This window comes from Pagrus pagrus (assembly GCF_965226575.1).
Source record: "Pagrus pagrus genome assembly, chromosome: 19".
NCBI lineage: Eukaryota > Metazoa > Chordata > Actinopteri > Spariformes > Sparidae > Pagrus > Pagrus pagrus.
In genome coordinates, this window is record NC_140203.1 from 24,722,733 (window position 1) to 24,794,821 (window position 72,089).

The 72,089-nt window shown below is 38.9% G+C and overlaps 4 protein-coding genes across 5 annotated transcripts in view; 1 reads left to right on the forward strand and 3 right to left on the reverse strand.

Annotated features, from left to right (window-relative positions):
- Positions 1-422: 422 nt before the first annotated feature.
- On the reverse strand, positions 423-11,807 carry odf2a (outer dense fiber of sperm tails 2a). Its single transcript, XM_084383264.1, has 19 exons — positions 11,650-11,807; positions 10,944-11,060; positions 10,647-10,760; positions 10,354-10,536; positions 10,009-10,196; positions 9,179-9,320; positions 8,803-8,928; positions 8,274-8,348; positions 8,028-8,099; positions 7,770-7,886; positions 7,453-7,638; positions 7,143-7,252; positions 5,345-5,480; positions 4,996-5,106; positions 4,641-4,904; positions 3,982-4,082; positions 2,781-2,943; positions 2,217-2,342; positions 423-2,129 (listed from the first exon to the last, which is right to left on the reverse strand). The coding sequence occupies exons 1-19, from the start codon at positions 11,650-11,652 to the stop codon at positions 1,959-1,961; spliced, it is 2,505 nt and encodes an 834-aa protein (XP_084239390.1). The 5' UTR covers positions 11,653-11,807; the 3' UTR covers positions 423-1,958.
- Positions 11,808-13,083: 1,276 nt separating this feature from the next.
- On the reverse strand, positions 13,084-40,049 carry scai (suppressor of cancer cell invasion). Of its 2 annotated transcripts, none has more exons than XM_084383013.1 (17): positions 39,772-40,049; positions 38,342-38,466; positions 33,905-34,000; positions 33,361-33,447; positions 32,628-32,726; positions 31,713-31,809; positions 29,669-29,767; positions 29,260-29,412; positions 27,150-27,251; positions 26,706-26,807; positions 26,488-26,566; positions 24,959-25,058; positions 24,511-24,592; positions 22,975-23,047; positions 22,008-22,181; positions 21,592-21,692; positions 13,084-19,747 (listed from the first exon to the last, which is right to left on the reverse strand). In XM_084383013.1, exons 2-17 carry the CDS (start codon positions 38,446-38,448, stop codon positions 19,601-19,603), a joined length of 1,698 nt encoding a protein of 565 aa, XP_084239139.1. In that variant the 5' UTR covers positions 38,449-38,466; positions 39,772-40,049; the 3' UTR covers positions 13,084-19,600. The 2 variants fall into 2 exon arrangements, with proteins under 2 accessions (XP_084239139.1, XP_084239140.1); XM_084383014.1 differs by lacking the exon at positions 39,772-40,049 and adding an exon at positions 38,791-38,969.
- A 3,445-nt stretch (positions 40,050-43,494) lies between these two features.
- On the reverse strand, positions 43,495-50,515 carry ppp6c (protein phosphatase 6, catalytic subunit). The gene is made up of 7 exons (XM_084382802.1): positions 50,131-50,515; positions 48,337-48,432; positions 47,827-47,892; positions 47,374-47,515; positions 47,192-47,271; positions 45,054-45,263; positions 43,495-44,942 (listed from the first exon to the last, which is right to left on the reverse strand). Exons 1-7 carry the CDS (start codon positions 50,203-50,205, stop codon positions 44,694-44,696), a joined length of 918 nt encoding a protein of 305 aa, XP_084238928.1. The 5' UTR covers positions 50,206-50,515; the 3' UTR covers positions 43,495-44,693.
- Positions 50,516-55,864: 5,349 nt separating this feature from the next.
- LOC311274591 (stromelysin-3-like) overlaps positions 55,865-72,089 on the forward strand; it is a 25,217-nt gene continuing 8,992 nt past the window's right edge. Inside the window, exons 1-3 of the mRNA XM_084382396.1 lie at positions 55,865-56,224; positions 65,693-65,976; positions 70,828-70,980. Coding sequence (XP_084238522.1) covers positions 56,117-56,224; positions 65,693-65,976; positions 70,828-70,980 — 545 coding nt within the window. The 5' untranslated portion in view covers positions 55,865-56,116. The remainder of the gene's footprint in view (positions 56,225-65,692; positions 65,977-70,827; positions 70,981-72,089) is intronic.

The following is a 72,089-nucleotide window of genomic DNA, read 5'->3' on the forward strand; positions in this document are numbered from 1 at the left end:
ACATGTACAAAATAAAAGTTGAGAAAACGACACAGGCAATGTCAAACTCCAGTCAGTTTGACTTCAGGTGAAAAACATTTTGTTGTTTTATTGCTGTTATCCACAGTGGATGTCAATTATTCAGTTATTGAATACACTCTATAAAACACTTGTGAATAAAAACACAAGCAACTACTATTGATAATTTAGTTTGTGAAACTGTAAATCCAATAATTAGCATTTTTAACACACACTGTCTTGAACCAGCCAAAGGACAGTGATAGCACCAATGTTTTCAGCTCTATACAAACAAAGAGTAGATTTACATTTAAGTCCATTATGTGTCAGGGATGGTTTGACTACAGAGTTTTAGAAAACTCCCATGACTGGCTGAGGGTAAAGATAAAATATACTGTGTGAATAAAGAAAACAGGCAATTTAGATAATTTTTTTGCATGAAAAAATACAAACTGACTTTAATTACTCGTCATGAATTTCTTCAGGTCACATTCAATCTGGAAGCACACAAAACACCATCAAAACTAACCGTAGCTTTTGTAAAGACTGAAAACACATATTTGCTGTTGATGTCTGGTCTTGAAGATCAAACAACAAATTCAGATAAAATCATAGAAAAAAAATAGAATTACTGTCTCGCGTATGCCATTTATTCAAGCTACAGTTTACACCCATGTCTGTATAGACTCATAATATATGAAATGAAGACTGAATTAATTTAATAAGGTATTACATGTACTCCTTGCTGAAATGGAAGTTATTGACGAGTATTATTCAAGTGAATCATTTCCAGTGAGAATGACAATCACCTGAAGCTCAATATCAGCAAAACCCATGAGCTTGTAGTGGACTGTCAGAGGAACAGGAGGTCCCCCATAATGGTTGTCAACCAGGAAGATGAAGTCAAGAGTGTGGACTCATACAAGCACCTGGACTGGACTCGACACTGTTTTTCAGTGAGTAAACACTGTAAGGCTCCAGTTGTTGTCTTCAGTGACATTAGCGCCCAACTGCTATTGTTGATCACATTTGGTCTACGTAGCAAGACTATTTCAAACATTGAAATGGCATGGTATGGTAAAGAATGGTAAAAGCAGCAAGTTACAGACACTTTCTGCAGTTTGTATGAACCGTCTAACCCCGAGCATGTTGTAAGGGTAAACAATATTTTTTACTATGCTGTCCTTTTGTTAATTACCTGTTCTGAAGTTCTGAAGCCGTCATTCCTCTCACATTGATTGTTAGTCTTAGTAAGTCTTAGAAGGTGTTAGAAATACATTTAATGGATTAAAGAACCCTTGGAATAAGCGTGGGTAATGTCGAAGAAGTAACAGGTGACCATCAGTCTAGTCTTCAAGATCTCAAACAAAGGCCTTGTCTCATTAATTTAAAGCCACTATGATTACATTTTAACTGTGATTATAGAATCTTTCGAACTATTCTGTTTTTTCCCCTTATCCTTAGCCTTTCTGAGTATTGTCACGACATCGCTATCGAGACATTTGGTCAAAAATATTATAAGTGCTTTGGAGGAGATTACAAAATACTGTGATACGTATATATTGTGTATCGTGATATCACCAAAAAATATTGTGATACTATTTTGAGGCCTAGCCCTGGTCAAATCCATGAGGGTGATTAAAAAGGCATCTGAGGGGCTTTAAAATAATTACATTTTACATTTATTTTTAGGATTGACTTTTTTAATCCAGTAAAATATTTTATTGTCTATTATTTCAGTTCTAAATAAATGTTTACAGAAAAATTGTAAAAGCACCAATAGCAGCAAATACATACTGCAGCTCTTCACCGAACTGGTTCAAATCCGGGCAAATAAGCAAGATTAACATCCTCACAGCCTCCAGCTCTTATTAGCCAATCAAAAATTAACAGGCTCTGCCCACAGTACTGTTTTGGAATGTGTGCATACATACATGTAGAGTATAATACACCTCTGACAATCAGATAGGTGAGGGGCCATGCAGTGAGCTGCTGAGGGCCAAGTCTCCAAAAACATTAGCATAGGAGGCTTTGAGGAACTGGACGTAGTTTTGCAGGCTTCGGTTGGTGCTGTCCGACTGTTCCAGGCGATCTTTGATGTCCTGCAGTCGGCTCTGGTACCGCCGCTCCACCTGAGCATCATAAACATATACCTTAAAGACCTACCGACACAGCTGATACACACAGATTTTGAGTAAACCATGGTGAGAGGCCTTTACCTCCTCTTTGCTGCGTCGCAGTTGGTTGATTTCTGAGGTAGTCCTGCTAAGTTGGGTCTCTAGGTCCAATATCTTAGACTGGGTGGAGTGTTCTTTGGTGGCAGCACGTTCTCTGGTCTTTGACATCTGGATATAAATATGATATATTGGACTTAATCAATGTGCAACAGCAGGGGAAATGTAGTACAACACAATATATCCCTACACACTCCTAACAACATGCTATTAAATACATTAGACATAACTCTACACACCCAAGCTGCAGAAGCCCAGGGGTGTTAACACCAAAGTGTAAGCCAGTGTTCAGACCAAAAACTGCACTACTTCAAATTTGTTTCTATGGGGCTCAGATTTAACTTGGTTTTTTGATGTGCAACATTGTGTGTTTTGTGCCAAAGAACCCCTGCCTCTGCGACTGTTTTTGTGTCTTTTAGAGTTCTTATTCAATTAAATGTGTAGGCTACCCAGGCCTCTCCTATGCAGTGCTGTTGATGATCTACTATTGCATTCTTTAAACAAACACTTTGTATGACCTATGTTTAACTACTGTTTTCAGTTTCAGACCTGTTGGCGAGCATCATCCAGAGCATCCTCCAGCTTTCGGCTCAGCAGGGAACATTCCCGTGTTTTTTCATCCAGGTGGAGCTGATTGTTGTGGATGGTGTTGTCTCGTTTGGCAATGACGGTCAGCAGGTCGCTGTTCTGACTGGCCGCCTCCTCCAGCTTTCTGCAAGATGACACAAAAAAGGAAACCAACAACAACAATGAACGGTTAGAATAATTACTTATACCAATTAAATAGTTAAGCTATCAACACTCATTTGAGAATTATGAGGTATATGTAGTGTGCCTGTATCCTCCAACACTGAAGTCTGCAGCTAAATAATAATACTCAGATTCTTGATGATGTTAACCCATAAAAATAACAAAACTCAAACAGTTTTAGTTTAGCTTACAGGATTAGTTTATGGGAGTATGACAAATGCACTGCATAGTCTGGACCAGAGGTTTTCAAACTAGTTGAAGGGGCAATACGGAAGAGGAGACATGCACCACAGGAAAGTGGCAAAGGGGAAGGTAGATGTCAGTTTTCTAAAAACAACAGTTATGGTTGAGTGGGCGCACAACAACACAGTTAGCAGCTGGTGCTGAGGCTGTGGCAGTGACAGAGATCTCATGGAAGTAATTAAGGTACATTAAAACAATTAGTGCCACAATTTGCCTCAAATATCCATCTCAGACTCATTTCTCAGTCAAATCTGAACACACAGACATGGTACTTACACAGTACATCAGGTGAGACACTTTCCTATCATTGGATCTGATGTCCAAATTGTCCATCTAGAATAAACATCTAGGATTCCACTTAGAAATCCTTTAAAATAGATGCTAGATTTCACCCCAGAACTTGTCTAACAATCATCAGGTTTTTGTTTTCTTCAGTATCAAATTAATCCAGTGATAACTGTCTGTACACTCATTACTAGATTGCAACAGGAACTGATAATATCTCATTGAATTAATTCAAATGGTGTCAATCTGCCAAAATGTAAACATATAAAGGCTCAAAAACAGGGCTCAAGTTGTAGGCAAAAAATACAGTAACTCACGGACTAAATGTCAACATTATACTTGCTGTTTACATCCTGGCAAACCCACAAACTATGGGAACTTAGAGGCTGATTGTCCTGTAAACAGAACGGCGGATACATTTTGTCTGAGGGGGGCACAAAGTGTCAAAGCCAGTGTAGAAGTGGTGAGCGACCTTTCTAAACTCTCCACTCGCTGCTGAAGCTGTCTGTTCTCCTCCAGCAGCACCTTGTTCTTCTGTCTTAGAAGCTCCATTTGGCTGCCCTGGGTCTCCACCTAACACAACATAAGACAAGTCCAAATTCTGATGAGATTTGTTCAGGTAAGAGCTATTAGTAAAACTAACTGCATGTGTGTGATGTGAAATTCAATTGAAATACATTTTAATGGCAAACGTTAACCTTAATTTGTTCAATCTGTTTGAGGTTAATAGTGACCTTTGACACATACCAATGTTGTTTTTAGTGCTACTGCAGTTCAAAGTTAAAAGCACCTTTCTTATGTCTTCCTATATTTAATTATTCTCCCTGTTTTGAAAAAAATAGTTAGAAGTTATTTTTCTGTCTGTCGATGGCATTACCTCTGTTTGTGGAGAGAGTATAGTGCTAACTTTCCATTGAGCTCCACAAAACGATTTTCTTTGTACCAAATGTACATTTTTCAGCCCAAACTGATTTAGTGTTACACCTTACAAAGCAAAATGCAGTATGGAGGTGAGTGTTGGCTCTGTGTTTTCTCAAAATCAATGTGATCATATCTGATTTAGCACTTTCACTTTTAAATCATTATTCTGTGATGCTAACTGGAGCCTCTATGCTTAGGACTGTTGTTGACCTTCATACGGAGATCAGTCAAGGTTGTGCTCAGCTCCATGCTGCGTCTGTCTTGGCTGCGCTCCCTGTCCTGAGCCTCCTGCAGTTGGAGTTCAGAGCGTCGTAAGGCTTCAGGCAGAGGCTCCAGCTCTGTCAGTCGACCCAGCAGCTCTCTGCGCACCTCATCTATCTCCTGCTCCAGCTCCTCCCGCACCACCTGGACCTCCTTCTCTGCCTGAGCCAGTCTAGCACAGTACTCATCCGCTTCAGCCCGGGTTTTTCCAACCTGTGTAGCATCGGTTACAGAACGGAAAACTGGGATCAGACTCCTCATGAACAATAACGGTATTCATGGACTGGATCTTCACTTCACATACCTGAATTTTATAGCTGTCCAGCAAGCTTTCATATTGCTTGATGGAAGCTTTGACCTGCTGGAGTTCTGACTGAGACAAGGCCAGCTTCTCCTCCACTGCAGATGCTGTCGCCTGACAAGAACACACAGCTTCAGATGATGTGTCATCACTCATAACATTAAAAGGGCAGTTCATCCTCCTAATCTAATATAAGTTATGTAAGTCTATTAGAATGAAAAACGGGGATAGGAAGGACATTATCCAAGACACAAAAGAATCACAGATGAGTGCCACAGGGCTAGGTCAGGTTAACATTCAGTAACTGTGTTTGACTGTAAAGTAAGGTGCAGCTGTCTGTGGGCTGTTTCACCTTGAGGGACTGGTTCTCCAGTTTGGCAGCAGTGCTCTCTGCGGTCAGTCCATGAAGGTGATCCAACAGGGCTTCTTTCTCCACTCTGCCTTTATCCTCTGCAGTACTTAGCTGCTCTGTCAGCTCTGCTATACGGCTACATCATAACACACAACATGCAGCTGTCACATTTTCATTTATATGACCACAATGGTGAAGTTTTGATCCAAAATCAGCAGTAACATTTTACTAGTTGATAAATTCTGAGAATGACGAGCAAAAAAATACCAATGATGCTTTCATTGCATCTCAAAAAAGTCTAAATTCACCAGGTGCTGCTGTTGTACTGATTGTATGACAATTGGAGCTTCATGTACTATTAGAAACTATTTGAGTCAATCGGATTTCTCAGTGGTTTACTTACAGGTATCGGGGGAATAAAACAGCTGCTGCATGACTACATTATTTGAAGGTTTGATGCATCAATATAAAAACACCCAATGTGCCTCATGCAGAACAAATCCATTCAAAAAGACGCCTTCTTCAGTGACTCACACAAGTGATTACAGAGAACTTGTCTCATTCAACAACTTCTCATAAGTCAAATTTTATGGTGCAAGTCATGTTTATGTCTGAATTTGTCCAACAGAAGAAAAACACTAATTTGACTAGAATAACAATGTATTAAAAAGAATGAACTAACATACAAACAAACAAAAAAAAACGTTTATATGTGTCGCTCATGTCCACTGGACTGTCTCCCATCATGGATAGCTTAGCTTAAAGGGGCACTATGCAGTTTTGGAGAAGAAATTCAAACTGAGAACGTTTATATTTACAATATTAATGAGGTAATAATACAAAATCAGAAATATGTATTTTTTCTAGAAGTGAATAAACAAGCTGTTCTCAGAGGAAAATAAGGTCCCAGAACACTGTTAGCTAGAAAGGTGGCAGGGTCCGCCACATATAAACAAAGTAAAACACAATGAAATTGTGTTGTCCTCTAAGGTCAGCTTGTTGATTTAAAGCTCCTCTTTGTAAGAAAACACTTTGGGATGGCGGCCAACCCTAGTTCAGAAACCTGTTTTCCCAACTAGGGTCGGCCAGTTCTTGATGAGCTCGGAATGAGACTCAAAAATGAGCTTTTCTAACCTTTAAATTGTTTAGGCATAAAAAAATTTTTTTTTAAAAACTAGTAAATGAGGATCTTTCTCTTCTGACTACAATTTCTCCCCCAAAACTAAATAGTGCACCTTTAAGCCATACCTTTTTAACAATCTACATTCATGTCAAACTACACTGAAAGAAACATTTAAGTGGATTTAATCTTATTTTATTACATGAGTTCAATGTGAAGTGTCACATTTAATGCAAAGTGCTCTTCCATGTAGAGTCAATGTGTATAAATAAAATGTTCTTGCATGAAGCCTAACGACTCGTTATAAGTAATACACACCTCATAAAAGCAGGGGAGGTGGAGAGATGACAGATGCAAGATATATGCCCCACTCCATACTATACACAGATACTAAGAAGTGTGAAATGTTGACAGAACACTAGTAGAGGGGATGTCAGTCTATCTGTGACTTTGCAGCACTACTACCAATTTCACATTTGAAAACGTCACATAAATCTAATGGAAAAGTCTTTATGAAGCTTTCTTGGATTATTTGATTATCACCAGAGCTGTCCCTCCCTCTGCATGACACTTTGCTTTCATCTTTGAATAGCTCCTCTAGTTCCACAGTGTTGGATTATCATAACAACAGATGGTTATACTCGTCTATAGCTGAAGCCATAACAGAGCTGCAGTTACCTGTTCAACAGCGATATTTCAATCTCCAGTTTACTCTTGTCTTTCACTTCTTTGGCATGGTGACTCTGCCAGCTCTCAGCTGCTGACAGGGCATCAGCCACCTGCTTCTCCTGTTGAAAAGAAAGAAAAAACTGACGATTTTCTTTACAGTGAAATGTTTTTACTTGATTAAGTTACATTAGTTAAGTTAGACACCACTCTAAAAAGTTTGTGTGTGTTAGGGGCTTGAAGCTTTCTTGAAAGATGAACTGAAGGAAACAACTCTGACTAATAAGTCTAGACTCTAGAGATTTATGTGACACAGTCCTACCATGTCCAGCAGCTGAACACTCAGATGGCCTGCAGTGCCCTCGCTGCGCTCAGCCCGCTGTTTCTGGGCTCGTGTGGCTCGTTTTAGAGCCTCTCTGTCTGCGCTGGCCTGCTGCTTCAGCCTCACCAGCTGCTCTGTCAGGTGCTCCACCTCTGCTTTCTGTTGGTTGGCTGCTCGCTCCAGGTTCTGAACCAATGGAAGGGACAAAACCAAGGATTACAGCTGGATTCACTATTTGTTCTTTCCATTTGTAAAGCAGAGTGTCAGACAACAGTCAATGGCATAGGCTAGGACAGACAGAAGTGACCACGACAAACCTTTATCTGCACAGTAAGCCGGTTGTTCTCAGCTTCTTTGCTGCGGAGCTGTCCTTGTAAATGAGCTCTTGTTGACTCCAGGCTTTTAGACAAGTCTGCGGAGCTCTTGGCATTGTCCTGTAGTCCAGCAGAATATACATTATGGACAAATACATACTCTGTTTTGTCTGAAGGATTAAATTTGTCTCAGTAAGACATTTCTTTGCTCTGATCCCTGACAGAGCTGTATTCACTGTAAAAAGCATCACAGACCAGTACCTTTTCAGTATCCAAAAGTGTGGAGAGCTGCTGAACCTCTCTGTCCTTTTCTTGAAGTTTCACTACAAGGTGCTGTAAAAGGAAAGCTTTATTCATAGAGCACATTTCATACATGGGGAAAACTCAAGACACAATACATGGGAAAATATATGACAGGTAGAGCCTGCTGACTGAACATAAAAATACAAACATTTAGGCTAATTCAATTGAAATACGGCAGATTTAGTAGACATCTACTAAACTCACAGCATTTTCTGCCTCTGTGTCCGCCAGTCTCTTGAGTAATGCATCCTTCTGCTCTGACAGTCGGATTGACTCCATCTGCTCAAAAGTGAAGAGTCGAGATCACTACATCATCATTTTTTGGAGATCTGTCTAGAAGTCAGTCCCAGGAGCTGACTGCTGCCTCAGTAAATCAGCAGCTAAATCCACTTTGTGCCATTTTTGTAACCAGCCACTCCACACACTGTGAGCACCTTCTCTCTGCTTTCTTTGAGAGAAGTTTCCTTCTCCCGTTTTATCTGATGAGCTGCTATCCCAGATATTATACTGGGATAGTTATATAGGAAATTCTTTCTTCTAATGGCATTATGACATTCAAATATGGGAAGGAAATATATACTGTATGAAGCTGATTACAGAGAATATACACAGAAAATGCATCAGTTAGCATCTCACATCCAGAGGACCAGAGTGTTCCCCATGCTCCCAGTTCTCCATCTGACTCTCTGATGTATTAACGGACAGTGTTTTGAAGCTGCGTCACACACAGTACCTGGGATCCGTGCTGCTCTCTGAGAAGGTGCCGCAGTGTTCTGTTGGTGGCTTCAAATGTCTCCAGTTTCTGTAGCAACAGCTCCTTCTGGCGGGCCAACCCTGAAGTCTCAGAGCCAGACAGCCTCTTCACCAGCAAACAGACAGACAGAGAGGGACAAAGATGTGCAATATTAGAATAATTCTGTCAAATCAATGAATTATATCATATAATATCAACATTTATTCTGCACATTTATGACATGAAAATGTGCTGTTCTGTGCCCAAACATATTTTTGGTTTTGATTTCCTTGGATATAACAGCAGCCTGTAGCATTCTAGAGCATATTGGACCTGACACGCATATAATAAGGCCAAATACAGAGTTAAAACTCACACTGCCACCAACAGCACATAGTTTGGAGACAGATTCCCGCAGGGCTGAGACTTGGTTGGCAGCAGCTGCCCCATCTTCCTCAGCCTCCATCAGCTTCCTGAGCAGAGCGTCTTTATCTTGTTGCGCACTTTCCCCATCTAATCTGCAAGGACAAGACAGAAACAAGTGCATTAGTACACAAACGTTGCCTTCCTACCAATATTCCTAGATACATGAATATTTGATCTATCGCTCCTGTTATTGAGATTCCATAGCGATTATATCTGAAAAAACAGTTTGCAGTGAACTGATTATAACAGTTTATCGAAGAGGAAAGTGTCAAATCAGACATAAAAATGTAATAGAGGACAAGCATTAAAGAGGACCAAATAAATCAGACGTTCTTCTTCTGATGATCTGCCTACAGGCTATGGACAAGATCTAAATCTTTCTCCTCACCCCTGTAGAGGCATCAGGCTGAGCAGCTGTTCCTTTAGCCTGATTTTTTAAATCTGTACAATGCAGGATTCACATCACATGTGAAAAGTCATTTCTAAATGTATAAATAAAGCTGTCATGGCTCTGAGTCGCAGTATTTAGCAAGTGTTTCAGAGTGATGCATGCGATTAGAAGTAAACAAATAAGACAACAAGCTTATTAGGAGATATATATTCTTATATATATAAAAAAACATATTTATTATATATTTTTGACAAAAACTGAATCATTTCGTAATTGTCTTTGTGTGCTCAGCAACAGCAGGATTTTAGAAGAAGAAGAAGAACTGATTGTACTTCCAGTCCACCCTCTCTCATATGAAGCACTGTAAATGTGTTCAGTATAATATTTGCCTGTTGTAGTCGCTCTCCTCCAGCATCTTCTCCATGGATTGTCGTAACCGGGTGTTCTCCCGCTCAGTCTCCTCCAGCTCCTTGGTCACCTCCGCCAGCTCCTCCTCCTGCTCAGCAATCACCCGGTGGGAAACAGTCAGCCGCTCCGACTGACGCTCCAGCTGCTGCTCCTTCTTCCGCAGCTCCACCTGCACGCAAACATAGATGTGGACAGACACACAAACAATATGTAGCGGGGTCTCTGTGGTCATACAAACTCTGTGAGGATGTAATTTAATGGATTTAAGCCTAACAGGGACTTGATAAGAAGACATGTGTGATGCAGACCTACTCAGATCAACTGACCTCATTCTTCAGAGAGCTGACTTCAGTCAGTAAGCTGTCAATCTTCTTCTCATACTGGCTGATTCGTCCGTGGAGCCCTTCCTCTTCTTCCGATGTCAGGTCACCCAATCGCAGTGCAGACTGGGAATGTTCCGGTTCTGGTTCAGGGAGCGGTGGTGTGATCTCAAGGCGGTGCGTTGGACCCTTGGTTAAAATGACACTTTTCACCACATCTTTGCCTGGATGAGTCTTTTTGCCATGCTGACACAAAAACAATCTTTTAAAATGAGGATGGAATTTAGGTGTCATTTTACCTCCCACTTGTAAGAAGCATCCCGTATGGAGGCCTTTCCAGGTGGTATCCATGGCACTCGTGTTTTGACCTTGGCTGTAGGACGGAGTCTCCCTCTGTCGACTTTGGCCTCCCCCTTCAAAACACAGAGTGAGTGCAACAGCATGTCACTGACATCTATGCATAATAACTACACTAGATGAGACTAGATTTCCGGACAAAAAATCTTCAAAAGGTGCTCATTTACAATGTGAAGAATAATTGCAAACAGTAAAAACAAATCACATCATGTATTTTATGAATAAAGAAAACCTTTAACCTGAGGAGTCCTGGCAGGACTAATTCTCTGGGTCTTCACGTGCACATGGACCGGTGTGGCATCATTGACATGCACATGAATTGGAGGAGAACTTGACCTAGTTCTCATTGTTTTCCTCTGTGAAACAGTAGGTGGTTGGTACAGTTCACATCAAGATTTACCATAGAAATTAGTGTTAACTTGATGACATGAGCTCTAAAGGTCAACGGGCAGGAGGGTTTGAGGTGTATGTGGGAGCACAAGGAAAATAAATCCACATACAGTTTAAAAAAGAGACAATTTTGTAGTACAACGTATTAACAACAATTACTGAGGGTATATTGTGGAGATTATTGTGTAAATTGCGATTATGGTAAACTGTTTTGGAACTTTGACAGTATTTTTTTAAACACTTTTAAGCGCCTTCAATAATTGTCACCTATTGAATCTCCTTGGAGTCATATATCAATATAAAATATATATTAACCAACAAGTGCAAGGAAAAATAAAATAGAATTTAGAACACGAGCCGATCCAATTCCCAATAACACTAAACTGAATTACATCGATGATGATGGTAGGTATGTCGGTCTTCATACGATATAATTAAAAGGTAAAGTAGCTTAGCAAGAGGTAAACTTTAGCCTGACATTAGCCATAGCTTTAGTCGCTAATCCTGATAGCATCCTTTCTTCCTTGAAATATATCAGCAAAGTCTCCGCCTTACCATATGAGAAGCTAAAATGTACTAGTCAGGAACTGAAAAAATATTTCATTAACAGTGTTTCCTTTTAAGAATGCAAAATTAAAATGAAGAAAATAAGTCGGTTATCATACAAAAATCTGTGTGTGTACATCCATGGAGTGGAAGCTTGGATAAACTTCAACAGGTAGTGACGCTAACGTCTCTCTGGTTGGCCAATATACAGCACGTGATATCTTTCTCCAACAGTGATTGGAAAAGAGTCGACATTTTAACGTTTCTTAGCAACACCCTTAACTCAACAAACTATGGTAGTATCAAAGATACGCAGTGTGTAAAGATCAATCCTCCCTATTGTATGCACGTCGTTATGCAGAAAAATACACTGAACGGGAATTCCTTCACCGGTAACCAAAACTGTAACTAAAAGTAAAACTAAAAGTTTTATTTTAATCGACCTAAAATTAGTGCAAATCTATTTGGGAAAATCTACTAAAACACGCTATCAACTGAAACCTAAATCATTTTGCTTTGGAGAGGCGCTTTGACCGTTAATTTAGTGCTGTACCTCAGCATGGAGATCTATAAAGATCCATAAATTCTCATTTTACTCACGGCAGCATTAAATCTGGAAACTCAGTACTGTGAAATTAATTCCAGTGAAATCTAAAACATTCAAAATAAAACCGGAAATACTGGATGTAAATGTGGATAGAAAAGATCTGGACCTTTTAAAAATCAATTGCCCATAAATATTACATATCATATATCATATGAGTAGCATTTTCATTGACAAATATCGAGTTGTAGTTCCTAACTTTGGCCGCTGGATGGCGGTGAACACTTTCATACTGTCCATCCCATCTAGTAACTCCTCGAGGGTCAAGGCAGAAACGATTACATACTAAAACTTCCGGTAATCATTTTTAAAAAATAAAATCATCATCCTGGTGAACAGGTGTAGTTTCACCTGGTTTGAATCCCTGTATCGTTACCCCCTACTGTATTGTCATGTATACATTGCTATGTATTAATAACATTATTTGACATTTTTACTTACTTCCCCCCTTTCTTTCTTTGACTTAAGATTTAGAATGGGAAGAAACCTATATATAGCTATAAGATTACAGATGTAGCCATGACATCACAGATCGTGTTTAAGAACTATTATTGTTAGAAGCAGAGTTAATGTTTTAGGGGTTAAAATAAAGATTGGCAAGATAGGTTAAAAAAACCTTACTATTTTTTACAAGAATGGTATTTAAATGCACCAGCTGGTCCATGCTCCATGCTTCCATATTACAAAATTAATAAATGATTGTTTTGGCAAGTCTAAGACATATGTATAAAACAGATCAAGTTGATGATGCAGTTACTTATCTTGAAAAAAACGAATAATATTAAAGCAATGCATTTATACATCCTTCCCAGCCCCACAACAAAGACAGTCATCGGCCCTTTAAGGAAGCCAAATTTTCTTTTATTTTATTGGCTCCATCTGGCAACACAGGAAAAAAAACAAAAAAACATCTCATACAAGAATTGATCTCAATCTTGGGAAAGTGAGAGTACACCAGTCTTTGGCACTTTCTATTCTAAACAAACATGCTGCTCACAGAGAGATTCATCTGTGCATTTTTTTAAAGTGAAATTTTGGAAAATACATTTGACAGTTTGACACTGACTGAAAATCACAAGAAGCAAGTCACACATGTTGCTATAAAGGAATGCTGCAACCATCTTTTGGACATTTTTACACGTATAAAAAGTTAGAAATGACCCCTGCATATCTGCGGGAGAAAACAGGATTGATCAGACGGCAGTTAGTTGCAATGTGTTTCCAAGAGATGTCGACATGCTTCTCTATGGGTGCGTGTCCATACGGAGCAGTGGCTCTTGTGCTTGTCATTTCAAAAACAAGTTGATTTCTTGTGCTCCGGTGGATTCTAACGCTGGTTATGCAGGGCGAGCACTGATTTGGTCTCACTAAATCATACCCCTACAACCAACCTTCAGGTTGCTAGTTTCTCTGCTTCTTCTATGCATTTTCTTGGAATGAATGTTGGAAAAAAAAGTGCATAGTGGCAGCCTTAGAAAATAAACCGCTCAGGGACATCAACAAAAAGCAGATTTTCAGTGAGATTGTTTTATGTAGCTGAGACATTTTCTGCAAGCAAACTATTCAAGATTCAATTTAATCGATCGTTATACAACCAAGACTGTACAACTAAATAATAACTGTAGTAGCTCTATGCTTCTCACAAAGAACAAAACAAACAATTTTATAAATGTATGAATAAACACAGTACTTGGGAGTACTTTCATGGGAATGCATAGGAATAAGAAAAAGACAATACACCCCAACATGGGTCCAGGGATGCAAAAATGGGTATATTGTCATATTAAAAAAAAGGCTTTAAATCAGAGTGAAACATTTACTCAATAAGGCTAAATCAACTCACAGCACATGAATCACTTCAGATATCTTTCGAACACTGAACAAAGATTTCATTGTAGGTATAGACAATGGCAGCAGAGGGAGGAAAGCCTCATGTTGCTTGGTTTTGTCACAGTGTCCAGCTTGCATAAGGCTTATAATCCCAGTGAGAATAGTGAACTCTGCATGATGTTGTATCAGCCAACAACTCTAACTTCTGATAGTCAAGCACACTATCAAAAAGGTGAGCACTAATTATTATTCTGTGTGCACAAGTTATCATCTTGTTGGTGAAAGTTAATATCTTTTTATTATCTTATTTATACACATGATCTTGTTAATCATCTTGTTAGCAAAATTATTAACACATTACACTTAAGTTAATAAGTAATAGTTAATATTTTGTTAATATCTCCTTCCCACGAAATGAATATCCTGCTCGTACGAGGATATACCGTTTCTTGTTAATACCTTGTTTCCACAAAATTGATATCTTGTTTGCACAAAATTGATAACTAGCTTGCACAAGTCAATATCTTGTTAATATTTCACACCCATAACTTTATATTTTGTTTACTTAAGCTTCTTATTAGTTCTCTTGTTTGTAAAAGTTAATATCTCGTAAATGTCTTGTTTTCACAGGTCAGTATCTCATTTGCACAAACAAGTTCATATTGTGTTGATAGTTTGTTTGCACAAATGGTTTGCACATGCTATATTTTTCACAGCAGTTATGTGGTTAGCATCTTGTTGAGACAAATCTTAGACATATTGTTCTGTTTGCACAACTTGAATCACACAAGTTAACACCTTTTTAACATCTTGTCCGCACAATCTGAACATCTTGTTCAGGTAAATTCATTTGTTTAAACCTGTTACTTTGTTCTATCTTGTGCACATGAGATTCATCACTCAGATCTTGTGATAAAAGAAAAGACTTCCAGGTCTTGGGCGGCTCTGTAACAACCTACTCTGATACACCCATCATATTATGTGAAGCAGGAAATGACATTTTCATCATGCAGAATCCATTGACGCTAATGCACCATGCTGCTATTTAACTTCTGTGGAAAGGAAAACATGATAAAAATAAAACGAAACAAACCAAAAATAATATATTCACAGTCATATGATGCATAATCCTGTTTCAGTGAGCATTAGTCTGTGAAAGAATACAAGCAAATTCAAATTCAGACTTTTTAGTGCTACATAATAAATTAATTTGTGTTTATGATTTTGTTTGAAATATGAAGCACAGAAGACATCACTATAGCAAACATTCATAACAGAAGCTAAAGTTATCTCGTTTATTTGTTTCTCTTTATAGTTATAGCTATGATCAGAGTACAGTGTCACTTCCTTGTTTTGGTTCGTTTCCATTAAATAACGCTTATTTAGTGCCATCAGGTCAAAATATTTGCTATTTTCATGGACTTGAGTTCAGAAAACACACCATAGAATAACATATAAATGTGTTTGAGAGTTTTTGAGACATACAAACTTGTCAACATGCAATATTTGACAATTTAAATGAACACATTTCAAATCCTGTCCTGACTGATGCCCAAACATGTGATTTTTTTTTAATGATGTTATATCTATATTCCTTTGTAAAGTAAACAGTCACGATTGGCATTAATCCCCACCAACAACATTGTATTAGAGCACCACTGGCTGTAAAACTCAAGGGTTTTCTAATTGTAAAGTCATTGCAGAAACGAGCCGACATGTGTGACACATTTCAGGCAGAAGCTGTTAAAAAAGTGACAGCAGATGGAAAGTTCCTACAGGAAAATGTTTGAAATCACTGACTCACACAACTTTTACTCTTTGTATAAAAGCAGCTCACAAATGTGAAGGGCTGGCATGAAACGCAATCACATGGAAGGATTTTTCTCTTTTTTTCCCCCGAAAGCAACACAACAAACAAGATCATAACAATATCAAACTTGGTAAAGTGCAAGCCTACAATATCTTAATCGTCATAACTGTCAACACAAGGGAACATGGAGCTTGATATTACAATGAAAATTGAAGAAAATGTATAAACGGTTCACTTTCCCAGACAAATGTAAAATGGAGAAAACAGTGGTAGTTTTTCCTCTGCCTCTCTTCAAGTCCCGGGAAAGTTGGAATGTAACATCTTTAAAAAATGGCCAAAGAACAAGCTGGCCGCATGAATATTTCACTCCTCCTTAATTTCAACTTCTTGTTTCATTACACGTTCTATAGACTTACTAAATACTGAACAAACACATCTGTGCCAAAACATCGCTTTACATTATCTGTACACATACTCTAACAATGTCAATAAATATAACACTAAAAATCGTGTTCTTCTTTTGATTTTTGACCATTCAAAAATCTTAATCCCAACCAGCCGGCTTTGCTACTTCCCACGTCAATGCATCATTTGAACATTTTGGTCAAGGGCAGTTAACTGTCAGCTGGTTTCAGTTTCAGCATCACTTCAGTGGCCTGTTCAATCACTCCCCCTGCTGGTGCCAGAAATAAATCACCAGGGGCAACAGCTGACAAACACTCATTATATAGTACCTGCCTTCAGCCTGATTCCTACTTTGGGGTATGTTAAAATGTGGAGCACAATTCAAAACCAATGAAAGTGCTCAAACAAAATGTAAAGGCCTGAAGCTAAACTAGCAGCCTGGACAAGAATATATTACATCCAAGCATAAATGTGCGTAAGATCAACATTTTTTAAAGGATAAAGGATAAGGCTGGTGATATTATAGATTTTTTTCTAATTATCCACAAATGCCATGAAAAGTCCCCAACCATCACTGTATGTGTCCTACCAACAGGTATTATTCTGACTCAGTCCCACACACACCGTCCTGCTGCCTCAAATAACTCTAGAGGACCAAATGTGGATCTATCCACTGCTGAAAATAGTCCCCGACAAGTACACTATTTCCTCCTGTATGAGTCATGTTTGCTATATCTATTCATTTTTAAAGATTAATGTCGTCAATAGGAACCAATGGGCTCGATTGACAGGCAGGGTAACAATCGAGCAATGGACTAATGGATTAAATAATAATAAAAAAAATAATAACAACCACAGCCTTAACCTTTACACGAGAGGACATTTCATGGCAGTCTGCCTATTCGCTTACGAGATATCTAGTGTGCAAACTAACATTTTGACCTAAGAATGGCAAGCAAAGTTTGGAAATTTGGATACCTTATCTTGAACCGAATGTTTAAGCAGGTATCACATTTTTTTAGGGGTTTACTTTTCAGCAAATCAGCAATTTCTTGGAAATTTTGTCACTGTAGTACCTGAAATATCCTTTTTAGTCAAAGTATTGACGAAGACCTGCTTACAGACACTGCCATCTTTGAGCCCCTCTGTTGCAATGGTTCCTATAAATGATAACTAGTCAGACACATAAAATGCAGATTTCGGAACTGGATCATATTCGATAAAATGCTTTTGAACCCATTCCTAGCATTTTTATCTTATTTTCCTCAATGTGTGTTTTTCTTTGATGTATTCATATCCAGTAGCTCATTAAAGTTCTATCATTGAGGACTGGAAAGGTTTTTTTCTTTTTATTTCATCTTTTCCACCTTTTGGTCTGAAGTAGTTATACTGAATGTTGTTGAGTGCTAAAAAACACAGTTTCCAGAGGGAATTAAAAACAAACGTGATTGGTTGTCTCTTTTTGAGTCTAGAGTCATGATGGACATGCCATGGTCTTATTGGCTGCACTCCATTTGGCCCTGCCAGTGTACTGCTTGTTATAAAGCATTACGTGCAGAGAAACCCACCTAAATGTAGTGCAGGTTCCATTTAAAGCAGCAGATGGTGGAGATGTTGTGGTAACCTTTAGTTTAGACTTTTTACAGCTTTTCAATGTCAGCAGAGACCGACAGTACCTTTTCCAGTTGGGTTCAGCCACTACGAGCTTTACAACGCTATAATTACATGTGTTTTTTTTTTCTTTAAGCCTGCAGGTTGGCATAAGTGACACGTGAACCCACCTGGTGGACAGCTGATGTGCATGTGGTCCTGTTCGTACTACACTGAGTGTCTGCACACAGACCTGTTCACGCAGGTTTGTCGACGTTTACAGTCGATTCCAGTCAGTCCATATGAGCCCCACATGAGCAGATGATACGTGTCGGCTGGACCCTCACGGCCACACAGAGGCGTAATTATCATTTTGGCTTTAAAAATGAGCAACTTTTCTCTCAAGACAAAGGGAAAAAGTCTCAATTGTTCTCAACACTTGAACTCAGTCATGGTGGGTGCTGCTTGTTCATCCCTCCTCAGCTCCACCCAAGATTCACCTCTTTTCACAACAGTTGGATTTTTTGTGGTTCCAGTAAGAGAGACAAAGATGGCAGCATCTGTAAGCTTGAGGCAGCGGATCAATGGCGGAAATGTAGCATCAAGTAACATGACTGTGGTGTTTTGGCTAGTTACAAACTGTTGCTGTACATGCCATGTTATCTTTACACTCAGTCATCTCCTCTGTTATCAAACTAGATTGTCTTCATTTGTTGACTCAGCAACAAATGTACAGGCCCATGCAACACATGCGCTGGTTCCATTTACTTCCCAACTCAATTCCTTTTGAAATCCTTAAAAAAGGTGGAGACCATTCTTTGTCGAGAAAAGAATAAAATTGATACATTTCTTTGCCTTTTTGCATGCAAATACAGCACAGTGATATGGAAAAGGAACAACTATCACTTTCAAAATGCACAAGGCCCAAACAATGGACAGTTAAAGGTATTATTTAGATTGCTGGTTTATGTCATGAAGGAGAGTGAAACCTCTACAACACACAACAGAACATGACCTCATGCACCTCAGCCTGCTACAAGTTAAGCTGTTATACAGCGAGCACTGTTTGGCAAACACAAAAATCCAGAACAGTAATAACATTTTTGGTGAAATCTTTCAAATTTCAACTCAGTGGGTGAATAATGTGCTAACACTATATTTGTTTTGAATATTTAGGAGTGTGTTCTCGCTCAGCACCATCCCGCTCTGCCTTCATACAGATAGATAACGTCATACCTGGAAGCTGCCCAGGACTCTCCCATTCTCTATCCCTTAGGCTAACACAACCTTCATTTTAATAAACAATGATAACTATTATTCAAAAACACAAAACCAAGACTGCCAACTTCTTTACAATTATCTGACATGAGGAATTAAGTTTTGAACCTTATATTTGGATGGGAATGTTGAGTTGAAATGTTATTTGCAGCCTCTCACTTGTTTGTTTACTCTTAAGTCTTACATGGTGCTTATATTTATGAGACAAGCTGCTGACACTCAATATGGGGAATTTACACAATGTTAAACTCTCTGGCTTATCTATGTGAACATTTTAATGTTGCACTACACTTGCTTCCACGAGTAACAGTTAATGCAGGACATGAACTTGTATGTGCTGAATCAGTTATTTCGTTACCTGTAAAAAACAGAGAGACAACTGTGAGGGCTCTGGCAGTTGAGTCTGTATGTACACGGATGCCATTCAGCCCTGTGCCAAGATGTTAGTAGGCTTCCAATGAATCATCCCAAAATAGGCTCTGCACGTCCAGCATGGTCGCCAGCTCCAGTATATGCTTCTGTAGAAGGCTGCTCTCCACTGTGTCCTGTTTGGGGAGCTCAGGGTACGACTCCGGGAAGCTCCGGGACTCCTGCCAGCACAACATGACACACGCAACATGACACACCTGTGAGTCCCGCACATATCACTACAAACACACTTTGAGGGAATGGCTAGAAGAGAAACTGTTCCCATCATCACCAGCTACAATGAATCGTTTTGGTGTTTCACTGTGGAAAGAAATCTCGACTGAAAGGACCTGGAAACATGTTACTCCTCAGATACATAATGTGTCTCATTTTCTCCAGTACACAGTTTCTACAACTACAGTAAATGTAGTTGTAGAATATGTCTGAGTCAGAGACAGATTCTGCCAGGTGCCAAATGTGGGCATAACTTCCATTTGGCGAGTAAATCTGGTAAGACCCTCCTCCACACTGACAGTCTGTACTGAAAGTCAGTTAGCAAAAAACTCTGCTGAGCATGGCTGTTGTGTTTTGGTGTCGTTTTTCTCTGTAGATTTATCTCTGCTTCTCTCCTCTGCTGTCTGTCTTTGCCAGAGTTTGACACACGCAGAGGGACTTCATGATGCATTCAGGTGCAGGTCTTCAACTCTGAAATCTACATTGCTTCGTACGCCAAAGGATATGTGTGCCAACAGAGGTGCCATGGTGCACCTCATAAAAATGTAAATGATAGTTGTCAGGGCATAAAAGTCTAACAATAGCAAAGCCGAAAGTGCTGAAAATTTGTTTTAAATCAAAAGTCAAATCAAACCAAGGATTTGGAGAATCATGACAGACCCAATTCCTATCGATACAGTCGCAGTCAAAATGGCAGTCTTCAGTTCCAATGATTTCTACAGCTCTCAGTTTTCTGTGATGGAATGAGTGGAACACAAACTACTTTGTCACAAACACATTCATGAAGTTTGGTTCAGTAATGAATTTATTATAGGTCTTCTGAAAATGTGACCAAATCTGCTGGATGAGGAATATACATACAGTACATACAGTAACTTGAACAATCAGTTTTGGTGATTATAGATATATTTGTAGCGTGGCCTCATAACTTCTTCTGAGTGATTCTGATTGATAACAGCTGCTGACTTTTCTGGGCCCATTTTAATAGGGCTTGTTTGATACAGCCATTGTCATCATGGAAATATAAAAGACTGTGATGTTTACTGCAACTTCGGTAATATCCTCTGCCTTTCCTTCAACACACAGCTCTCACTGGAGAAGCTCCAGTCTCTCTTTTCCTTTCAGGCACAATAGCTCTCAATGTTGATAGCATATTCCTCGTGTCGGATAAACAATAGAGCTGTGGGCGGGAATGAGTGAGACTACAGAGCGGTAACCATGGATGTATGACAACAGCTTATAAAACAATATTTATATAAAAGGCTAAAATAAATAAATATAAATAAATGATGAATAAATTAAAAAATGATACTTCTAATACATCTGTTGGTGACTTCAGCAAGAGGCAGCTACATCAGAGCCAGTGTAGCACATTTTTTAATTAATTTAACCCTAACGCTAACCCTGATCTGTCCTTGACTCCAAACTGATACAATCCTTACTGTGGGTTTTGTGATAGGTTGTAGCCTACATGTGATGGTGATCAGCAGACTAGCTTGTGTATTACCAGCAGCACCTGTGCTAGTGCAGTAGACTGTGATGAATTGTGGGATTCACTTAACTCTGAATAGACGATCCGGAGTGCCATTAGGATGAGTGTGCATCCAGTGTGAGTTACGTGTATTGTGTGTTGGTATTTTTCAGAAGTGGGACGCACTTTGCTATGTGCCTGATGGTGCGTGTTAAGTGCCTGGGTACTGCGACAGACCCTGCTCTTAACCATACCATGCATGTTTGGCATTCAAATAAACAATGCCACTTCCTTAGGAGAACGACAGCAGCAGTGACTCACCCGAAAGAGTTTATGCAGTCTGAGTGCAGCTGAGCAGAACACAAAGCGGATGAGCAGCAGCCGGAGGAACTCGTCACCAAAGAATTGTAAAAAGGCTTGATCTGTGGAAACAGTGAAAACAGGTATTTGACTAACTGATCAAGACATATTGATAACTGATGAATGATTTAAGTCGGAAATATTTTTATTTTATAAACACAATCCAGGGACACTGTGATTCATGGTTGGTGTTGTTAACCCCCTAGCTATCAGAGCACCTCACTGTAAGCACTGAAATGCATTACTTTTCCCATCAAAAATAACACTTTTGACTTGAAAAAAATAAAAATGAAAAACATGGATGAATATATACTTTCATGGTCCACTCTAATCTTAATAACATACCAGCAGAATAAAAGAATCTATAGATGTGCTACCTATGGTCCGTGACCGAGTTATCATCTGCCCAATGTCACGATAGACTTTACGAAGGAATTCCTGAGCCCTCTCCCACAGTCCTCGTTGCACGCTGTTCAAGCCACACACCGAGGAGAAAGCCAAGAGTGGGCTGTAGAGGAACAGAGTGAAGAGACTCCCACGCTGAGACTGATCTGAACAGGTGAGGAGAGACATAGCAGAAGTAAGAGGTGAGAACATCAGACACATTTTCTAAACAGAGAGCCAAGCCTCACTAACTTCAACAGCGAAATCAAAAGGCTGACCTAAAAATGTGAGTACATCATAACATACATCTACACTGGACATTGTAACACCTAAATAACTAAGATTTAAGTTAGTAGAGAAGGACTGATTTTCAAATCAAGTTTCCAATTATTATATTAATTCAAAGCTATTTTAATAAATTTCAATAAAACTGCCAGCTTATAAATAACTTAAAGCATTTGCCTGGTGGTATTTTATATTTTTCTTGGCGTCAATAAATCCCATGTGCAGACCCAAACCAACAATAAACCAAACCAAAAACTATTAAAAACACATCAATGAGCCACTCTGTTGCACTGGGTGAAATATCCCTTCATTACCATGGACACACACACATTGTAGTTTATTTTGAGTCACCACACATAAACCATTCTGCTGCCTCAATTACTCCCTAGTGTGCCAAATGTGGATTAATCCACTGATGAAAATAGTCCTCAACATATTCACTATTTCTTCCTGTTTGAGCAATATTTGTTAAAAACTACAGTGAAGAAAGTTTGAAGAAATTACTAAACCTTTTCAAAACTGAAATAATATATTTGTGAGACGTTTTAAAAGATTCACGTCTTCAGAAGGAAGGCTTGAAGCTGAAAGCCACAGACAGGATGTCAGAAAATCTTGAGATGGATTAACAGATTGTTACCACCAGACTTGTCCTTTAAAGAACTGTTGTTCACACACCTTGTACACTCTTGGGATATACTGTAGGTGATAGTAGGCACACCAGAGGCTGGCCAAACAGATTTGTGAAATTCTAATGGATAAGCAAAAGACAGAAGGGGTCAAATTAATAATTAATTAATAATAACAATATACATTCACAGTGTGACCATATTACATAAACCATATGTTTTCACAGTCCTCTCCCACTGCTACCACCCCACTCCATGTAAATAGTACAGTTACAGCAACAAGAAAAAAGTCAGTATTATGGACAATTCCCTTAACTTGGGGAGTGTAAAGAGGAAGTACAACTTGAGCCCAGTTTTGCTTTTTTGGCCGACATTTGTTCACATTTTGGCATCATTAAATACTGTCACATATTGCTGCAACACAAGAAAAAAAAAAAACACTAGTCACATTATAAAGTGAAAATGGTATTGTACAAATGTGATCAGTTTCACGTTATAACGTGATAATTTTATTGTATGAACCTGATAATGTTATTGTCCGAACATTATCATTTATATGATCAGATTATATCTAATTTACATGATTTGAATAAATTATACTTCATGCTTGGGTTGAGACAGGGCGAGATTTTGCTTTTATTGAGCACGGTGGAGGGTATTGTGATCGGCGTGTGAACAGTAAGGAGGGTTTTGAAATGCATGGGGCTGTACAGAGGAAAGAATCAGTCCTCCTTTGAAGCTAGCGTCATTGATCAGCTGGAGGCAGGAGGCACCATGGATACAAGCAACCCAGCACAGCTAATGACAGTCCTATCTTTCTACATGGAGTTTTCCTTTGATGGTGATCAATAATTAATAAAGATGATGACAACAACTCTGTTTGACTGTATATGAGCAAAATGCTCTATTTAACTGGAGCAGGAGGAGCGCTGTGGTGCGTCTCTGTGTGCGTAATGTGGTGCGAGGATCTTAGTCCTCTGATCGGACCGGACAGGTCATGAGAACTATCATTCTGATTTATAGGGGATGGGGTGTGGGTGGGTGAAATAATTCATCTTTGATGAGGAACATGCATTTTAAAATCCTTCTTACTGTACACATGCTGATCACAATGTCCTCCACCGTGCTCAATAACAGCAAAATCTCACCCTGTCTCAGCCCAAGCATGGAGGAGAACTACAATCATGTAAATTACATATAATAACAATATAAATGATCAACATATAATGTGTTTTGTTTTGTTTTGTTTTTTTTCTTGTGTGGCAGAAATACGCTTCCGTAATTAAAAGTATGGCACTTTAACTATTAAAAGTTACCGTTTACAATGCAAATAAAACTTCAAAATGTGTTCAGGAAGTTATTTGGAGTTATAAGGAGCATCTTATTTATGATGTCTAAGATTTTTTCTTGGACATTCAATGACATCTGATTCTGAATCGAAAAATGTATGTTCAGATATGAAGATAAATTATGGGGATCTGGAGTTATTTGTGTGTTTTAAAGTGCCACTTCAACTCTCCTGTTACAACCTTAAAACGTCTGTTAGACATGTTTTTTTCTGGCAACTTAACCTATATTGACGTACCTTGTAGGCTGAGCTGTTCGAGGAATCCACGATGACAAAAAGTGGCTTCCGGGTGAAAGGGAATAAATCCCCTGGATGAAGGCTGCAACATCACAAACAAGTTAATATGAGGAAGTTACATCTATCAGGTCGCTGGTTGTGTGCACACGGTTAGAGTATCTAAGCTTGCTGTTAACACAGAGTAGGCAGCAGTCAGACGTCAGATTGGTGAGTCACATAGATGTTATTTGTCATGATTAGTCACAGCAAGCAAAAGACTGATTTTCCCTCTGGGTCTGGTCTAGCAACTGCCAACTAACTATGAAAACAGAAGCATGAGAAATTCACATTCAAAGGCATGAACAACCTTCTTCTGTTACACATTAGGGAATATTTCAGATGTTTAGCTTTTACTAAAATGTTTTGAAAAATGACAACAGATATATTAGAAAGATAAATAATCTCCAACCAGTGCATTTCCTTTTGGGCCTGATTCCTCTTCTGCACCGTCTCTCCATTCACCACGTCTCGATTTGTATTAGTGAGAACTCCTCCAAAATCATACGGCCCTACAGGAAATGTTAAAGAAAGAAGCTTCAGTTGAAATGCATGGTTATGTGTGATATATCAGATGTGTCACTGCAACTCTACACTACATTGGTTAGCATCATTGCATTGCATTAGCCGGAGCAGCTGACTTAATGATGTACGTTACAGATTTAAGACAGTTGAAGAAGCACCTATTAAGTCCTCCACCCGCACAGTCTGAATATCCCCATGGTTTAAGCAGTAAGGATGGGGCCATTATGTCTACCTTGAAAAAAGAACTGAGGTTGTTTTATAGATTGCTGTGACAAATCACAAGAGACTGACAGAAGCCCTTTTAATACATGGAATACATAACCAATGCTCACAGCAAAGGAAATTGATTCCTCAAAAAGTCAAGGCCCACTGCTGTTCAAGTGTGTTAATAAGTATAAAGTACATCAGGAGAACCTGCTTTGTGTTTCACAGATATCAGATCAGAAGTTGTGCTACAGTACCTCCCTTAGTTTTTCGGGAATATGTAAAATTGCTGTCGTCTGTTAAAGTAATTTCTTTGTCTTTCAGACAGAGGTGTGCGTCACCTAAATATTTGTTGCGGCTTCATTCAGCCAAGTGCTCACACTATATTTGGCAGCTCGTGTGTGAGAAGGAGCTGTGGTACTGCTGAGGAACAGCAGAGAGTTCAACAGTTATGATTTCACTATGAATCATTATGGATATAAAAGACAAATTGGCTGTTTTGCTAAAGTTTCAATTAATGATAATCATTAACGAGAGGAACATTCAACACTGTTTCTCACAGTGTATCTTCTCATTCATTTTCTCATTATCCATCTATTAGATAGGGAATTCTGCTGCCAGCTTTAGAGTCCAACAGTGCAAAATGTCCTTTTTGCATGTGAACAGTGCTTCTCAGGGCTTCAGACTAACTTTTTACACAGATTGTTCGGGTGCATTTGGGTGCACCAGCACATAATTTAGATGCACCCAATAACACATTTTAGTTTCTAAACACATGTACATGACTGTAAACAGGATTTAGGGCGCAAATACACATTTTTTGAACCCAGGAGCCCTGCTTTCAGATTTAGCCAGCTTGGTGTGGACAAAATACATCCTTATATACCCTTTATTTATTTTTCAGAAATATTATAGTGTTTCCCACATAATGACAGTGTAATTATGTTGCTATCTTTCTCTCGCTTTCTCTAAAGCATGGGCGAATGTAAATAGACAGGAGCAGTAGAGCGAGGGAAGATCCATTAGTTAATCGATTGGACAGCCATGTTGTTTCAGTTGGGTAATAAGATAAACTTGAAAATGCTAACATGGGTTGCCAAATTTACATTGGGGGCTCTTAATATACCTGGGTGGCCAACCCAAGTAAAGGCTATGTGTGTGAAACACTGCTGATATGCGAAAAAATTAGTGGTCCAAAATGTAGCATTGTACCTTCATAATCTGAATGCCCAGTAGGGAAGACTCCAGTAGCTGACAGGTAAACTAGCAAAACGCTGTTGGCAGGCAATTCCTGGAATGGGGAAAAAGATAATGTTGCAAAGAAATAGGATAATGTTAGATGCAAGTGATCCAGATAATGAAAAAACCTCCCTCAGTTAGTACATGACTTGATCTTTAACTCAGAAGGTGTGATTGAAGTGAATACTGACCTTAAAAGAGGCAGACAAGAAAGTAAAAAGCTGGCTGAATGTTGGCTTGTACAGCAAATACTTGTGGGGGTTTTCTCTTTTAGCTGGCTTCTCATTGGGCTCCTGTGGAGACATATTTTATACATTTACTGTTCTTTATTTCAGTTAAAGCTTGCTGCACTGAAGACAGCATAACCAGTCTTGTGACTGTGTGTTCATTTGCTCATTTCACATTTGTCACCAGTGGGGAATGATGCAACTCTTGAGGGACTGATGCATCTCACTCAGCACTCAATTATAGCATAATTACATATCTGCTATTACTGGCCAAAACATGGTGACATACAGGTATTTGCAACTGATTGGCCCTGAGAGAGACTGCATCATTTATGAGACATAACATGTTTACTGTTGCCTCTGTGGGAATATTCTGCCCTGAAAAAAACATCCAGACAAGAGACTCACCAGCGTTCCTTGTTTCGAGGTCTGTGTGGCCAGGTTTACAGGTTCCCTCTCCAAAGCTTGAAGCATGCGGAACATATCGATGGTTAACTCGCTAAATTTCACCTAAAAAAAGAAGAAAACAATAATGACATCAATTTACTGTCAAGAGAGTCTTTAAAGACAAATCAGGGCCGCTGTCACTCTAAGAACTGAGCAAAAATGTATTTAAAATCCTCTTCAAATCAGGGATTTTAGTGTTTTGGTCAGTCAGATATTATAACAAGCAGAGGGCATTCAAACTACTTGTAACACCTCCCAAAATAGAGGATGAAGAATATGTGCTGCACACATATCCGCCAAAAATAAATAGTGGATGTAGCCACTGTGACGTCATCCATTCATTTGTGAACTATGTTTTCATGCCTTGAGTTTGCCATTATAGCAGTCACCATCTTGATTTTTTGGGGTCAGAAGACACCATATTTGGATGAGAGGTCAGAGCAGGGAAGGATATCCTGATTGGATCTAACTGAGAACCCGAGGACACGACGTGGTAGCGACTTGTCAAACACAAACTATCCACGCCCTAAATCTATCCTGCTTTTTTGTCTATTTTGCTCTGAATTTGACCATAATTTACTAATGAACATCATGCTGTATTGAAGGAGACTTGAAACTAACGATTGAGACCAAGAGAGAAGCAGGGTCATTTTCTCATAAACTTATGTACAATTGGAATTCTTTGAAAACCAGTGGAGTCGCCCCATGTTGGCCATTAGACAGAATGTAGGTTTAAGGCACCTGGACCCTACATTCATTTAGTACGCCATTTGTGGTTATACAGTTACTTCATGCTGAGAATATAAACAAGTCAGATCAGAGACACAGAGTTGGGAGGGGTTCGCCCTACATGTTGGAACAGTAAAGAAAAACTGACTGTGTTTAAGGGAAATAAAAACATTCCCAAAAAGCTGGGATACTGTGTAAAACATAAATAAAAACAAATTAATTTACAAAAAAAAATCCACCTGAACATAAACAATTCTACGAAGTGTTCCTGAGCCCATGATGATGATGATGTCCCTTCCATAGCAATCATTCAAACACTATCACCTGTTACCAATTAACCTGTTTTCCTGTGAAATGATCCAAACAGGTGTTTGTTGAGCATTCCACAACTTTCCCAGTTGCCCCTGACCCAACTTGTTTAAAACATGTTGCTGCATCAAATTCAGTATAAACATACATTTGATTGATTTATTAATTAAGTTATTAATTTCTTTTTTTTTTTTTTTTTTAGAAACAAGGTGAAAATTGTCAGATTCCAGCCTCTTACTGTAAATATATCTATTTTCTGGTATCTTTCCTCCTCTATGACAGTAAACTGAATATCCTTGGGTTTAGAGTGAAACAAAACATTTAGGGTTGTCATCTTGGTTTAGCTACAGCCAGCTACTGCTAATAGTTAGAAACAGGACATGACTCAACATTTTGTGGAGCAGTACATGGCATGCAACATGAATTTATTAGGACATGCATATCTAGCTATACAGTAGTGAAACTATTAATCAAGAGCAATAAGAAGAAACAGAGTAGGACTGAATGATTTGGGAAAAAAATCTAATTGCGATTTGAAGTCAAGCTTCAGCTCAGTATTCACTGTGTAATGGATTTAAATCGTCCAAGGTTGCTGCTGGTTTAGAGGACTCCATTTTTCCGCAGCACAAATCTAAAGTTTTACTCGGGTTTCACATGTTGTTGTTGGTAGGCGTATAAGCAGTCGCCTTGGGCCACATGTGATTGGTGAGCATGATTGGTACACAAGGAGCACGGCACTTCTGATGGCGAGCATGACCATCACACTAGGAAGACGACATGAATTTGTAAAACCATTGACACACATGTTTAAATGTGGGTCAGACGCACATCCCGCAGCAAAATTAATCGCAGCCTCTGCAATTTGCTAATCATGTTGTTTCAAATCCCGATTTCGATTTAAAATCGATACAGCCGTAAAACAGGCAGTTTGTTTGAGAGCCAACAACAAGTTTCCTTCAGTATGACTGGTGAACAACTGTGTTGGTGTGTATGAAGTGTTAAGTACTGTGAATTAGAATTAGTGGGTTAAAACCTGGTTGTTACAGTTGCCGATGATTAGTGCATCTGCAAGGACGAGCTGCCCAACCACCATGCCTTGTTCCAATGGAGGCACACTTCCCTCCAGCAGCCGATTGCTGGTGACGACGACAGAGTTGTTGTCATTCAGAACGACCACTGGATCTGCCTGGTGGGGAGAGAAACACCATGTGAGCAAAGCTGATCCAGTGTAATGGGCAGCAGACAACTTCTTTATTTACCTGGATGTCAGTCCAGACGAATACTGCATCGTGATTTTAATTTCAGTAACTTAATTTGTCTGTCACACTTATTTTAATTTTCTTTTATAAGATACATTGAGAGGTCGCTGGTCACTTCAATCAAACAAATATGTAACATGCATGATGGATAGAAAGTTTTGTTGCATCTTGGGGGGTCAGTACCTCTACAAAAGCTGCCACCTCCTGTAGAACCAGATTCCATTCCAACTGATCCTCTGTGTTGAAGCGCTGCGTGTAATCTTCGATCTCCTCAGATAACTCCTGCAGGTAGCAGACAGGCATGAAGTTCCAGATGGGGTCATGCAAATTTCAATACACTTTTTTTTCACAGTACTGCAAAAGTTCAACTGGTTCTAGATTTATGAAATAAGGTCTCACACAAGTTCCTTGAGCCAGACTTAACTTGCCCCAGTATTCTGAACAGGGAAAGTGGAGGCTACGATCAGAGTCAGCGCATCAGTTAGGATGTGTCACTAAGGGATACACCCCCTACGTATTCTCAAAATAACCCAACAGTCATTCTGTTGAATCCACTTGCCAAAGAGAGGCTCATGCCAGGTTATAATGAGGAGGTAGGGACAGTTGGTGACTGTGTTGATCAGTCTGTGGCCATGCTGGTCAAACTGACTAACTTCTCTGATAAGGAAAAGCAGGAATTTTGGACATTCAGGTTTCACCAAGGCCATATTAAGTTCCGCTGTCACCTCCATACAGAAAAGGTACAAAGGCAAGATTCATGAGCATGAGCATAAAGCCTTGCCCCTCCATGATCGATTACAGAATGTAGCTGCCTAGCAGGTAAGCTTTAGTCCAAAACCATCTTCGTTTCTCCATCTCTACACAAAATACAGGCTTCTGTTGTGGGGTTTGTCAGAGCTCTTTACACTACAGTTCTCTGGACCTGAAGAACAAATACACATTTTCCTCTGCTCTAAAGAATTGTTTTAGGATGTGTGTTAAGGTGTAGAGGCAGATATACTGCAGGCTTCTGCTACTGTGCGACCAAGAGGTTGATAACACCAAAACAGGACACAGCCTTTCTGGGATTTACCTAGGAGAGAGGGACTGTTTAGATCCACTGTAGCACAGTTTGGCAGGCTGTTGGAGTTGATCTCCAACATTTTGTGGCCTCTCTCAGACTGGACCCTGTGCACCAGAGCCACAGCACGATTACATTCTCTGTGACTATCTGAGAAATTAACATATTTCCTGACAGAAGGCATGTAACTGTGAAGACTGAATGGGGTTTGGAAGCAATTAAGTTAGTTTGTCTCCACAAAAACAATCACCCAAATGTGTCCCCGAGTGCTGTACCAGTGCTCCTCCAGGATGGGTTAAATACATGGAACCAGTTTCATTACATTGCATACTATATGATTATCTGTGATAAAATAAAGATTCTTCTTCAAGTTCTATGGTAAGATGTATTCCCAATTGGGGTGCCTTGGTGTCTGTTAGCTAGCTAAATAAATACATAAACAAATAGCTATTACAAAAAGCAGTTTTAATAAAGGTTTTGTACTGAAAATATATTGAACTGTGACCCCAAAACTGAGATACATACTAAGCAGTGAATAACACTATTATACCTATACATTATAATTTTACCAGCTTTAGGAAAAACTGGCTAGCAGTTGAATGAAGCAGTTCCTCTGAGGCTGTTTGGTTAAAAAGTACAGAAAAGGCTTTACTTCTTAAGGAAACTACAGTCCGGTTCCAATTCTCAGAAGAGCAATAGAAAGCATCCTGACTGGAACCATCACAAATTGGCATGGTTCATCACGGCCCAGGACAGGAAGGCTCTACAGCGGCTGATTAAAACCACCAGAACATCACTGGTACCATCTACAGAGCATCAGTGACATCAGTGAAGTGAGATGTCTGCACAGAGCCCAAAGATACTAAAAGACAACACCCACCCAGCCACAGTCTGTTCACCCTGCTGCCATCTGACAACAGATACAGAAGTATCTGCTGCTGTACCACCAGACTACAGAGCAGCTTCACTCCTCAGGCTGTGAGACTTCTGAACCCATCCTCAACACTCGATCATAAAATAGTTATTTTTTTCTTGTGTAGCATAAAGGGACTACAACTCAGATTTCATTGTACAACCCTGTCATAGAATGAAAATGAGTTGAACCGTGTAACAAAGTTTCCATCACTCAGCATATTCTTGTAAAAAAAATAAAACTTGCTTCCATACCTTCACCAAAACTTTGACTAGGTCCATCTTGTTGAGCAGTAAACAGACGACTATGTAGCGAGCATAATATCGAAGCTTCTTCACTACTAATTCTGGCCTGATAAAAGACAAGAGAAGACATTATGAACTTGTTAAAGCAAATAAATCCACATCAGACGGACATGTTTCAATTGTCTTTCATCAAGGCTGCTACTACAATTAGCATGTTTTGACATAAAACTGATAATCCTGACCTTCTTGACAGTTATAGTGGTTGAGAAATTAAAAAGGTCTGATGATCTTCCATATTTGTTTTCTTGTCTACAAATCCCATTTGCAGACCCAAACCAACACTGAATGTATCCTACTAACAAGTATCATGTGTGTATCACAGTCCGATATATTGTCTTTCTCTGTGTCACAGAGCTCCATCGTTGTCCAAAAACTATTGACTAACACATCAATGAGGCACACTGTTGCCCTGGGTGACATGTTCCTTCATTACCATAAACACACACATTGTAGTTCAATTTGACTGTCCACACACACCGTCCTGCTGCCACAAATACTCTCTAGAGATTCAGATGGAGACCCATCTAAAATAGTGCCCAACTAATGCAATACTTGATAATTTTCAAGATTTGCATTTTCAGAGGGAACTGAACTTGGCTTAAAGTCAGCAATTTGACAGGGATTTGTTGACAGTAACAAAAATATAGAATATCCCCAGCCTTATTCATTACAAAAAAACCCTGTGGATGATAATGAGAAAGTGGCCTTTGGAAATATTCTTTGAAGACAGCAGAAAACAATTTTTTTTTTTAAAAAATACTAAAAAAAACACAGTAAATGTCCAAGCACTTTATTATATATAGCAAAGGCCTCAACATCCAGAAACTGCATCTTATATTTTAAGAGAAAATGTTTGGAACCTACCTGTCCTCTTTGTTGACCTGAAAGTAGTAGGAGCGCTGACGGATGGCTGAGTAGAATGAAAAGGCCTCATTCAGGTAACTTGTTTCTGAGGTACGAAGGCTGTCAATCAAGAGTAGAAAGTAGGTGTTACTATCTCTGGAGTGGACTAAATTTTGTTACATTAATAACATTTCAACACACTTCATAACTTCTGATTTAGTTACATTGACAAATGGATAAAATACAACAAACTTAAAGTTACTGTTCCTTTAATATATTGCTATTGCACTAAACAAAGGACTGATGCACTCTTAGAGCTTTATTATATTTATCTTATTTTTATTTTAAACTTTTGCACATTTCTTGGTCAACATTTTGCACATCCAGCCTGTTTTGTTTACTATATTTTTCTCTCTTTTTTAGAACTTCTTTCTGTTTAATATTAATGACTCCTGCCTTTTGAAGTACCTCTTCTTGCTATTTCTTTTTCCTTTCTCTTGTTATTGTATGCACAAAAACACCAAGGCAAATTCCTTGCATGTGAAAACTTCTTGTCAATAACACAGAGAATAACACACATAGAGCACCCCGTCTTCTCTGCTGCTTGTTTCATTTCGTCTGCAGTTTAAAACAAAAAAGTTAACAAATTATGTCCTGAATGTGAGCTTATTTCCACGCTCCCTCTCAGATGGGTGGACAAAGCAACAGAGGAAAACATACATCAGTGAGGCAGTGAGAGCGCTTGCTGACTTACTAGTAGTGGTAGTAAAGCTGTCCAATTTTGGACGCGACTTCCCCAATCTGCCATCGCTTCAAGCCATACCGACTGTCCAGAACCTGCCTGTCAGTAAATGAAAACATAAAATACTGAGCACTAGAATGAGATAACTCAACCAGTGTGACAGAACATCTGGCAAATTACACTGTGTCCTCACCTGTTACATGTGCATCTGTGTTTGTGTTAATAAGAAACATATTCAGTTTAATACCCATTTAGAAACCTTTTGTACCATACTTGACTAGAATATGGCGAACAATAGTCGCAGCAAGTTCAACAGTGCTGGATTTTTTGTAAATTCATCTTGAGTTCTAAATTACTACATTGATGAATCACATCCAGATGCAATATTTTCCCTCATTCTTGTGTATGAATAGTGTGTATGTGGTGTTGAATTAATTCATGGGACTGCTGAATTATAACATCTCCTTTATTCATGCCGTGAACCACATATTTCAAACATGGCACTCCACCAATCCATCTTGTAAAACACTGTGAACTAATAAGAGATGGAAATAACCTGTGCTGCTGCTGAAACTTCCACAGCTTAGTGTAGACATCAAAAGTCCGCCCAAAGTAGGACTGCCACTGCTTGTGTCCATACTGAGGAAGGTCTCTGTAGCAAAGAATACAATAAAGGGAAGAGGGGAGAGAAGAAAAGAACCAGTCACATACAGAACATCTCCATATTTCTACAAACAAACAGTCAAACATTTTGGGATGTACAGCTGTTGGCAGTCATGGTGTTTTAGTCAGTTTTTTTTTTTTTTACACTTAACACATGGTCACAATGAATGGCCGTGCATTAGGGCTGGGCGATATGGCCTTAAAATAACATCACAATCATTTGAGGCTCTATTTTAAAAGCTCCTCTAAAGCACTTCATGAATGCTAGGACTGGGTGACAAAATTAAATATCAAAATTTTTGGACTGATATGACCTCGATATGGAAATTGTGAAAATATTGTGGTGATGACAATTGGTACATTCACAAAACGTTATCACAATGAGATTTCTGATCAATAATAATCAGTAATGTGGATATAAAGTCTAAGGGCCGGATCTACTAAAGGTTTGCGTGTATTAAAACGTGTGCAAACTGCTTGCACACGCAAAAAAATGTACAAACTGATTTACTAACAGTGCGCAAAAAGGGTTGCGTCTGTCAAAGGTGCAAAATAGCGAGTCTGCATTCAGTTAGTACGTTTGCAGCAATTATGCAACATGGGGCGTTTACACGCAATTGTGCGTGTTGTGGGTGGAGAAAATGTAAATATATTAATTTAGCACACGCAAAATGATTTATCAAACCGGAAAGCAATTTTGCTCATAGAAACTGCGTCTATATTTAACACGTCTCAAAGGGAGGTGCAAGCGGTTTGTATGCGTAATTGCGCACACATGTCTGCCGTTATTGTTGCAAGAAGGAGACGCCGAGAACGCATTTTTCACCCTCGTGTGAACATTTTTGGGATGAATGAGGAAACTATCATTAAAACATATCGCCTATCCAGCCTTGCCATTTTGGAGCTGTTGGAGGAACTCAGAGCGGATTTGGAGCCAGCTACGAGAAGGAGTCATGCAGTACCTGCAAAAACAAAACTCCTTGCAAGTTTACTATTATTATTATTATATTTATATTATTATACGCCAATTTTTCTTTTGTTCTTCTTCTGATGTCTAGGTATCTCCTTTTCACTTCATCCACTGTTCGCCTGTTTTTTCCAACAGCATTAACTTTTTCACCGATTTTCTCCCACACGGCGTTCCTTTGTGCGACTGTCAGATTTCTTTGCTGCAGCTCATTGAAATGTTTATTTGCTTCCTCTACCAACACTTCTAATTCCAAAGGGCCGAATTTCACTTTGCGCTTTCGCTCTCTCAAACTCGCCATGCTGAAAACCATGAAACACGCTAAACCCTCATTTAAATAGGCGTGTCTCCAACACGTTTGCACCTGTTGTCATTAACGCAATCACTCTTAGTAAATCGCCCGCAAACCGCTGTTCAACCCCACACGCAAATTTCTAGATTGCCCGCGCAGATTAGTACAAGCAATTTGGGATCTTAGTAGATTCGGGCCTAAGTGGATAAAGACAAGTATTAGTACAGGTAAAACAGTCTGGTAAGTTCTGTAATGAGTCTTTAAAATCAGGAAAAAATGACACTTATAAGATGATATATAGTCTCATATCACAATAACAATATAATATCGATATATTGCCAAGCTCTAGTGTGCATTATGGAATGCCCCAGAGTGGAATCCGACTTTTTAATTTTCAAGTAAAGCATACTCATGCAATAATTTTGTACATAAAGACAAATGCTTTCAAGTACAAAAGATTGTGTGCAAAAATCTGCACGGAACGCATCATCCAACAGGCTGTTGTTAAAACTACAGTTCATAGTACAAGAGAGGGGTAGCTCATGACACATAAAGCAGTTCAAACTAAGCATTGGTGATCAAATATGGATCTAGATTCTGTTACTGTATAGCTTCTCTCTCGCCTCAGAAACATTTTTATGGTGAACTGTTGAGCTGTAATACGCGAACGTTGGCAAACAGGCCACCATTGCTTGAAACCGACAATCAAAAACCAAACGCTATCCAACTCTCAGAACGTTACCCACCAATTGTCACATTGTCTTGTCATTGTTATTTGATACATTATCATTTATACTATTATCGATGTCAAATTGATTTTCCCCTTCAAGGGATCAATAAAGGTACATCTTATCTTATGTTATCTTATTCGGACATAAGAACCATAATATCTCCATGTGAGAATTTTGTCACAACAGGGTTTATATTCTGGCTGCAACTAGTGCTGTCATGATATTGGATTGAGTGTCTCACTTTTGTCTGTCATCTCCTCCAGCAGTAGCCACAAACTGTAGCTAGTTACTGTGCCTTCTTTTCTCTCTATTTCCCCCATATTTTAGCAGGTGGAGAGCAGCATTAAGGTGCATTATTGTAACCCACTATGAGAATGCAAGAACGGAAACAAACAGAAGTGATTGAAGACCTGAATTATTTACACATTGTAATCATATGTGTATTATTAACAGAATATTTCATTTTTAAATATATATATCGTCAATATCAGCATATTTTGAGATTTTGTTTGTTTTTTATGACCGATCAGTTGATTGATTCATTAAATCTAAAAGGTACAACAAACAATAATACAAAAAATAACAATACTATACATTGAGGATCTTCCCAGTTATTGAAATCAATTAAAGTAACTATTAAATCATATTTTTATGATTTATATTTTATTGAGTTCAGTATATATTCAATTACATAAATATAATAAACAAATAATAAAGAAATCAAATTCAATAATAAAGAAATCAACCTTATCAAACTGAATTATCTATTGATGAAGAGATGTTTTTCACGTTACACGTATTTCTATCAAATCTTATAATCACTAGAGGAGAAGATGCAACAGCTAGATGAATACTTATTTAAAGTTGCACTTTTCAGTTTGTGTGAAATCTTCTTTTCTTTTAGCCCAATGTTTAAAAAAAGTTCTGATTACTGTAGCTAACTATGAACCTCAAAATTAAATAAAATCATCAGACAGGGTACTTCACTATTTCAGTCATTTCACATGGGTCTGAATTTGTAAGCCCTTTAAAATGGGTGTTTTCGGTCACAATCAAGTAACTGGCAGTGATTCAAATAAGACATCAAGGTGACGGGGTGAAAACAGGGAGCAGTTGATTTGTCTAATTTTTCTAATCAATGACTCTTATGTATCTGTTATCCTGGCCCTTTTCTTCCTCTCCATCAGTATTGTCCTGCTTGGCTCACCACCAGATGACAGGTTCACCGACTCCTGCTACTCCAGATGGCCAATCTGTCGGCTCGCACTCTACAGTCTTTCTGAGCTTATTGTGATATCCGTTGTAACAATATGACAACAAATACAACCAAAATACTGAATAATATGAAGTGTCAGTTCAGTCAGTTAAGAGTCAATCAGAGGACTTGACCTTGGCTTCCATTAAAAAAAACAAAAAACAAACAATTGTTAGATTTTGGTGGGAGCAGCCACGTAACCTTCTTAAAAACTATGGTGCATAAGAACACTGATAAAGTTTCAAGTTGGAAGCATAGCTGTTGTTTTATTCTACAGGTGCAGGTTAGTTAAAACAATTCCCTACTGTGCAGAGAAGGGCATATTTTAGCTGCATTCTCAGACTACATTTGTTTTCTGTGCTGGTATATAAGCAGCGAAATTTGAGTATTTTGAGCAATCTCAGTCTTTTAACTGAAGAAAACAAAATTAGAGCTTTCCTAAAGCTACAAAAGAATAAACAGATGCTCCGATTTAACAGAGAGAAAGTGTCTCTCCTTCACTCTCTTACCACACCCTCACAGCAGGTAAGTTGGCCCTTCATAACACTGATGAAGTGAATATTTAGTTGATCACAGTAATAAGCAGTATATGTAGATCACTTGTAATTTCAATTGTTTCTTGAATAAAAAATTCAAGACATTTAATTGACACTGCAAAATGACCCTACAAACAACTGAAATTTATAGGTGTGAATTAACAGTGTCAACATTTAGAAGTTCCCAGAACATACCTATGGAGCACAACAGTTGTTGATTAAGGTTTGCTTTTAAGTGAACCTTAACCATTAGATTTTAACAACCCATGACAGTCAGATATGCTACACACCCAACCACCACCCCGACCGCCACACCCTTACATAATAAGCACACTCCTTCCTGCATTGGCACTGAGCGTTGGCACTGGACGTACATCATGCACTGCGCAATCATCCAACATAAACATACTTCCTAGGGATGCTGCTGGGCTGGATTCTTTTACATATCACTCCTGTGATGTACTTCCCACAACTCACCATTGGAAGTAAATGCTTGATCACAAAATGCAGCCCCGCAGACAGAAGACAACAGTATAAGTAAAAACTGACCTTAGCCCATTGAAGAGTTGTTTGGACTTGTCCAGGAGATAGCAGAAATCTGTGACAGTCTTCCTTTCGCCTAATGGAATATCATCTTCGTTCTCAGCACCAGTCATGACACTGACTTTTCACACCTTATTACAAACAAAAAGAAATAATGTATTTAGCCTGCAAAAATGCACAGCATTAAAATAAATTATTGGTTCATTAAAAATATTGAATCGAGTGGCAACCAGACCAAAGGCTTATTGTATCAATCTTCATTTCTGATTTAATACATCAAACTAACAAGACATACATTTCAACCAGTAACAAGCACCTATAGAATTCTAACATGTTGATATCCTTACTGCAACTAAATAATGTTGCCATTTGCAAATATTAGAGTGTCTTACAGTTGCCCTACTTAAATATGAATAGAAATAAGAAACTATGGAGGAAATGTGTCACATGGTCACCTTTTTTAGGATGACCTGGGCTGTCCCAGATTTCATTCTCACAGTAGCTGCAACCTCCAGTTTGCTAAGATGGATGTGCAATCAGGTCAAGGCAGCACACAGTCTGGTCGCAATGTTCAGCTGACGCTCTGCCTTATTAAAATCATTTACAGCCAATGTAAAGTTTATTCTGCCATGAAATGACTGACTATGGCTCCACTGCCAGTCCTCGGAGATGTGTGTCTGTATGATGGAGGGTGGCTGTCAGTGTCGCCAGAGAAAGTGTGCAGGATAACCTTAGCTGCTGTACCAGGAATGCACAATTTTTTTTAAAAAACCTTCAGCTTACTCATCGTCTTTATCATTAAGAAGCGCCTAAACACCTGTATGGCTTATAGTATCTCTCATTAACAAACAGGTTCGGATCTGCAGACACTCTCTTTGCAGGATTTGAATCTTTAGACGCCCGACAGATCTCATTCAGCTTTTTAGACACAGGTCTCTTTGACGTGAACATGACAGGAGGCTCGCGGACGCAGTGATTGGATGGAAAAACTATAATGAGTCCTTCGCGACAAGACAAAATACATAAAAGACGTCTGAGTCAAAGAGGTTTATGGAGAAGCATGTCAGTGAATAGCTCAGGGGTAGCTGGTGTGTTGTTACTCCATTACTACCTATATTCAATATCTGCAATTCTCTTCCTAAGCTGCAACATTGAGTGAAGAGCTGTTAGCTACTGATGAAACCAAGCTTAATTGGGCGTTAAGCTAGAACACTGCTATGGCTCACTCGTGTGTAACGCGAACAGCTTTCTGTCATCGCCAACATCGACAAATTAAGTCAGGACACCTCTCCATTAACGTCACAGCAAAATAACGTCTGGATAATAATGACTGGATAACAAAGATAACCAGTGGAAGCGAATATGTGCAAGTTAATAAAGACAGGTCACACAGCCCGCCTGCAGCGGCTGCTTGTGTAATTCACATTCATTCTTACCTCGCCAGCCGGCTAACGTAATGAACAGGAGGACCACCGTGATGCTTTCAAAAATCAGAGCACAAGCCACGACGAGCTCTGTCGGTGAAGCGCGACTTTGTTGGCATCTCACTGTGTGTAACTGAGCCTGGACCGCTATCTACCGAGCCGTACCCCCCGGCAGTGTGAGTGGGACTGCCGTCCGTTGACGCTGAAATGCTACTCTGTATGAAAGGTTGTTGTCCTGTGACAGGCAGGCAGGAGGAGGAGGCGGCAGGGTGAGGACAGGACAGCGCCAGTCCAATCCACTGTGACTGGCTAGCTGCTTCCGGGTCAACCTTGTCAAAATAAAAGCACTAAGAGAACGCCAAAATACGCAACAATGTGTTACAATGTGGGAACTAATTATATGACAAGATTGAATTTTAATGACAACACTCCGACTTTATCGGGAGAGAAATAATCCGGCAATAATGTTTTCATTAATCAAAACAAAATGTGAATCACATGCGTGAGCAATTCATAAATGTAATATTGATTCATACATTTAAGCAAAATTCTTATTCCCAGCGATTTTTTAAAATGTGTATAAATTTGTAATTACTTACTATCACCACCCAGGTTTAACCCGCCAACCTAAGTTTGTGGTGATGAGCTATTGTTTTTTCTAAGTAGTTCATCTGATTTTAAGTCGAACTCGAATGAGAGAGGATTTAATTGATGCCGAAGGCAATACTACGTGCCAGAAATTGCTACAAAAATATACAGTACAACCAGTAAGAACCAGTGGGTTCCCCCGGGTCAGGTCACACACTGGGCCCAGTTTAAGACAATAAGATGTTAAATATCAGTGAAATATACAAAATATAAAGTGTTTAAGGTGTAAATATAAAAAAACAGTAACAACAGAATAATACAACACAATAACAATAACAATAACAATAGAAGTAAGTTAAGTACAAGAGTAAACTAAAAATAAACTAAAACAGAAAAAAGTAGTATTGACAATGAAATTGAAAGTAAAACTGGCAGTGATATTGAAGGTAGTAAAAAATAAGTAATACTGCATCTGATAATCAATGTAATGATAATGAAAAGTAGTATTGCACATGTTGACAAAAGTGATAGTGCACAGATAAGATTTGTATCATTGTAGTTAGTGTCCTTTGTGTCAGCTGTTCTTCCCACAGAAGGGGGTGGAGTTGTACAGTTTGATGGCCACTGGTAGAAAAGACCTCTTGTGGTGTTCTGTGGTGCTGCTTGGTGGTCTCAGTCCCTGGACTGAGAATCAGGTCCTCTGATATGACTCCAGGGTGGAATGCAGGGGGTGAGAGGCATTGTCCATAATACTCAGTAGTTTTCTCTGCATCCTCCTCGCTGACACCTCCAGCAAATAAACCAGCTTCACTCCCAGGACAGAATCAGCGTTTCTGATGAGTTTACTGAGGCTGTTGGCATCAGCTGACTTCACCCTGCTGTCCCAGCACACTACAGCGTAAAAGATGACCCTGACCATCACCAGGTAATAAAACAGTCTCCTGAGCAAATACAGGTGGCTCTGACCTTTCTTGTAGAAATCAGGTGTTGGGCAGTACTATGTGAAAATGATAGTTTAACGCCCTTTGTGGCTCCAGAGGAAGCTGCATGTAATCTGATATACTGCCTACAGTGATGTCACTCAGTGGTTAACTTGCTATTTGCACCCAAGCACCCAACAAGCAATAGAGAGCCAAAGTGACGCCCCTTCTGGTTTGCACCAATGGATGATAATTTAGGAAAAATTGTACAGTAGATAATGGGGAGGGACAAATAATCTTTTGAGTTGTGTCATGAATCACACATATGATGTTTGTGAATTTAAAAAATAATTTTCGAAGTCAATAAAGTTGCAGTTTCTCGTAACTAAAGATAAGTATCTAGTTTTGTGTTAAAGCGCTCAGTGAACTACATTGTCTCGCTCAACACAACACCAACATGGTCGCCAACTTGGCACAGAATTAAAATTTAAAATCACAATAAATCTGCTCATATTGACAACTGCAGTTATGTGAAAGGAGAGTTGGTCAGTTGTGTGAGCTGCTAATATACATCTACAATGTTTAAGTTACGGGTTTTGGTGAGCGTTCAACGAGACAACGTTACCAACGAGACTGTTGGCTGTGTCATCTTTAAAATGACGTATTTTCACATTCTGATATTTCATTAGTTTGATGACAAACTGAGACTTTATTGAAATGTTAAATTAAATTATCTTTTAATTTGACCAACATCATATATGTTGACACAATTGTGTGTACATGACACAATTCATACATGATCAAAAAACATTGTCTCTCCATTCGATACCAAAGTTTTTCTGGTATAAGGTCCCATGAGGCAAACCGGAAGGGGCATGACATCACACTCCTATTCTCATTGGAAGGAATGGGCTTTGCTTTCATTATCTAGTTATATTTGAAATCTAAGACAATGCTAGACCAATGGACTGATTTTCAAAACCTGGCACCTACATTACCCACAATGCAACTGGCCACTGAGTGACATCACTGGAGGCAATTTATGAGATTACATGCAGCTTCCTCTGGAGCCACAAAAGGCTTAATACTACTTTTTTCACATATGTAGTAGTACTCCCCAACACCTGTAAATACACTTTAATGTGTAAACCTGGTTGAATTACCCTTTAAGTGCTTAATAAGATTATGAGCAATGCATGAAAATTACTGTATGTGTGACTTTTAGACAATATTATAATATATATTGACTGATATGGGGATTATTTATTGGTCCAGTGTTTTCCATCTAATTCAGAAAAAACTTAGACCCATTTGTTATGCTGATATTGTCTATCATAAAAATTCTTGGCCTCACTTTCAACTTTAAATGTTATTTACAATAGTTTATTGTTGATTTATTTAATATGTTTGGTTCATGTCTGTCATTGTGATATGTGTTATATGGTTCTTAATTTGCTGTTTTGAAATGGCAGTGAAAAAAACATTGGTTAATATTGTTATTTTTTTAAATGCATTCATAGCTATTACCCAATGTACAGTACTTGGAGCACTTTTTGCAGCCACATATCTCAATGTATTTATCCAGTCATGTGGTTCTATGTGATGATCATATGTTTTTATGTAAAATCTCTATCTGAAAAATAGATTAGGTTGTAAAAAGAATAATAATTCCCAATGAAAAGGAGTAGAGTAGCAGTATCAAGTACTTCAAAATTGTACAGTACTTGAGTAAATGTTACTTTCCACCACTGGATTGAACCGAGTGCAGAAGAGTCAGGTGGGGTTGAGAGCACAGGCTTGAAATATCCCTTAAATATTTGAAAATGGATACAACAGGGACATTGATGCCTTGACCTTAATAGTCTACATGCCTCACATGAAATTCAATGGAAATCTCTTTTAAAGTGTTATACAAAGTAGAACACATTCAATTGTTTAGACTACGCCGTGCAGATGCTTTAAACCTACTGGGTTCAAATGGGAACAGTAAAGCCTGTTCCCTCATGATGATAGTCATCTTATCCTGTTTTTCCCTTTTCTGTCACCTGAAGCATTCTTACACATCAGCTTGTTTTCATTTGGTCCAGTTAAAAACCATGAACCATGCAGGTTGGATCCTCTTCATTCTAGCCAGATCAGAGTGTTCCCTTTGTCTTTGCTGACATTTTCCAATGGTTAGGACTACATTATAACAATAGGTTTGTGATGGAATTGACCACTCTTCAAAAGACTTTAATGAATGTTTTATTGAAATTACAAAACAGGGGAACGTCAAATAAAACCATCCTCTGCTACAAATACAACTATGGAGCTGAGCTAGTCAAGAAAATGCACTTGCACGGGAAAATTGAGAATCGAATTTAAATGATATTGCTTATCAAAGCCACTGTTGCAGCAACAATTCTTCACACTGTCAAAGTAGTCACATACACATAGTGATGAGAAAATGCAAAAGTAATTGCCATTTTAAGACAGACACTTGTGGATATTTGCCATACAAATACATACTGTCTGTAGAACAGGACACTTTAAAAACAATAAATTAATAAGAAAGTCTAAAAATAAGGCTTAAAATTAAAACCCCCAATTAAGGCAGAGGATGGGCTCAGCAGCTGTTTATACAGTGGGTCTGAGGTGTTCAAACAGAAATGAGAAAAGTAGTCTTAAAAAAGGCAACTAATGAGATCAAACTACTTAAAGAAAAATAATACAGACGGGTGACAAGGTAAAGGAAAAATCAACACCAAGTGTCAAAGAAATTCCCTCATTTGGCATATTGATAAAGGTGGTGGAGAGCACATCGATCCAAATCTCCCATAGGCGTTCAATTCAATTGAGATGTGTTGACTGTGAAGGTCACGGCATGTGATTCACATCATTTTCATTCATCAGGATAGAAATGTTTCACCACAGCATAAAGGTGATCACACAGAACAACTTTGTGTTGATTTGCAGTGACCGTTCCCTCTGAGGGGACAAGTGGACCCAAACCATGTCAGCAAAATGCCCCAACAGCATGACCGCATCACCGTTTGTTACATTTCTCATTTAATTTATTCAAGTTTTCCCTTTAATTTGTCACCTGTCTGTGAATCACTTTATTTGAATGTGTATTATTGGCAGCTTATTTGCTTCAGTGGGATACATGACATCAATATTAAGCCATTTTACATTTTCTTATCAATAAAATATGAGGACATTTCAAAGTATCAGTTTCTCATTAGGGATAGAAGGGGATGTTTCTTTCCTAACAAAGTGAGTGTGGTGCAAACAGACTAGCTTTGGAAGAAACCTTTTGCTTCTCAAGATACTGTAGACCTGAAAGGGATGTAACTCCCATGAATTTCTTAAAATAGGTTGCATATAAATACGTTTGAGAGTTGAGATCTCCAGAGGGCGGGGAGGAGACAGAACTGGCTCTTGTCTTTAGAGGAAGTAGGGGGTGGTTGTTCGGGGAGGTATGACACGCTCGGAGTCAGGGACGGCACGGAACAGCTTGGGCTCTCGTCTGTTGACGTCCTTGAAGACCATGATGGATGCGATGTTTCCACAGCGGTAGCAGTAGTTGGGCGCCGACCACACGGTCACCAGCTTCTCGTCAAACATGAACTTGTAGCCTTCATGAACTAGCTGATGTGCACGGCAGATGAGCTTCAGGTTGTTGATGTGAACAAACTATAAACAAAATGTGAGCGTTACTTTCATAAAACTGATGCTACAGGTCAAAAGATGTTTTTTCCCCTAATTTTCCACTGATTTATTTTAAATATTGGCAACAGAGCGTACCTCATTAGTAACCTTGGAGCCAAACAGCCAGCCTGCACCTCGTGGACTTATAGCCCAGGTGTCCACATCCTCTGGATCAGACCACACAAGATCACAGAAGGCCCCCTTGTGTGGAATCTCCTGGTTGCGTTCGATGGTGCGGATCTGGTCCAAAGTCTTGATGTCAGGTGAAAGACCACCATGGACACACAGGACCTGCTCATCTATCAACTGGGATTAGAGATTAAAAGATGTCAAAATCAGGCAGTTTGGGATAGGAAAGATGGGTTTGATATTGTATATTAGCAAAAAAACAAAAAAAAAAATCATTAATTAAGAAACCTACACACCAAATATAAAGGTTAGGGTTAGTTATCTAAATCGAATATACCAAAATGGAGGTTTGCAAACCTCACTCTATTCTGCGACTAACCCTGACAGCTTAGACAATAATCAACTTTTGGGGTGGTAGCATTCAGTTGCAGCCAACACTTATTTTTACTTTACCAAGTACTAGGGGTGTAACTGTGCATGTATTCGTCCTGACCCGTCACGGTCCGGTGCATGCAGTCATACAAAGAAGACGTCTGACTGTCACACTATGGCGAAAGCTTATGTCAATGAGCAAGATTATAATTGTTCTGATCCACACTCCAACTCAGTTAGTGGCAGTAATTCACCTGAAAGTTGTTTTCCAACCACTAGCATTGGTGGATCGGACGAGGACAGTGTGTCGACTGTTCAACAGTGTAATGTGAGTGGGAACACATCAAACACGCTAACGCATAACAGACGGCATCACCCAGATGTGTCAGTCACCAAATAAACAAACAAAAAAACTAAACTAAAAAACTAAAACAAAGACAGCAGTCCAACCGTTTCAAACCACTGTTTTAAAGCAGCCTCTAGATGTGAAAGCAAACAGGAGCAAAGACCAAATTACCAAAGCAATTGACATTTACATAACATTTAACATCAGCTTTGCATGAAAATATGACCTTCGTGAGAGTTTACCAAACCTACATACGAAGATCAACACTTTTGCACAGAGGTGGAACTGTGTTACATTATATTTAGGTGTTTAAGCAATATGGGTTGCTGTAATAGAACTGCGTTATAATGGAATGCCATAGAAAATGTTTCCATATAATTGACCCTGCTCTGCTGAGATTGTCCATCGCTTTGTAAAATGTAATTTGTTATGTTATGTTAGTTATTTATTTGTGTTATTAAATCATTGGTTATTTTTGATGGGAGGTCCTATGTCAAGGAACGTTCTGTTTTGTAAAAAAAGAGAAGGGGGAAAATAAACAGTTAAAAAGAGGAAACACTTTCTGTTTGATGCACTACGAAGTAGTGTAAAGCAGTATTTAGTTTCTCTACTCTCCACCTGTTGACCACCTTCCTGAGAACCTGATATCTGCTAAAACTGTTTAGCGCTCAGTTAAAGCTAATTTAAATCAGGGCTCACAACATTACGGTTTATCGTGGCTTACCAACATCTTAGATAAATAACTTACCTAATTTTTTGCTTTTGTTTTTGTCTAAATACTTTTTTTAATTTCCAATGTCTTCACATATACTTCTATAGGCCTTTTAAAGCACTTTGTAATGCCTTGTGTCTGAACAGTGCTGTATAAAAAAAAACTTGTTTTGCCAGGGTGCCCCAATAGCTCAGTTGGTCGAGTGTGCGTCCCATGAACAGAGGCTTTGTCCTGGATTGCTGCATATCAACCTTCCTTGCTCTTCATCTGTCCTATCTAATAAAACCATGAAAAGGCCAAAAAGTAAAATAAATAAATAAATAAACTTGCTTTGCCTAGAGGCTGTACCAACTATCTTAAGTGGTACTATACTTGGTGGCCATGGTAACTGTCAGTTAAATAACTGAAAAGAAATCTAGGATTTTCTTACTTCTCTTCCTGTTTTACCAAACCGTGACCCCTATACTGAGGTACATAGCAAACCGTGACTTCTGTGTACAATGACACCCCTGCCAAGTCCACTAAATACTGTTCCTGAAGTCTGTTTGTTGCTGTGTGTGCATGAGTGAATGCATGTATGTGTGTCAGCCGCCTCTCCAAACCCATGAACAAGTACTATGTTCTACAGGCAAATAGCATCATGCAACCAATGTGAAAAAACATAAATGAACTTACAGCTGCCACAGTCAGCATGTCAAAGACTTTTGTGCAATACCGCCAGGCATTTGCATTTCCATATTTTGTTTGGCACTCATCTAAAAATAAGCAGAGCATACATGGAAACTTGGTTTGATCGGCTGGTTAAAACAGAAAACATCTGCATGTATCAACAGTAACAGTGAGGCACATGTACCTACCATAAAAGCCATACACTTGTGTTATTTGTCTGCTTTCGTGGTTTCCACGTAGAAGTGTGATACGATCTGGCCATTTTGCTTTTAAAGCTAGCAGGTGTGTAAATGTCTCCAAGCTATAATATCCTCTGTCTACAAAGTCTCCCTAAAAGGTGAAAAAAGAAGACACCATCAGAGACCCCAACACATTTAACTGCCTCCATATATGCATTCAAAACACAGCTCAGTTGACTCCAGGACACAGTGCATCAAGAGATGCACAATAAGATTTAGAATAACCATTAATTACCTGCTTCTCATGGCATGATAGTGATAAGATAACTGATAATTTCACTTGCATTATTTTAAAAATAATGTTCTAACCCAAACTTGTATTTTATACTACAAAAAGCCTTTCTTACTTTCAGATGTGCATATTCAATTCTGTTGCCGCATAAACAAAGAAAACTTGCTTACCATGAAAATGTAATTTGTGTCTGGAACTTGACCTCCAGTTCTGAAGAGCTCGCAAAGATCATAAAACTAGACAGGAACATGAAGGTTTGTTAGTTTGTTTTAAATAGACTATGGCTGTAAGTACCACAGTTTCAGCAATAAAAATCAAACAAACTCCAACTGTGACAAATTGTACACAGACTGATTCAATGTGGATACTTGTTTTATAGCATAATAAGTTTAGAAGAATTATCAATCTAGTAATCAAATTCCTAGTTACATATTTGGTGTCACTTATCAATTGATCAGTCAATATGCTGTGAAATTCACATGTATGGTGACTTATCTTTTCCCCTGCTACTACATTCATATTGTGCATGTCTTTTAGGAATGCAAACAAATACAGAGACTTTTTTTAGGCATTTTAAGAAACAAGAAAAAGGAAATGACTATATCAGTAATCACAGTGTCCAGGCTAGATTTCAATCATTTTTAAAGGACAAACAAGAACAAGAAACCAGTTGGACCTACCTGACCATGAATATCTCCACAAACAGTAACTGGAGTTGAGACCGGCTGAACATTTGATTCTTCCAGGAGTAAATCACAAACATAATCACATAGTCTCTGAAAAATAAACATGATTTTAGTGAGAGGTCTCAGTCACCCTCTTACAATACAGCATTATATCAGCGGAATACTGCAAGCTAACATAAGCATATTTTGCTCTATGATGAGAAATGAGATGTGTTGAGCTTTGCGTAGGTTTTATACGTTTTTATATTAAACCTTTTTTTTGTTGAACATGGCTCAGGAAAGCTTAGCTAAGTATTAGCCCCAAAAAGCCTGCCAATCTGAAGTCAAAGAGCTAAAAAGATCATTAATCCAATATTCTGTGGCTTATACGGTTCTTCACGGGTCTAAGTTACCTCCAAACCAGCATCCCCACAGTGACTGTGCCAGTCTCACAGTGGCTGTGGGGCTACGTAGGGTAAAAACAAGATTTACCGCTGACAATACAACTGGAGCCCAATCTATACTTAATCTTTAAGGTTGGTGTTGATGCTGATATTAGGAAGTGAAAAATCCTGATAGGTATATCGGTTGATACACACTTTTTTTCCCCAGGAATCTCTAAAATATGGTTATCAATCAATATATGTTACTGAGTCAGGATAACAATAACATCTAATGTCTAAAATGTCCCCAGTACACTGATACAGTAAACTTACGGGGAATGTAATAAGTCTCAATTATTGCAAGCATTTTTCTCCATTAAAATAAAAAAGGTTTCATATCTAAACATATTGGGCAACATAAACACTAATACGGATATATCTGTTGATAACAGGCTGACAATATATAGGTCAGACTCGATTCAATAGATTGCAACCTAGTTTACAGTAAACTTGACTTTGCTTTACCCCCATATAAAGTTGTAAAAATATAAGTTTGATCAGAAATTGATAATCATTGATCAATAATAATAATAATAATAATAATAATAATAATAATAATCGGTTTAGGCAACTTTTTCTAAGATTTTTTTTTTCCCAATCTGATTCAAGCTAGGGCTTTGGGAAACACTGATTGACATTTTCTAACCTTTTATGGTCGAAACAACTCATCGAATAATCGAGCAAATAATTGACAATGGCAATAATTGCTAGTTGCAGACCCATTATATTGCACAATTATTGAATAAAGGTCATAAACTGGTGGTGCAATTACTGCTGGTTTTGACTGCTGTATGACAGCAGTATTAACGACATCAAAATATAATTGCTGATGACTGGACGAGATGTTAGCAGATAGGTAACAGATTAGCGTTAGCTCTGAGGCTCTTGGAAGCAGATTCAGGTTTCTAAATGAGCCGTTTTGCTTTCTTGTAGAAAGCACATATACATAGTTGCCTGAGCACTAAACATTTGAGACTGGGTAGCTATAGCGGCTAACGATATATCTAGCCTGCTTATGAAACTTGCTGACGATAGGTTGCTGTTTGGTTTGCGCTGCTGTGTTTTCCCATGTCCGCATCATCGTAACATTGAACTCTTATAGTAGCATTTAGCATTACCGCTTCCTCTTTGACGCTCCTGTACATACGAAGCTTTTCAACTGCCTTTGCTAACACCGGTAAAGCTGGTAAAATGTGCATACAATGAATAACAATCTTTGCTACCACTGAGGAATAATTAACGCTAGCAGTTTAGTTAACGGTACTAGCCACGCTTGTTGAACAAACTTCGTACAGTTACCACATTTGCGTCCACTGATATAAACAAACCTTAGCCTAACGATACGATTTCAGCTTCTTCAACTCACCTTTAGATCATTTTCCGGCAGGTATTTGCAGTGTCTCGCTATTTCAACGTACTTATCGAGATCTAAAGGCGCCATTATCAAAATGCTAACGCCAGAAGATTGCTAAAGTACTTAGCCGGCTAGCAAGTTCCTTTCCTTGTTCCTCTTCGCCGCTCCTTCATCTTCAAGTTACATCACGGCCGTCAACTCAACTAATCACATCCTGTAAGAGCCTTCAAAATAAAAAAAATCTATAAGGACGAAACAGCCTCGTAGTAATGAAAAACACCCAGCTGAAATCAGCGAAGCGACACACGGTGATTTCAATATCTTTTACCACAGTTACTCAATTTGTACTATGTTCTGAAAAACAAAGTGGCTTTTTAAAAGCCGTTACTCTGAAGGTCACAGTAGAGTGGCAGTACCTCCGGCCGACTCAACGCTCTCTTTACTGGCGTTTGTCGTGCAGGCCAAATGTGACAGCGCCCCCTGCTGCTACAACCAGTGTGTAGCAGCAGAGGTGTCTCTTGCACAATAACGTGTTATCGTAAACATGGTCTTGGAAGTGTATTTGTATTTGTTTGTTTCTGTATTTATTTTGGTTCTTTTGGTATTTTTATTGTCATTTTTAAGTCGTGTCATATTTATGCTGTGAACGAACGGTTCCTGCAATTCAGACATGTGGCATTTCACATTTCACTGTAGTCCTGACAGCAGAGGGCAAACCTGACCAAGAGACAGAGCACAGGACAGGAAACATTTGCCACCAACAAGTGGGACTAAGATGAACTGACAGCTGACTTTGGAGGACACACTTGAGTATCCTCCACTGACAGAAAAATAACTTTCTTGGTTATGTAACCGATTTAAGAGCAGATATGTGGATTTCATGGACGTCTAGACATACCTGGACTCCGAATTCCTTATTTGTTCCAAGTAGTATTTACAGCAGTGGATAAAGTATTAGAAATTCTTTTTAATATAACACAATCCAATACAAACCCTGCACAACGTAGAGCAATCAAGTTTATCACACACCAATCACAAACGCTGGATATCATTAATTTAACTGTGACCAGATTTTATTGTCTAGATAATCTATTGAACAGACTGTACAGGTGTACATGTTAAGCTCGAAATGTAGTATTTTATTTTAGAATTAGTAGTTCCCCCTCCCCCCCAATGAAAATTGTAACAGTCCTATTTTTAATAATTAGGAGAAACTGGTGATTATTTTTTAATCTTATTTTACAAGGTACTACAAGAACTTTAAGTTTTTATTGACTCTGGTGGCCTCATGGACAAAAGAAGAAGGTCTTTATGGCCTCATGGTGAAACAAAGTAAACTTTGTTTTCATGCCGTACCACCAGACTAGAGAGCTGCATCTCTCCTCAGACTGAGACTCATCTTCATCTCTTCAATCATCAACTCTCCACCATAAAAAAAATGAATTTGATGATTCATCCAACCTGGATAAGTCAGACTCCAAGGCATTCAAGGATAAGAAGACCATAAAATTAAAATGTAGTCACTATCTACTCACCCTCAAGCCAATGGAAAATTGGTGTAGTTTCGTAGTTCACAAAACATTTCTGGCGCTTCACAGCAAAACAGTGTTGCTGCATTCTTCTAAACAACTGAAGTAGCTGGAGACTTGTTTATAAAACAATAAAAGAACTGAAATAAACCCCATAAAATGACTCCATACCGCTCGTCTGGCATTATCCAAGTCTTCAGAAGCCCTGAGATCCCAAACTGATTTGAAAAGACATTATTTACGCTCTCAATGCACGGTCACCCAGCTCAGACGGGGTGTGCACTATTGCCTTTAGCTCAGAAGCTACAGTGAAGATTTTAGCTTTAAACGGGGTGTAAATAACATCTTTTCAAATCAATTTAGATCTCCAGAGCTTTTGGATTACGCTGCACGAGCTGCAAGACGAGCTGAAAGATTTTTTAGATTTATTTACATTTTTTTTTTTTTTTTTCTTACATGTTATCACATGTGCCCAGCTCAGGTGTTTAACAGAATGCTGCAACAGTGTTTTTCTGTGAAGCTCCAGAAATGTTTGTTTGGACTACAAAACATAATAATAATGACTGAATTTTCATTTTTGAGTGAACTTCTCCTTTAAGAATAACTATAATAATAATTACACAGAAATAACCGGTCTTTTCTCTGATGGACTTGTTTGTTTATGTAGGTATTAGATTGAGACTGATTCAAAACCAGTTAAACGTTCCTTCTTGTATGTTTAAGTATGGGGTCATAAGCCAACATTAATTGTAATTATTTTTATGTAGTATTCTATACGTGTTAATCCCTGTAAAGTTATCCTAGTTCACAAATAAATGAGCAACATGAATCCTGTGTAATTGTGTGTAAAGCTCAGATGTGGCTGGTGCCAACTGAACCTGTCATCAAGCTCCAACACCACCCAGTTATTACACAGCATTCTCACTCTGTCTGAGGAGTTTCCAAGCTCAGACATACAGCTGTCAGTGTGTCAAGTAGTGCATGATGAATTGTTTCTGTTATCCAACATGAATCTGCATCAGCCAGCCAGACATTCCCTCTTCCATCATTCTGAAGTTGTCTCACACAAAGAGTCTGCGCTGTGTCTCCTTCCAGGCGGTGGAGCAGCTGGTCAGATTTTCCAACCACTGCAAACATAACACTCGACACAAAGACAAGCAGACACATTAAAGACAGATGAGCAACTTGTTCTACACATTAGAAGAGAAGACAACAACAGTTCCACACAGGAGCTGTGGTCACTTGTAGAGCAGAATCACAGAGCTGATGTTTGTTTCAGGGAGTATTCAGTGTGATCAGCTGATCTCTCTCTGGTTGAGGAGCACATATGGTTTGACCAAACAACTGTGTCATTTGTGGAATTCTTGTTCTTATTTGAAAAAGTTGAGCTGGAGAGAGCCGAGGCCTCCACCTGTGTTTACACATCACTGACGGTTTACAGCAGATGTTCGTGTTGTTTCTTTATCATGCACGTTGTAGGCTACAAACAAATGATGTTTTATCAAGTGACAGCACTGTGGTTAAGATCTGGTCAGGTTCCTTCTCCTTCTTGTCAGAGGGCTCGTGACCTTGATCCTAGGATCATTCTTCGATGCAACCATGGTATAAAAAGTCTTTCTTTTATGAACATTTTTGAAGGCATCTTTTCCCTTATGTGTTTCTTCAGCTTTGTGATCTGCTGTGCTTTCTTCCGCTACTGAGTTGCTGATCAGGTGCTCTCTGGAGGACGTGGTACCAGGGATGGTGATCAAAGTCCCCTCTAACATTATTTTTAGGTTATAATAAGATAAGATAATCCTTTATTGATATCCTGTGCAGAAAATATGGGTGCTGTAGCAGCACAGGACAGAATAAGCGCAAGAATAGTGTCCTAACATTTTCACAAATAAAGTTGTTTCATGAAATCACCAAAAACTGGCTGACATAGCATTAGTATAAGAGTATTGGTTAGTTTCTGGGTCTCTGTGCAAAATATAATGAAGCTGCAACTTTCACACCGCACAGTTAACATCTGGCTTTTGTCTTTAATGTGAATGGGTACAACTGGAATTCATTCTGCAGTAGTCACACGGTTTTTTGGCTCCAGCACCAATCGGCTGTGATAGAAACACGACAATCAGATGGGCACGCTAATTTTCGCTCCATTTCCATTGGTGAAGAAAGGGACGTTCGCGCGTGAATATCCTTTCAATCGCTCTTTATTCAAGCAGCACAATCAGCATTGGGTTTGAAAGAGAGACTGAGATAAAAGATAAAAAAGTAACCACTGTTACTGTTCAAATAGAAAGGCAACTTGTTTCCTGGCAATGGAAAAGGAATCTATTTCCTATTCATTGCAAGTTTCTTCTTGTTTAAAAATTGTAAAAACAATATTGCTTATTTTGGTGAAAAAATGACATCATAGAGGAAGGTGTGCACTGTACAATACTGGAGCCCAAAGGTTACATCGACCCAAAAGCAAGTTCTTGCCCAAGAACCCCCGAAAAGGTTAATACCTGTTTCAAGTCTAACCAAGGACCTGTAAAGTAGAGATGCAATCTTACTATGTAAAGTAGGTGATATTAAATGTTCTTAAGTAGCAGACGTAATCTTGTGTCAATGAATGTACTTAGTGTCAAAAATAAAAGTAAAAGTAACTTACGGGGCCCCAGTAGCTCAGCTGGTATAGCGCACACCCCACGTACAGAGGCTTCGCCCTCGCCGCGGCAGCCCAGGGCTCCAGTCTGACCTATGGCCCCCTGCTGCATGTCATCTCCCCGGACTCTCATCCCACCGCCCATCATCTCTCAACACTCTCCTTCCTCTCTGTTTCAAGTTGATTAAACTTAAACTTAAAGTTTATAGTTTTTTTATTTTATTTTCAGACCACTTCTGAACTTATTAACATGAGCTCTTATAACTTGAAGTCTTTTGACTTTAAATGATGAGCTGGATGAAAATGATGTACAATTAATTAAATAGAAATACGTTTCTAAAGAAACACGATCAGCTTGTTGGCAGACTTCCCAGCATGCATTGTTTGAGAGGTAAAACTCTCCTGAGACCCTTCTTTTTTATAGTTTGAAGAAACCATATGTTATGAAAACTTGCTGTTTGCCTTTAATACATTTTGAGAGAAGTCTTTTTTTCCTCACAATAACCAAAAAACTAACATGCTAACCATGATCAAGGTTAGTATTGAATTCAGTCTGTAATTTATCAAACTGTCACATTTTTGCTTAATTTATCCTGAGTTGGTTAACATAAAGCCTTTGTGCTAAAACTGGAACCAAGAAGCACCAATGGGAGCTGCTGTTTCTTGTGTGAAAGAAAGAGTCGACTCTTCAAAGTACTCTTCAGATGTAAAGACATCTAATTTAATTGTAATGGTTGTCAGTGTCACCAAACAGTGACCGGTTCAACCCAACATCTGAAGTTAGCTGAAAATGTATTTTCAAGTTCAGTTAACTTTTAATTGTGTTTCACAAAAAAGAAAACTTAAAAGATTTTAAACAAACTATTCAAATGAACTCAGATATTTAAGGCAGCAATTGAACTTAGACTTTATGTTGAAACAGCTCAACATGATTTACAGTGTAGTTTTAAGAATAAAATCAAGGTCAGAATTTAAATATTTACAATATTAATGAGGTAATGATACAAACTCAGAAATGTGTATTTTTCCACAAGTGAGTAAACAAGCTGCTCTCAGAGGAAAATAAGGTCCCAGAACACTGTTTGAAGCTAGAAAGGTCAGTTTGTTTATTCAGTCATGCAAACAGAGAGAGTTTGTTTAGGCAGAAAAAATCTTTTCTTCTCATGAACATGTCTTCAACAAAACTACAGACTGCTCCTTTAAGTACAGTACTTGAGTAAATGTACTTAGTTATACAGTATCACTGACGGCAAGGACTTCTAAACTGACAAAATGAGACCATGGACCCCTGTTTGAAGAGAATGTCCCAGGGTTCCACATCTGATAGGAATGTTGCTTTTTTATGTTTTATCACACAAAGTGTATGAAGCCTACGACCAAAAGAGTCACACTGTCTGCTGCTGTCACTTATGGTTGGAATCAAAGTGAAAATAAATGATTTCCCTTTGGACCCCATGGAACGCCCTCAATGACCCCTGAGGGTCCCCGGACCCCACTTTGAGAGCCATCGTTTTGGCTCAACATAAAACAAGTAAACCCACACACAGCAGCAGCAGCTGGACATCATCGTTATTTTATTGCATTCAGTTCCTGCTTTTGTTAGTCCTTGTTAATCTGAGACAGGCTGCCTGAAAGGGGTTAAATCACGTGTGGAGCTCTTGGAAACTCGTAAAAGTGTCATTTGAAGAGGACAAAGAAATCCGGCAGTGAGCTGTAAGATCCCCTGCAGTCATCCAGCCCAGCAGCTCACTGAGCCTCCTCCTCAGCCTCTCCCTCTGCCGGCTCTGCACGCACCGAGTCTGTATCGGCGTGTGTCTGTCTGCGGGACACGAGGATGCGGGCTGTCCTGTTTTGCAGCAGCATCTTCTCTTTGCACCTTTTCCTCTGCGTTCATTGTCTGCCGGTGCACGACCGGAGGACCGGCAGCAGGCACAAGCTTCAGGTGAGTCAAAGCCAGAGGTGAGAGCCCGGTACAGAGGTGTGCATGGAAACGCTGGAGATCACAGTGTGCAGCACGCTGTGTGCGAGTGTGTGAGAGGGACTGAGTTAAAGACAAAGGACACAAAAAAATTGCACGGGTTTAATGAAATGATCATTAAAGCCTCGCTTGAAAAGTAAAACCTTTTTTAAAAAGTAAAGCGTCTCTGACAGCTCATGAAAGGCGGAGCAGCTAGAAGTGAGGTAAAGTGAAGTGTGCAGTTATTTAAAGGCAGAGCTGCAAACTCCTGACTTGCTCCACACGAGGCTGTACACTGGCCCTTCAGTTCAAACAGCCACTCTAAATGCTTCTGTGCTCGACTTTTCTTGCTGAATGGTGTGAAAGAAATGAACTTGCTCAATGCGGCTGTGATGGTTGAGTTATCAGCAGGTCAGAAGCAGCTTCATGAAATATCCCACAGCTGAAGTCATTATTAACCCTGAGACACCCAGTGATCACTTCACTTGTGGTGACGTATAGAAGAGTTACTGTATTTTATAAATGGAAAGGAGATTTTATTTTGGAATTAAACATTTCTTGCAGTAAAAACATAAATAAATAATCAATTGCATGCAAAAGCATCTTGCATGTTATGCCATTGTACTGTATCTCCGAACCGGATAGCATTTGTTTCAAACTTTCTGCAGCTTGATGGATTCCAGACCAGCTTTCCGGTGTAGCTATCAACAGCGTGAGTGAGAGAGTCAGATTAAACAGGCAGAGGCAAGTCATCTGGCAACTGGTGGGGGTTAAAAAACTCACTTTGCTGACTCAAGGAAAAAGGATAAAACAGCTACTTAGAGAGAGAGACACACCAGGCAGACAGACACTCAGTGAGTGAGTCTTTTGTTTGTGCATCCGTGTCTGTGGAAAACAGAGCAACACCGCAACAGTATAAAACACTGCTTTCATTTTATGATTATCAATATTTAAGTGCTTGATTTTAGTCGACTTGTTGTTGACAGATTAATCTCAATAACATGCAGTCAAGCCCTGACAGCCTGTTGTGTATGGTTTAGAGGTTGACCGATTAATCGGTTTGGCTGATAGGACCTTTTACAAACTATCGTTATTGGCTGAACTTGGCTCCGATAGTTGCCAGTGGCTGCGCAGCCTCCACCAACCACACTGAGTCAGTCATCATCATTTGAGGGCCACTTCTGCTGAAACAAGTGAAAAAAGTAAACAAACTGACACAGACAGGTAACTGCTGTACGTTAACGTTAGATATACAGCAGCCATACATGCACCACAGACTTTAATTAATGTCACGTCTTTCAATGTAGACTAAGAGAGACTAACGTTACATCAGAGATATTTTTTTCATAAAGTAATTCTCCACTCCATGAAATACCTTCCACCCATTACTCTGACCATAGAGTTAGAAAATATGGGCTGATGTTAAATCTTTGTGGTCCCAGGGTAACATTAAACATTGGAACAGCTGATTTTACTGAAGGCTGACTAGTGTGGCATTCAAGTCATATCTAGTCTGGCAGACCTCTCTCATCTGACCCCTGCTCTGTTCTTGAATATATAACCCAACACCATCACCTGGTCCATGATAGGGACAGGGCACTGAAGACAGCCAGGCAGGCAGGAAAAGAAACCATTCTGTTAACGTCACGTTACTTAATACTGTTCTTACCAATGTGGCGCTGCCTCTTCCAAATAATCCAGCCATGTAACTATCCATCCATCCATGAAATTAAAGTGCACACTTTAGGATCCTCCTTACCCCAGGAACATGCACAAACATTAATGGTTTGTAAGAGTGGCTGAACAATGTAAAGGGACGCACAACAGAAGTAATCCTGGCCAGTTCAGCCACAGAACAGCTCATCATCCATTGTAAATAGAACAGATTCCAATGATGTAGTCCACTAAATCACACGTTTCCAGATCTTGTGTCTTGATATCAAACAGACAGCTCCTGCTAGCTTTTCAACTTAAATTAAAGACTGTGTCCTGCACATCTCCAAAGTTATTCAATGTTAGTAATGTGACAAAGCCTGAGAGAGAGGGAGAGAGAGAGGGCGCTAATGTTCAGTTCAACAGTTCTGATAAAGTTAATACCAAAGATTCAATTTCAATTTTGACAGTGTTACATTCAAAAAAGAAATGAAGACATTTAAAATATGAATATAGATGACTGTGTTGTACCTGTCCAGCTTCCACCAACCATTTTAATTATATATATATATATATATTTTTTTAATATCGATCGATTAATTGGTTATCTGCTTTTTCCTTCTCCCAACTATCGTTATTACATCGGCCTTTAAAAATCCACTGTCGGTCGACCTCTAGTGTGGACATTCTGACACTTCTTGACTGATAGGCCCTGTTTACACCTGGCATTAACATGCATCTTGGGTGATCCAATCACAAGTGGACAGCTCTAAATTCAGGTGTTAATTCCCCCCGGACGCATTGAGGATGTTTTGGGGATCTGATTGCTTAGACCACCATCGGAGGTGGTCGGGCTGCATGTGGCCACAAGGGATGGGACAAAGTAAGATTTAACGTGGACTGATTGTGGTGCATTTCATTATGAGAATGATTGTAAATATTCTCACATGAAGAAGACAGATATTTAAACACACAAAATACAACGTAGTGAAACTGGTTCTCTGCATTTAACCCTTCCTGAGGTAGCAGTGGCCAGCCTATGTACAGCACCTGAGGACGAACTCCAGAGTGCTTTGATCAAGGGCGCTGACTGGAGAATTAACCTAATGTGCATGTTTTGACAGTGGAGGAAACTACAGTACACCTGGAGGAAACCCACGCAAGCAGAGGGATAGCGTGCAAACTCCACACAGAAAGGCCCTGCCCAGTATTTGAACCCAGGAACTTCTTGCTGTGAGGCAACAGTGCTAACCACTGCACCACTAAACAAATTTAGTCTTTTAATATAATATAATATTAACTTTGATGCAATAAAAAGGTTCTTAATAAAATGTAAGCTAGACTTATTCCAGTATGTTTTAGTGCGTAGTGAGTTTATGAGTTTTGAGCATATTTTGATGATTATCAGGATAAAATTGTTTATCACAATTATTTTGGCCAGGATAATTGTACCATAACATTTTCATATTGTCCCTTCCCTAATGACCACATTCTTTTAGCAGTGTGTATGCAAATGTGTCCTTGGCCACACTGAACGACTGCCTACTCAACTGATGTCCTCTGCGTAACTGCAAGTGGCTACATACTCACTGATGCACCGACAGCATCAAATTAAAAGTGTGAAACAACACAAGGATGCCACAACAACAGACAAAATTGATTCTTGTGAATGAGTGCACATTATACACGTTGTCTTTTTTCCAATTGGGTCGTAGAGTCAGTGCAACAACACTGCCTTGCAAACCTCTATTAAATTTCTGGTAGACTAGGCACGGGGAGTGCATCGCTGCTTCCCACAGCTTAAAAACAACAGCACTTTCGGTCTTCTTTTTTCTTTCTGTGTTTCTTAGCCATAGCAAGCTTGGAGCTAGGTGGGCGTATTTCAGAAACCAGGCTTCATTCAGCTCCACCTATGCTCTACCTCTTTTCCCATTTTTGATCAACCGGGAGTTAAGTGGAGACCGGCGCTGCCAAGATGGCGACAGCCGGTGTCATACGCTTTGAGCTTCAGCTCTTCGGAAACCTCTGGGTGGTGTCACCGTTGTTCTGTCCATTATTTCATACAGTTAATGCTGTGAACAGAACTGTTGTCCATACACTTGGCTAGTTTGCTCTACATGAATGGGAAGCAATGGCAATATGAGTATTTCCATTTTCTTCAGTTACACATGTACAACTACATTTCAGAGGGAAATGTTGTACTTAATACCCAGTTACATTGATTTTTCAGCTTTTACTAGTTACTTTTTACTTGAACATTTTACACATAAATGTGGACGTACTTACGAAATGTAAGTAAGTGATAACGTAGAAACTGATTTGTTTGAGTGAAACTGATTTTTTGCTAAGTTCAATCCACCAAAAGCCAAATTATTTACACTTAAAGGATGTGAGTGATGTTTATAGCAGAGGATCCAACATGCTTATCCTCTTTATCCTGCAAACATCCCCTCCACTTGGCCTAATCAGCTCGTTTGTGTGCAAAACACAGAATGCCAGCTGATAGCTGGGACTTTCTGTAGTTAAATATTTACTCTTGAGAGATTTCTTCCACTGTGCGTACTGTTTATGTCAAGTTTGCACCAGTTTTTCCTGCCAAAGGATGTCTGTTGGAGTAGATCCTATCACATTCATAGCATCGTGGTTTAGGGAGTCAGTTTTTTATTCCAACACATAAAGTTAGTCATTTCCAGTATTGTCAAATCAGCATCCTCGAAAGCTTTGATAACAGACTCCCTGTGTTGTACTGCAGACGACCTGATGTCATGACTGAACAGGGAATTTCCAGACATCTGCTCACTGTGTGTGATTTAGCTTTGTGGAGGTTGGAAGAATAGATTTGTGTGTGTGTGTGGTGCACATTTTTTCAGTTAAGTGCATGTTCATACCTGCATGCACACATTGTATTTACATGTGTGAGTGACACAACAAAGACTCCCCAATGTAACAGATGCCACCTATTAGATAAAACAACAATGCTTTCCTCTGTAGACGGGCTCAGTGCTTAATTTGGGTTGAAGCTGGGGCACGTCAGTTTGGGCGAGACGCCAGAAGCACAGAGTCCTGTGGTGACATGTTAGCTCCATCCCTAGGATCTCCCCAACATACACAAAGCTTTGTTTCAATGGCATGTGAGGCTTTGTTTTTTATTTTTCAATTAAAAACATGCCTCTTGCCCACACAGTTCTGTCAATCACTTTCAATTGAGCAGCCAGACAGCTCAACTGAGACTGTGGCTTCATCTTTGTTGAAGTGGTTAAAACCTCTTCAACCCTGCTACAGCCACCACTGGGCCCATTATTCTGTTTGTTATGCAGCTATTGTTCAGACTGATGTGAGTTTATTTTAGACTGCATTGTAGATCCAAACTAGAGCAAAAATCAAAAATGGCAAAGCAAAAATGGCAAAAATGGCAAAAATGGCAAAAAAAAATAAAAATCTTTGGGATTAGGACTAGAGCCCAACCGAAACTCGATTTTTTTTTTTTTGGCCGACGCCAATCCCGATATTATGGCGTAAAAAATTCAGATGTCGAAGTTCAGACAATACACACACATTTTTTAAAATGATCCCTCAGATGTGGTTATCAAACACAGCAGTATCAGGGGCAGTATATTTTACAGTAACAAACAACTTTATTGTCCAAATAATCAGTGCAGTAAAACAGCACTTTTATATCAGTACATCAGAATCAGAATCAGAAATACTTTATTGATCCCCGAAGGAGAAATTGCTTGCGTTAAAGCTGCTCCCATTCAAAGTCCCAGAAATATGTAGAAGAACAAATAACTATATATAAGCGTGAACAACAAAAACAGAACAAAAATACAAGAAATGTACATTCTACTGGAATATATCCATATATACAGTGTAATAAATAATAACAATAATAATAATAATAATAACAATATTGCTACACTTGCATATCCAATATATGCTGATACAGATATACTGTATCTGTGATTGGGCAATATCAGCTAAAAAAAAATTGCCAACCAATATATTGGTCAGGGTAAAGAAGTAAATTTGAAATGATGAATTATAATCTGTATTTTTCAAATTTTAATATTTTATAGACATAGATTGTTATGAGAATGGCAGCACATTAGATGCAGCGACCGGTCGCTCCTTCAGGTTCACTATGACTGATGAATAAGATCTTACCTGTGTTTCAGCCAATGGATGGTGGGAGACCCTCCTGCCTCATTAACCCTGCATAGGCATAAATGGGTGTACAGAACATTTGAATGTGTGACACATGAATACTTTTATGACACATATTTGCTGCTTTTGGGATTAAAGTTGTGATTTTAAATTTTATACCCTATAATACCCATCATAACGCAACAAACCACTGCTCTATTCTTGAAAGCATAATGAACGGCTGGATTTGGCCTGGATAACACACCTGAGTTCATTCCAAGTACTTTGTTGCTTTTGTGGCTTGTTATTGTTGAGTATTTGAGCAAATATCAATCCATAATCCTGTTAGAGTAGAGCTTTTTGAAGTTTTGCTTAAGCATGAAATTCTTTTCATTAATTGTTTTATTTGCTTCGCAATCATGAAGGATAATTAATCAATAAATTAGACATTAATTACACTCTAAACTGGGCGGAGGGGACCTCCTTACACAATTGAGGTTACATTACTTAATCTTAAACTGACCTCTGTGAAGTCAAATTAATCCTGTTTGTTGCACCATTAGTTTCACAGGACAAAGAGCCCAGGTGTTCGCCTTACTTGACAGATTAGTGGTTGCTGGGACTTTTCTAGTGGAGATTCATATATCGGGAGTTCATTCTGACAAGCACTTTATTACAGTAGCTCCAAGCTCTGAAGCTGTAGGTGGTCCGATATCAGATGAAAACAAAACATATTTTCCACAGTGACCTGCAGTAACAGTCCCCATGTTTTGTTAGAGAAAATGAAGTCTTCAATTATCCAACAACTAATGAATCTGATGACAGATTATATTTGTCAGGTGTTTCTTGTTGACCCCGGGGAAAATAGACCTGTTTAAAATTGTGACATATATCACAATGATGTGAGATGAAGTAACACCAGACAACGATACACCAGCCCCATGACAGTTCTCACCCAATAATTTCCACCCTCCAGCTAAGATCTCAGCCACAGCAGTGTATATATTGGTCTAGCTTTTTGTCTAGTCGGCTTCAAATGGCCCACTCAGCGACTCTAGACTGTACCAACAATCATAGGCTAATGGGACAGCTGACTTTGCTGGCTTCAAACAGTCAATCAGCAACACAGACACCAAACTGTATCAGCAAGTAAACGACTTCACTGTGTGAGGAAGGGGTATGACGGCCACCTGGTACAGCTACGTATGACACTGAAAATGATGTAATCAGATGAATTTGTGAGCTGAAGTTTGAAATGTTGGTCAGACAAAACAAGCATGGGATCATGGGAGTTGTTGTCTTAATTGTAACAACCACCATTGCCATGGACTCAGGCAGAAATCATATTCACAGACAAGGGAATGTGTTAAAGTTCTAGTGAAGTTTAGTCACGTTCGCTGACTTCTTTCCTCATTCTCTGACTTTCTCCTGGAAGTTATAGCGACAGGCGACCAAACTAAACACGACATCACCTTGAATAAAATTGCAGATTTCTCTGGGTTTGAACGTTGTTGAAAACATTTGGGAAAATGTAACTACACAGTAAAATTAATAATGGTTCTAATCCTTTTTAGACATATTTACATAGAAATGTTACATACTATACCTTTAACTTAAAATGGAATAAATACATTTTATAATGACATTGACAAAAAAGTGTGATGGCCTTGGCCCTGACAGTACATCCCCCTACTTTGGCTCTCGTGACAAAAAAATCGTGACATTTACGCTGAATCATTAATAATTTTATCAAACACATTATTTTCAGCCTGACTGCAGTGTCAGATCAGGTCTATTGCTGATGGTCTCTGTTGGGACTGTAACTTCTCATTGTCTAACTTTGTCAGTGGAGTTTCCAGTCTCCTGTAATCGATTTCACAGATCACTGCTGCAGTCAGGTTGATAAACAGGAGTGAAGATAAATCCACTTTTCAATCCCAAAAGTTCAAAAGTAATCTCTGAGCTCTCCTCCCATCAAGAAACTGCTAGGATCAGAACAGAGTCTGATGTGACTGTTTATCCCTCAGGTCTGGCTTAGCTCCTGACACTCTAGCCGCTTCTGATCAGCTGAGCGGTGGCTCCTCCTCATGAAACTGAGTCAGATATCTAACTATGTGGTCCTAAGACTTTTCGGCTTGTTGCCTCAGCTTTTCTTGACTTCTGCATTTTTACAGTGTTAAGATTTATTTATTAATATTAAAATATCAGCAGGTAGAACTTCAAAGTCCCTAAGATGAATGAGTTTGTGTAATTTCACCTTAATATCTCACAACTTGGATAGCCAGGTCTTATAAATGAAGGCACAGGTGTACAGATAAATTATGATCATCTGATCTTTTATACAGTTGACAGGGATCAGTGATGAATCAAATGGTACTACTTAGAACAAGACCATCTAAGTGTTGTGCCCTCTTAACATGCATACATGTTTGTCTTTTTGGAACTTAGAGCACACTTAAACAATAAGAGAAGTCTGGAGGTTATCAAATGCAGGCTGGAAAGTGGAGAAGTCCTGGGGTCAAATGTATAAAACTCTCATGTCATCTCACACAAATCAGAACTGAAGATACCTCTTGGATGAGAGGTGAAATGTCAAGTTGCCTACGATACAGTACTTAGAATTACAATGACGTGGGTGACTGAGAACCTTCATTTACACACAAAACAGGAAACATGCATACGCTGTCTTTTTGTGAGATTTAGATTTCCCCACATACGTCTGTTTCCTCACATATCTCAATCATCCTGAAATCTTATGCATGTGCACAGTCGTCTGACCATCCCCACAATTCACTATAAATGGCTCTAAACATGCCCTCAATTACCTGGTTTCCATATAAAGGGCCAGAATTTAGTTTAGTGTTGAGGAGAAACGTCAGGAACAAAGAAGCAGTTGAAGAACAGGAAGTGTAATTTTACAGACTATGAACTTGAAGTAATGATGGTCCAAACTGACAGATGAAAACAAGTATTATTTGGAGGCTTCAGTTCTGACTTTAGCAACAAAATGTAGCAAGTAACAGAAGCAGTAAACGCCACGAGTTCAGAGCCACAGACTTTTGAGGAGTTAAAAAAATTGGTTTGATATCAAGTGAGAGGCCATTGTGTTAGGTGGCACAGCCATTACGCACAGCTACAGCCCTTATACAGTGCCGGTTGCATTTGAATGTATTCCTACTCCCCAATAATACAGGAAAATATTCTTTATTTATGTACCTAAAGATGATGTATTTATTTGTTTATTTACATAAGGATCATTATCATTATAATTATAATCATCATAAAATGTCACCCTAAATCACACTTATCCTTTTTTGCCAACTCGCAACATCACACTAATCAGACTGAAAAGACTGCATGGTATGCATGGTGTTAAAGATGTGTACCGGTATGCACATTCCCTCCCTCTGTGGATTTTGATACATTTTGAAATCTGCGTGAAAAGTGACGTTGGTATATTTCACGTGTACACATGGTTTACAATTTTGGCCCATGGTCTGCAGAGCTAAAGGCATAAAAGACTGTATCATCTGCATAAAAATGGATATTGGATAAGGATCAGTTGGAAAATAGCTGTTATTTATTATTATTTATCGTGGCTAATGAAGATTATGTCTCCTTGTGATGACCTTAGTGACTGAGCCTTTTTCCTTGCAGGGATGGCCTCACAGCAGCAGTCACATTGGTCTGAAGAAGAGGGAAAGACATGAACAGGACACACTAAATAATCACTACCATTTGAAGTCTGTACTGCCACCTAAAAATGACACAGAGTTCTGGAAGCGTCCTCGTTGTGGAGTTCCGGACTATCCAACCTTAATGCAGGTGGACCTTTCATACTTCAACCTAAAGAAGAAGAGGGGAGGCCTGAATAGACAGCAGCGCAAGAAGCGATTTGCACTGTTTGGAGGGCGCTGGGAAAAGACTGACCTCACTTACAAGTAAGAAACACAAATACTCTGTTGGTTTATTCAGTTGTTTAGCTATTTACCTCAACTTTTGTCACTTTCATTTGATCCAGAATGCACCGATGAATGTTTTGATAAATATTAAATCAATAAACATGATATATTTAGAAATTGGTCTCTGCTACAGCTAGACAAATCAGTCGTCCATGGCGATATATCAGTCATTATGATCTTATTGCAAATATATTAGTATGGGTGTTAGGGGTGTTTAGCATGTTTCCGATTATTGGTGATTTTTCTGTCAGATTGCCGATAGAATGAACTAATTTAGGGGAAGGGTGCTACTTTGGCTCTGACGCCACAATGTCCCGCCCACAACACTATCTGATTGGTAAAGTATAATAATTAATAGCCTATAAACACTGAATAATCTGAATCTGCAAAGAAACTAGTAACTAAATGTATCAAATAAATGTAGTGGTGAGGAAGTATAAAGTAACAGAGTACTTGAGTTAATTGTTCTGAGGTTTATTCCATCACTGGTTGTTTGAAATTTTGACACTAAGAGTTTTTTACTGCAAATGAATATCTGTCCCAAATATCGGTTTTCATTCTCTTTGATTTCTAATCAGTCGACCCCTAATAGGTGTATATGTTTGCCAATGATTATGAAGAAACTATTGAGGTAATTTACAGTGTCACCGTTATACAGTTTGGCAAACAGAGAGCAGTTGATTTTTCAACTGTTAAATGTCACGCTCAATATGTATCTTGGTGTGTATAAAAAGATAGAAATTAAATTCCCAAAGACCAATTTTGTTACAGGCCTCAAACATTCAGTTTCCGTAGGGCCAGGTTCTGAATGAAACTGAATTTAGTTTCTTTATCTTTCAAGTTAGCTTCAAAAGTTGGTTTATCAGTCAGTGGAAGTGTTTGTGAGTTTATTTTAGACTACAAGACAAAGCAACAACTCTGTTCAGCAAAGCCTATCTGTCTTTTCCAGTCACAGTAAAGACAGTGCCTTCACCTCCAGAAAAAAACAAACCATTTTATATGAGAGCACTTGATGAAACAAAACCAAGCTGATGGCTTTAGTTTGATATGGACCTCATGTATAAAAACAAGATGGGTGGAGATGGTGAGCTAATGGTTAGTTACATGACTATTTGTTTGCATTTTTTCTTTGCAAACTTTCAACTTATGGTGTAACTTGTTTGTAGATTCCGTTTATAAAAGCAGCAAAGTAGGCGAGCCACCTTGTTAATTGTGGAATCTTCCTGTAATTTAAAGTTGCATTGCTTAACAATTATTATCATAGAGTCATTGATATTTATGTGTTTACCAGGTCTGTACGTGTGACAAAAGCAGAGTTCCAAGTCAAGTCAGCACTGGCACTGATTCTGCAAGACTATTTGTGTGGGTGCAGATGTGCTCAGGCTGTTGCTACATTGCAAAGATCCCTGTGCTGTTACTCAAAACATTCACAAACAGACTGTGCTCTGTAGGCTTTACCAGCATAGCTGTATGAGCATTCCCATCTTCAAAGATTTAAATCCAACCTAAAACATTATAAGCTGCTAGAACCAATATTTCTATATCGGCAATGAATCAAATGACTATGTGGATGTAAAGGGGGACATTGGGAGTGACAAATTCTCAGACAGTTATCACTCGACTCTACAGTTCCCCTCAGCTCTGTTTTCAGTGAAAAAGCTCTGACAAATCCACTTTACAATAAAACACCTTACATTCGTTAGGTGGCCAGATGCACGATAAAAAAAACAAAAAAAGCTCCTTGTCTACCGAATGTGTAAATGGGCTACTGTTTGCGGACACATTTGCCATAATTAATTCATAATATGTTGTGTTGTGTTAACAGGTTGTTGCACTGTCTTTAAGTTGGTTAAAATTGCCACTGAGTCTAAACACTTTTTTCCTTGAATAAGTGACAATCAACAAATATGCAATTTCACGATGAAAATGTTGACATGTTGATGTTTAGCAGTTATAATCTTTGGCTTGTTACACAGAAACATCTGGGGAGTTGTCTATAGTAACTTCTTGGAAAAGGGCAGGCACTATCAGAAAATACTTGGCAGGTGATTGGAAAACCATCCGTCTACCACTGGTTAACTTCAATCAATCAGATCAACCGTAGGAGATGCTGCCAACGGAGCCAGTTGGTAATCAAACTCATGCCAAAGTCAGTTGAGAGAAGAGCGAGGACATCTTTTCCATGAAGAAAAGCCTTTAGTGCTGTTTTTTGCTCTTTCTTCAGTGAAAAAAACTCGAGTTCTGATTTAACTGATGCTATAGCAGCTACCCTAACCTTTAGAGGAGCTGCGTTTGTTGTTTTCAAATGAACAGTTAATTATCTTGCTGGTCATTCCACCTAAACCACGCTCATAGCTGCCCATCATTCCTCAGAGGATGGATGCTGATTGGTCCAAACCACTATTATTCAGCCACAAGCTTACAGCTTAAAGCCTGGCAAAATGAATTCTTGAAATAACATGAACATGTGATGTTGCAAATCCAGCCGCCACACTAGGACTTTTAGCTGTGGCAATCAACACAAAGTAAAGCTGAGGCTGATGGAAATGTCATTAGTATTGCAGGTTTTGGGTGATAACCCAAAGCATTGGACGATGTGAAACTTCGACCTGATGATAGCAGTAGAAAAGAAATTAGGAGATAGTCAAAGTATTATGCCATTATACTAGGATATCGACAAGCCCTGTGGTTGTAATAGCTAACAAAACATTACCATGTGGGATGTGTGTGCGTTAAAAGTTAACTTAATGATATGATGAATGATAACTTAACGACAATCAACAATTATCCGAGGACAAATGCAGAATATTAGAGACCAGTGTCTCCGTGTATATGAGAGCATCAGTTTCAACTAATTAGGTTATTTAAGCTGTGTACACCACATTTTTGACATACATTTTTCCTTACACAGCAGCACGCACAGCTTTCCATCCACGTGGAGTGAGGGGAGTAAAGAGGTTCATATTACATCCTGTGTGTCGTGTCTGAGCTCGTCCACACAGCTGAACAAAAAAGAAAGAGCCCATTCTCTCACCTTTACAGTGTCTGATAACACAATATCACAAGATGTGCTGAGTGCAATGACTGTCATGCATGTGGATATACTGACGTTGATTTTGAGCATGTCTTTTTGAAGTCACTGCACCTTTCGTACAGCTGCAACACACTGGTGTTGGTCCAAGTTTTTATAAACTTACCTGAACTGACTGTGTCCAGTCATTTCATAGCATGTGTAATATTGCATGTACAGTGTTGGAGACAGTTCATTTACTTATATTAATTACATTAATCAATTAAATTCCATTAAATAAGGAAATACCTTTCTCCAAATCATTATCACTGATTGATGTTTTTAACATCAAGATGTCAACCATATTATCTGCCCAGAGAATTCAGCTCTGTGTTTGTTGTGTTTTTGTAAATTCCTCTAGATGCAAATTCAAAAATGCATGACGAGGTCATAGGCAGCAACATCACAAAGCAACCAAATTATTTCTCTTAATTCTAGCTGGTGAATTCAATCAAACAGACCTCAGAACTTCAAAAAATATAGCAGCACACCACGTCCACGTCCCTACCAGGGTAAGATCCATGTTGATACCAACATTCTTGGCAGGTACAAAGCCCTCCCCTGCCCTCGTTTTGGTCCATCAGACCATAGCTCCCTGGTTCTCCTGCCAGCTGATTAAAAGGGTCAAACCACCGATTGAAGCTGTTAAAGCAAGTTCACACTTCAAAGTCCGGTTCGCACAGCATCAAATTATGTTGCATACTAATTCTCTCTGAAGCTGCATGTCAGGGACTTCCTTTTTTTTGCCCACATTGATAACATTGTACCAATTAGGCCTCCGGTGCGACCGCATCCCTTTGAACACTGATTGTCATCAGTGATGATTGTTTCATATGCTGTGTTTTTCAAAACAGAGTTTTTGTTGTTGTTAGCAGGATTGTTATCATTGTATCATTGTTATTGTTATGTTACATTTAAGCCTATTGCCGTCAAACAGAGCATGAGCATAAAGTCTTTTGTAGCCTAATATGTGGAAAATAATGCTTTGACTAAATAGCTTGTTGTGAATGATATGATGAGGATGAATTCAAACTAATTTTGGATACATGTGGCGTTATGCTGCCTAACCATAACTGTCACTGCATACAACATGATTAACTTCATGAGTATCAATAACGTTAATTAACCAATACACAAGCTGGCAAGCTCACATCAGCTGTGCTCTTAGGTAAAAAGCTCATTAGCTTAAAGCTAACGATAGATGCTAACGTTATGGCAACACGATCAGGGGAAACTTTCTGAGCTCATTAACATCACATTGCAGCATCATAAGCCACTTGGTTGTTCATTAAGGACAATCACTGTACACTTATCAAGTTATATCAGTACAGCATTAACTTGCTCATGTCTTTGAAGAGATCAAGACCAGTGTTGTTGAATCACAGCCACAGATATTGGTAGTTGATCAGCACTCTAGACTTGATTTAACTCAGTGAACTTCAAGCCTTTTACATTAATATCAGTATCCATAGTCATCATTTTGTCAACAGGTTCAACTACTGTACATGCTGTGTTTATGTTTTTTTGGTTAAACATTTTGTGATGATTGACAAGGCTGGGCAAAATATAGATTGTTATTTTGATATATATATGGTCTTGTCTTGTGATACTATTTTAAAGCCATATTGCCTGGGCCTAATGTTAAAGTTTGACGTTAGACTTTTGTAGAAAAGTTAACAGTAGTTATGAACTCAGTTTTTTCATGAGTGCTCTCTAATACAGCACATTGATGTTTGTTTGTGTGTGTGTGTGTCCAATAGGATTGTGCGTTTCCCTTGGCAGATGAGTGAGGCCAAAGTGCGGCGTGTCCTCCAGGAGGCATTAGGTTTGTGGAGTGCAGTGACACCTCTGACGTTCAGAGAGATAACTGAGGGGTCCGCTGAGAAAGCCGACATCATTATTGACTTCAACAGGTAAGAAACGATCAGCAGCAAGCAACACAGCACACAGGTTCTTAATAGTCACCATTTGGCACCTTCATACAGTAGATTCCATACAATAAACTAAAAGTAGGATATAAAAAGCTAATCATTTAAAGAGGAGAATAACACATTTATAAAGGAATGTACTCCTCTTTACAGTAGAGGGGTCCAGCTGTAGTCTCTACACAACACACCCACTTCACTACACAATAGACAGTATTTTTGATGCCTCAACCTAACTGTGTTTAGGGCGTATCATGTTGTAGGTGTGTCCTGTAGCTACTGTGTGATTGTAGATGGACCTACTTGCCCTGCAAAGTGTAAGGGGAACTTTTAAAAGCAACTCTCGAATGATTATGTGATTAATCACATGGCACATGTGGTAAAAAATAGGAGGGCCCAAAGGCTCAGGAGGTAGGCAGGGTAAGAAACAAAAAGCAAAAATCCAAACACAAAAGCTGGCAAGAAAAACAGAAGGAACAGGCAGGGGCAAATCCAGGAATAAAGAACTATAAAACGTATTTTTCCAGGTGTTTATCTGTTTGTCTGTGGACACATATTTGTCAGAGCAATAGGGTGATAACCTTACAAGATAAAGTTCCGGAACTTTACTGGTTTACGTACAGGTGAAAATGAATAAATCATGCAACATGTTTCAGTCAGCTGTAGTTTCCTAAACCCACATTTGTTGTTGCAGTAATACAATACCAAACTATACATATTCACGCCATACTTGTATAGATTATCCACAAAAATTACAGTAGTACTAGTCAAACCCTGTAGTCTGCATTGGGTCACAAGTTCCCATCCACACCACATCTTGTGTCCTCTCTGTAAAACACCAGGGAGTCTGCAGATATGTCCAGACATCATGTCCAACAGAGACATTTAATCGTAAAATGTCTCTGTCTGGGTTCAAAAATCTTTTTTGAATATTGCCTTTTTTAATGAATATTTGCCTTTTTATGTAGATGGCACGAAATAAATAGCATAATCACCTCGTGCTCAGCTGTGAATGGGAATCAGATGTGTTTTCTTATGTTGCAGAATGCAGCAAATTACGGTATAATTAACAGTTATTAAGAGTTAGGCTTTGAGCA

Excerpts from the sequence above, each read along its gene's own strand:
- odf2a (XM_084383264.1), bottom strand. Across the intron at positions 10,761-10,943 it reads GTCCTGCCAGGACTCCTCAG|GGGGAGGCCAAAGTCGACAG; the intron begins GTTAAAGGTTTT and ends TGTGTTTTGAAG. Across the intron at positions 8,929-9,178 it reads TATGTGCTGTTGGTGGCAGT|AGGCTGTCTGGCTCTGAGAC; the intron begins GTGAGTTTTAAC and ends TTGCTGGTGAAG.
- scai (XM_084383013.1), bottom strand. The coding sequence starts at position 38,448 with ATGACTGGTGCTGAGAACGAAGATGATATTCCATTAGGCGAAAGGAAG. Across the intron at positions 29,768-31,712 it reads TAGTCAAAGTTTTGGTGAAG|GAGTTATCTGAGGAGATCGA; the intron begins GTATGGAAGCAA and ends TGCTACCTGCAG. Across the intron at positions 27,252-29,259 it reads TCGGCAACTGTAACAACCAG|GTGAAATTTAGCGAGTTAAC; the intron begins GTTTTAACCCAC and ends TTCTTTTTTTAG.
- ppp6c (XM_084382802.1), bottom strand. The coding sequence starts at position 50,205 with ATGGCGCCTTTAGATCTCGATAAGTACGTTGAAATAGCGAGACACTGC. Across the intron at positions 48,433-50,130 it reads TGCCGGAAAATGATCTAAAG|AGACTATGTGATTATGTTTG; the intron begins GTGAGTTGAAGA and ends TTTATTTTTCAG. Across the intron at positions 44,943-45,053 it reads GCTCCAAGGTTACTAATGAG|TTTGTTCACATCAACAACCT; the intron begins GTACGCTCTGTT and ends TTTTGTTTATAG.